This window comes from Paramisgurnus dabryanus, chromosome 3, assembly GCF_030506205.2.
Source record: "Paramisgurnus dabryanus chromosome 3, PD_genome_1.1, whole genome shotgun sequence".
Classification (NCBI taxonomy): domain Eukaryota; kingdom Metazoa; phylum Chordata; class Actinopteri; order Cypriniformes; family Cobitidae; genus Paramisgurnus; species Paramisgurnus dabryanus.
The window spans coordinates 5,131,965-5,204,053 of NC_133339.1; the positions used below are offsets into that span (position 1 = coordinate 5,131,965).

A 72,089-nucleotide genomic window follows, 5' to 3' on the forward strand; every position below is an offset into this window, starting at 1 on the left:
GAGGGCCACTGTCCTGCAAAGTTTAGCTCCAACACTATTCAAATACACATGTATGCCATTTCCAAGCAATTCTGCAGCCATTGATTGGGGTTTTCTGGTTTGTTTTATATATGCTAATCTTTGCAGGACAGTGGCCCTCCAGGACCAGGTGACCCTGCCCACCCCTGCTATATAGGCTTAACCTTACACTGTATTTAAACTTTTTAAATTATTTTTATTTAGTATTTTTTATTAAACCCTCTTTGGGGGGCTGAGCCCCCCTAAAATGAAAATCCTATAATTGCTCCTGCTCCCTCTCGTTTTTACAAACCTGTATACATTTATTTTTTTCTGATAAACACAAAAGAAGCTATTTTGATCAATGATGGTAAGCATACAGCTGATTGTAAACATTGACTTCCATCGTGTTTGTTTTCTATAGAAGTCAATGGTTACAATCAGGCAATGAGAAAATTATGACAGAATTTTCATTTTTGGGTGAACTATCCCTTTAAGCTATGCATATATGTCAAATTACTAAACATTAAATCAAAACAGATCAAAATGTGTTTTGTAGCCTAGAGTGAAATACCGTGGTCCTACATGGTTAACTTCTCATCTTTATTATTAAACACATGCTACAGGTGACACTTTTCAAAGTACCTGCTGTGATCGAAACACTGGGAAATGTCAAGGCCACATCTACTGCGGAGTTGAGCAGGACTATCACCATCATGACCCCATCATAGAAGGAGATGAAGCGGAGAGCGGACTCCTTCAATATCCTACACACGTCCACCATATTACACTGCTGCCAGAAAGAAAAATATAAGTCACATCAAGAAATAAACATTTCCCTGCATCTGTTATGGTAATAAACATAAATAAACATTTCAACTGTTCACAATGACTAACAAACTAAGCCAGACGTGCGTATTTTCCTTTCATAAGCACAATTTTAAATAATTAAGCTTCAGCAACGATCTGTACGTTAACGTTAACTTAGTTGACAACAAACTGAAACGAGAGAAAGTAGAAACAAGAAAAAAAAGTATATAAAACGAGGCACATTTTAAAATACATGGTAATATTGCAAATAAGTTACGTTAATTAACTTGTACCTCGTTAAAGTGGATTGAGTTTACGTTTACAGTCTATAAAAAACATAAAAGTAGATTTAATACATTTACAAAACTGAAAACATATAGGATGTTAGCTGTTTTAATGCTTAATATAGTGTAAATTAATATTCATATCATTTTCAGTCAGGGAGCTCCAGGCAACCGTTATTGTTTGTTTACAGCGATGCTTTAAATCGGTTACAAGGTTATTAAACATTGCCCACATTAATATCATTTTACGACATTTAAACATTAAAAATATAATTAACCCCACTTTTTGACATTTAAACATCGAATATTGTTAAGCACACATTTAAACAATATTAAATACTAAAATAAAATAAATACTATAGCACTTTTACAGCATTTACCGATCTTTAAAATTATACACTAGCCTATATTACAAATCATACAGTATTATTATTCGACATTTAAATATTATTATAAAGCCCACATTAATATAAGTTTGCATTTAAACACTATTATTAAGCCCATATTAATATTGCTTTTCAACATTTACACATTAAAAATATTTAACCAACATTATTTTTTTATAAAATCAAATGTCATTAAACCACATCTATACAGTATTATCGACATTTAAAAGTATTATCAAGTACGGTGTTATAAAGCATACATTATTATTATTTTTATTTAAAATTTAAGTAGTACTAAATATCATAATAAAGCACACTTTTTTTTTTTACAGGAATTGTTACAAAAACATGTATGCAGGTTACAAAGCATCACGATCGAAGATCTCTTGTCAAGTCTAGGAAATTGTATCATATATCGATCCGAAAGTCTGAATAAATGTTAGGACAAAACAACACAAATTAAGTTTACTTACCTGTATGTTGTGGCCAAAAAATGTTAAAAATCTTTCAAGCAGTTCTTCTGGTAATTCAGACCATAATTTATAGTTCTGTGTTAAAAAAAATCAGACCGACTGCTTTAAAACAATGTTTTTAAACATCAATTGGTTTAAATAAAGTTCAGGAATTGGGCTCTATTGGCTAAATTAAATGGTTTCCATTATAAATACTAGCTGTTTACCAAATCCATTACTACATTAACTAATATAGTATTTTTGGACTCACCCCAGTAGGATTTAATGGTATTTCACTGGTTCCTATCTGTCAGATAACATCCGACCAATAGAAAACATTACTAGTAGAGACCCGCATACCCCATTGTAGTTTCAATTAAAACCAATACAATCAAATTAAATAAAAATATTTTATCCAAGAGAACCTCAGTTAAATGAATAGATGTGGTCAAGAAAGACAAGTGAATAAAAGGAGGAAAAAACAGAGAATGCATTTCAATATAAAACTTTATTGAAGATTTGTTTATCCTGGATTAGGATGGAATGATATGAAAAAATGTGACTCCATCTCCATGGAAAAAGGAGAAGGAAATAAAATCAGACAATTAAGAGAGAAAAAAAATCAGTGCTCCGCATCGCACCTGTTCACTTTAAAACCATTCAAAACTCCAGAAATGCTTCAATACCAGTTCACATGAAAACCAACTCGAGATGATTCATTCATTCTACGCCACTGCATTCTTAACACCGTCTGCTTATTTCCAACTAAATAAGTGTGCTTTCAGTTTCACCACTTCTTTCACAACCACAAACAGTTTGGAAAACAGCACTCCGAATGGCAACAGTACATCCCGAATCGCAGTGCTTTCAAACACATCAGCTGACTTCGGACGACTCTGAGGAGCGCTTCAGTCTCGACGGCAGCCGTAGAACATCCACTTTGGCCTATTGATCATTGGCAACGTGTAAAATCTAGCCGAAAGAAACATAAAACAAGCTGACAAATAAACACGCCCGCACTGAGATCACAGGCTGGCCCCTGGCGAAAGGCAATCCCGTGCCCCTAGAAGGATGGGCCATGATTTGGCTATGTGGCAGGTGAGATTCACTGCTATAATTTCAATGTTCCTGGTGGAAGGCTTCCATTGCACAGTCTGTAAAAGCGCAGGTCATTCACCAGTCGATACACTCCCTGAGAAAATGATGGCAGGTCCTGCAAGGAGTGGAAAAGACAACAAGATGTTTACATTTATGCAGACACTTTAAATGGGATCAAAACCACGTGTGGTTTGAATTACGTACCCTCTCTGGTGTGAAGTTTCGGGCAAGCGTTGTGCGTTGATGTGGGTCGAGGCCTTGGCAGCCATTGAGGAATTCTGGCAAGAAGGAAGAGTAGAATGCTTGGAAATCCACGGCCGCCATGTTGTAGAGGGCCAGCGTGATGTCATCCTGCAGGAGATCGTGACTTTTGTGCAGAAGGACTTGCAGGAGAACGTTCGTGAAGTGAAAGAGCATGGCACTTCGAAACAGCTTCTGCAATGCAACGGAGAGGTCAGTGTTAACATAAATTAAGTCAACACCTTTAAAAAATCAGCTTTTTATATCATTCAATGTAGAAAGGTAAAGTGATTATTTATATAAAGTTGTGACATGACATTGGCACTTTATATGGCACATTATGTCATTTTCACCACTAGAGGTCACTAAGCAAGAACCAAAGCTACAGCTTGATGATTCTTTGAAAGTGTGCATGATGGGAGTCATAATTTTCACCTTCACTGTCGATAAAGATCCATCAGACAGGACGTTTAAAAAAAAGGCTACATTATAATGTGAGCCCACAGTTATGACATCACACTATCGTGAGATAAATTGCTCTAACGATACTTTAATGTCTGCGCAGTATCACATGACGTCAAACGCATCTATGGCTAAACAAAGCACTGTGATTTTAAAAACTGTATGTGTTGAAAAATAAATCCTGCTCCATTTCATCTAAACATTCAAGACAATCTCCAATGCTGTGTAAACATGCAAGCATATACCAGTGTATGTCTCACCCTGTGATACAGCTTGTGTTTGCTGTTCAAAACCTCCAGGTAGCTCAAGTTTTGTTTGAAGATGTGAATATCTGGCTGCAGGAATGACTGACCAAACGCCTGAAAGTCAAAGACAACGGTCAGAGATTTCAAACAAAAGAACAAAACAAACCCATGACTGTTAACCCACTATGAGCATCTTTAAAGGTCATTTTATATTACACAAAAATATATATAGTTTCTCATACAAGCACTTAATTACAACGTGAATTTAGTAATATTTTCTTTGTCCCCACTGAAAGTGAAATGAGGATAAAAACGACGATAAAAATAAGTTTAAAAGTCTCGTGTAATGCGCCCCTGATGGATCATGTTGGAATTGCAGGGTGATCATGAGTTGATGAAAAAATAATACGGTATCGCTTTACAATAAGGTTCATTAGTTAACTACATTAGTTAACATGAACTTACTAGAAATGCAATCCCCAAGGAATTACCAGTGCATGAAAATGCAAAAAAAAGGTTAAAAAAGTGATTGGCAAAAATTAAAAAAAGTTTAGTATAGCAGTCTACCTGGCTGTTAACGTGTATTAGTCTGAAGCTAGCATGATTTAACAAAGTTACCATGATGTAATATGAAGCTAGCATGATTTAGCATGAAGCTAGCATGATTTAACATGAAGCAGCATGAAGCTAGCATGATTTAGCATGAAGCTAACATGATTTAGCATGATGTTAGCATGAAGCTAACATGATTTAGCATGAAGCTAACATGATTTAACATGAAGCTAACATGATTTAGCATGATGTTAGCATGAAGCTAACATGATTTAGCATGAAGCTAACATGATTTAACATGAAGCTAACATGATGCTAGCATGAAGTTCACATGATTTAAAGCAACACTATGTAGTTTTTTTACCTTTAAATAATGTCTCTAAAATTATTTCAGTAATAGAACAACTTTTAACTGGACAAATTGTACTGTTGCTGCAACCTGGGCAGCCTCCTAGTTGCTACAAGCACACTCTGAAAGTGGCGGTGGAGGGTAGGAAACACAGCCCCGCCCCTACACCTGCCTGCAGAAGAGTGTCTGATACCAGGCACTGTTGCGATTTTCAACCACATGGGGGAGCTGTAAGTCATTTTTACATGGAAACTACAAAGTGTAGCTTTAACATGATGTTAGCATGAAGCTAATATGACTAAGCATGAAGCTTACATGATGCTTACATGATTTTGCATGAAGTTAACATGATTAAACATGAAGCTAGTATGATTTAGCATGAATCTAGCATGATGTTAACATGATTTAACTTGAAGCTAGCATGAATTAGCATGGAGCAATAAAGTAATAAAATCACATCCACAAATTGAATGAGGATATTTAAAAGTAAGTTTATTATATAGTAGGTGGAGCTACGTAGCGAGTGCTTAACCTTTTGTCCCTTGTCTTCCATTTATATGCATGCGAATGCGTCAGACCATTAACGCAAGCTTGTGCAAAGACATTAAGCATTTCGCTGCGTACCAAAGCATTTGCGTACCTGCGAATTTGTTATCAAGTGGAGACCAGTAGACAACAGATAAGAGTTTGAACTAAGCGCAAAGATGGACGTAGTGTTTCCCGCCCACATTCGAATCATGAATCGATTCAGAATCAATTCTTAGGGTCCGGATTCGATTCGGAAATTGATTCTTGACGTACTGACGCAGTTTAGAATTAGTCAAACAAGGCTGTTCTAGATTTTATTTATTTCTCTTCTGCTCTTGTAAACTCCGCTATGTGCAGTTCGTGCTCTCTTAAGTTGTCCGTGTGAAGCACTGCTCCCCTAGTTGAGTTCCGCCTTTTGGTTCTGATAACGTCACATTATTATTTTGTAAACTAACATTTAAGAATCAATTCTTGCATTTGTAAATCGATTCAGAATCGTAAATCGTGATTTCATCCAAGAATCGATTTTTTATCCTACCCTAATTTGGTCTATTGTGACCGCCTGTTAAGACACCGGTACTCGGCGTACAGGTACTGAACATCTTTATGATGGATTATAAGGGAGGTTTATACCTGCATGGCAGCGGTGAACTGCGATTGGTTCTCCATGTGTTCCTCGGCTCCGGTTCTTTGGACACTGCTCAGCACCGAAGTCTTGAAGAAGAACCTCCAGTTCTGATGAAGAATTTGGAAAAGAAGCTCAAACAGCTCAGCTTTTACATCTGGACAGGAACGCTAAAAAACAAACAGAGAGAAAAAAAATTATTATCAGACAGATCGAAATATTAAAATGGTTTCAAACATACTATTTTTAATCTTCAAATAATGAGGTTCTGTTTATTATAAAATGTGACCCTGGACTACAAAACCAGTCATTAGTCGCATGGGTACATTTATAGCAATAGCCAACAATATACTGCATGAGTTTTTGTGACAGTGCGACAATGTAATAAAACCAAGAAATTTAGGTAATTTTCCTCATGCCAGGCATTCATTCCTCTGAATTGCAGCTGATAAGAGGTCTCTGCATGAAACGGATATTGTTTACACTGAGGGGTAGTTAGAATGCAGAATTAACCAATTGCTAAATTATTTACCAAATTGTTATTTAAAAAAAAAAAAAATTGCAGGTGGAGGAGAAAAAGCTCCAATGAAGACATTCAAAAACTGTTCATTCTTAGTTAGGCCTACTTACATTTAGTTGGTTATTTACATTTATCGTTACTAGTAAACCTGTTGTTTACAATGTTTAAAATGGATGAAAAAATATGTATGGCATGTTTTAGAGAAAGAGAGAAGCCAGAATCAACAAATTTTTGCTGCAAATAAACAATGTTTTATACCTTAATAGGGAAATGAATCCTGAATATATCAAATATTTTAAAAATTCCAATGAATATCTTTTACACAAGTCCAGATAATACAAAAAATGTCATTAATTGATTTTTTGCTCATCGTTTTCCACTCTTGACTGTTTAAGGGTTAAACAGAAAGATTTAGGTTAAGTGTTCTTGGTTGTGGTTTTTAGAGGCACAGTTTCCCTTCTTCTGCTACTATGTCAGGAAATCAGCACAAGTCTTTCAAACACTCTTGAGGTTATTTTCATGTATTGTACCTCTGCAACTATTGGGTAAACCTGATCCAAGCAAAGGCTGAGAATGCTGGGTAATAAAGGTTTGAAGCTTTGCCCAGGCTCCTGAACAACAACCTGAGAAAAGAGAAAGAGATCAGCGCTGAACAACTAACAGATAAACCAAACACCAGCATAATTAACATTTAAACACAATTTACCTGCAAAATCTTGAGGAATTTCTGAACCACGTTGGAGCCCGAGCTTCCCTCCTGCAATATGCTGATGGCCAACTGCTCTCTGAATGAGAAGAAAATCAACACATTAACCATCACCAACCAAAAAAAAAATATTTAGATTTAGAGATGCTGTCGGTTTGGGTTAATTATTCTTTTAACTGACTGACGGTTTAATTGGGAACAGTTCACGTCCCAACAGCTGATAGATAAACAAATAAATCAAGACTATTATGTGAAAATATATCCTTGATATCTTTAATATGGACCTGGATTTTACAGGCAGTCAGAAATATTTAAGACTTAAGAGCCGTTCACATTATAACGAAAAAATATTAGCGTCCACTTCACCGAACGATATAGATGCATTTATGCTAATTCGCTCACGCGCACAGCACTCGCACAAATCACTTGCCTTTAATATTGCATATTTCTTGTAATAAAAATATTTGTAATTGTTTACATTTCACTGAATATGTAAATATGCTGATTGTGTTGCGTTTACACAGCGGGTAACCAGAATCTAATAGTTTGTGTAATGTCTTACCTTTTGGCGTAGTTAATGTAGCAGAATAAAAAGCATTACGTAGTCAATTTCACAGCAACTGCGGTAATTTTATGTTTTAGACCTCAGCAATGAGCTTCATTGTCATTTTAAGTGCACATGCACTTGAACTTTAAATAGATTTGACTGGTTGTTAATGGTTTATCGTTCATCAGGTGGAAAAAAAAGTTGCTCATAAAGTGATCCCAATGATATCGTTCATTGTATCTTTATCGTTAAAGCGGTCTGCTATTCTCTTTAATATAAAACAATTTTTAAAACTATATTTTTTATAGTTATCGTTATAATGTGAACGGCCCTTTATTCATGATCACAATGCGTCGCTGGTGGTTCATAAGTTGATGAAAAAATAATCAATTTGAATTAAATAACAAAAAGTAAATAACCCATTTTTAAATAAAAATCTAAATAAAACTAACAAAAAAATATAAATTTTATTTTTTTCATCAGCATGTCATGTTACAGATTAACACAACACTACAACATGTGAGAAAACTGAAAACTTGTGCAAAACATACAGATACGTTTTATGTACCAATAAAAGGAAAAACGAATAAAGGTCCAATGACAGGTAATAATATTAACTTTGTAAAATACTACTAATAAAAGCATGCAAACATGATGTTAAACATGCAAATGTGCTATTAAATTAAAAAAAAATATTTATTTGACATTTTAAGATTTTAAAACCCTTTTGTTAAAGGATGCTAAGCTCACCTGGTAAACATGCTGAGGAAGGTCTGGATAATCTGCTCGGTGAAAGCCACGCCCATCTGCACACGCAGCGCTTGAAACAGCGTGAGGAAGAAACTGAGCATTTCATCAGTCACATCTAAGATGAAAGCGAAACACAAAAAAACAGAAGGAGAGAGAGAGAGAGACAGAGAACTCAATAAGTCAAAAGCCATCTAAAGGGAACATCATTGGTTTGTTGTTAAAATTTCTTATGATCAAAGTGTTGTAAAGTAAAACATCAACGTTGTACAAAAACCTAGCAAAATGTCATGCCGACTAAAATGTTTTCTAGTTATAGGCAGCTCATGCTCAAGTCATCAAATGACCGAATTCATTGTTTTTCGATGACAACCAAGCGTGTAAAAGCCTGTTCATCTACATAAAGAAAGAACTAGAATGGTTATAAAGATTAACCTCATGCTTTTCTATAGAAAAACAAGCTTGACATGTCGTTACATGACAGTTTTTCAAGAATAGTAACAACATGTTGCTCTTTGCTGACTTAATATGTAAAGGAAGTGTACAGCTAGTTAATTAAGAAGATCATCTGTTTATATATGCATTAAAATATTTTTTTTATCTTGCGTTTAACTAAGACGCATTCTTTTGTTTTATTGCTCATTTTAAATATTTTTACTTATGCATTATTTTCACAGTGCATTTTATAAAGTAATTCCATTTATATGCATGCAAATGCGTCAGATCATTAATGCAAGCTTGTGCAAAAATATTAAGCCTTTTGCTGCGTACCAAACCTTTGATAGATAGGAGGGGTGGGCGGTATGACCAAAAATTCATTTCACGGAATGAGTCATTTTATTTCACGGTATACATGTTTATCATATTTTAAATCTTCTTTACATAATTCAATACCGCACATTCATTGTGAATAATGAAGTACGGTGATCGTCTTAATTAAAATGTGTATGTTTTCGGTATAGATAACGTAAACAGGGAGGGGAACATGGAGCAGCAGCTCATTTGCATTTAAAGAAACATACCCATACTTTTTTTTCCAAAATTGGCCTTATCTAAAAGTTTTTCGACCTGAAACTTCACAGACACATTTTGGGGTAACCCGATCTTTATTCGCTCCAGATGATGATTTACCTGGCTGCTGGATGAAGAGTGGAAACAGAGCCAGCGTCACCTGTACAGACTCCTGCAAGCTGTGGTAACAGATCTGACGTGACTTGGTGGCTTCCCCTGATATACTGTCCACCAGATCCCTCAAAACACACACAGTCTGCTCGATCACAGCTTTACCTGACAGAAGAACATCAAATATGATTATCTGCCACATACATCTCTTACACTTCATCACAGACTGAACATTACAAAGCTTGGATTTGATTTAGCAGCTGTATCAGTAACTGTTGCCCTCACTTGTGTGGTGATGGTTGGGTGGGCGGGGCAGGAGGCGGTACTGCTGAGTGAGACTGCTGATAAGTCGCGCGTGATTGGAGGAGCGGCTCGACCACTGTTGCTCCGCCTCTGGTAGACTGGGCCAAGGCAGCAGTAACATGTTTGACAGAGCCCGACACACGAGGATGTGAGCCTTGAAAAAGAAGCAAAGCAAATGTTACGTCACAAACAAATCCAGATGAAAGCACAAACTGTGCCAATACGAAGCCACAAACCTCCTGAGGTAATCTGTGGTTATGATTCTCTGTGATCAGATTGAAGATATTTTGCACGGCAGGTAATGACACCAGAAACACCGGCCGGACGGTGGTCGCCATTGAGACCAGGAGATGGCACGCAGATATCAATAACTTCTCTGGTACCTGGAAAATAAGTGCAGATGAGTTCAACTAATGTCAGTAAATTGTACCCTGGCCAAAACGTATGACGAAAAATTGGTTACGCAGAAAGTTTAATCTAAAACTCTAGTGACACATTATATCTCAAATGGGAGTATGACACATTTGTTTCAAGAAAAACAAGTCTCTGGGGTCTCTGCTTATTGGGACTGAATCTTAGTAAAAAATTATAATTAAACATATTTTTGGGCAAATTTTGCAAAAGCATTAGTCGCAAATGCAGCAACTGTTGCGAAACAGCTTTTAAGACATTTTAGCACAAACTTTAGAGAAAACAGGAAACTGGAAAATGAGGAAACAAACAGAATACATGATATAACTAAGCTTTTCATAAGATGTACACAAGCATAACTAAAGATCCTTGCACACTGAAATCCGAAAAAAAATTTTTTTCGTATTTGTCTTCCTAAAAATTAATCACACATAGAAAATGTGCACAGTGAGTCCAATTAATCTGTTGCAAAAAATGTGCGAATTCGAAATGTTAAGGCTATTCACTACGAATGAATGAATGACATTAGCAACAAGCTAACTTGCGAATCTGAGCACAAAACTTGTATAATCTTTTATTTACCCTTCGTTTTGAGATTAATTTGTTTTCTAAGCTGTTCTGCAATTATCTGCCAAAAGAGGGCAGTCATGGCCTAATGGTTAGACAGTCGAGTTTGGAACCCAAAGGTTCCAGCTCCGAGTCCTCGATATGTGTGCAAAGTATACATCCGCGACAAAAAATTTCAACGTGGCGCGTACTATTCAGATGACGAAACTTGCATCAAACGCACTGTACGTGGATCCTCACATACAAAAAAATTTGCTAAAAAATTCTAATCTTTATAACGTTGGCGTTATTCACTACGAGTGAATGAATGACATTAGCAACAAGCTAACTTGCTAACCTGAGCACAAAACTTGTATAATCTTTCATGCACCCTTTTTTAGAAATTTCTTTTTATTTTCTAAGCTGTTCTCCAATTATCTGCCAAAAGGGGGCAGTCATGGCCTAATGGTTAGAGAGTTGGGCTTGGAACGCAAAAGTTTCAGCTTCAAGTCTCCGCTACGTGTACAAAGTACATGTGGCTATAAAAAATTTAACGTGGCGCGTACTATTCTGATGAAGAAATATGCATCACACGCACTGTACAGGGATCCTCGCATACAAAGAAATTGCTAACAAATTTGAGTCTTTATAACATTGTCGCTGTTCACTAAAAGTGAATGAATGATATTAGCAACAAGCTAACTTGCTAACCTGAGCACAAAACTTGTATAATCTTTCATGCACCCTTTTTTAGAAATTACTTTTAATTTTCTAAGCTGTTCTCCAATTATCTGCCAAAAGGGGGCAGTCATGGGCTAATGGTTAGAGAGTCGGGGTTGGAACGCAAAAGTTTCAGCTCCAACTCTCTGCTACGTGTACAAAGTACATGTGGCTATAAAAATTCAACGTGGCGCGTACTATTCTGATGAAGAAATATGCATCACCTGCACTGTACGGGATCCTCGCATATTAAAAAATTTGCTAAAACATTTGAGGCTTTATAACATTTTCGTTATTCACTACAAGTGAATGAATGACATAAGCAACAAGCTAACTTGCTAACCTGAGCACAAAACTTGTATAATCTTTCATGCACCCTTCTTTTAGAAATTACTTTTAATTTTTTAAGCTGTTCTGCAATTATCTGCCAAAAGGGGGCAGTCATGGCCTAATGGTTAGAGAGTCGGGCTTGGAACCCAAAGTTTCCAGCTCCGAGTCCTCGATATGTGTTTGCGAAGTATACGTGCGCGACAAAAAAATTCAACGTGGCGCGTACTATTCCGATGACGAAACTTGCATCACACGCACTGTACGTGGATCCTCACATACAAAAACATTAGCTAAAAAGTTCTTATCTTATAGCGTTATTCACTACAAGTGAATGGATGACATTAGCAAAAAGCTAACTTGCTAACCTGAGCACAAAACTTGTATAATCTTTCATGCACCCTTCTTTTAGAAATTACTTTTAATTTTTTAAGCTGTTCTGCAATTATCTGCCAAAAGGGGGCAGTCATGGGCTAATGGTTAGAGAGTCGGGCTTGGAACGCAAAAGTTTCAGCTCCAAATCTCCGCTACGTGTACAAAGTACATGTGGCTATAAAAATTCAGCGTGGCGCATACTATTCTGGTGAAGAAATATGCATCACACGCACTATACGGGATCCTCGCATATAAAAAAATTTGCAAAAAAATTCGAGTCTTTATAACATTGGCGTTATTCACTACAAGTGAATGAATGACATTAGCAACAAGCTAACTTGCTAAAAAAAGGTTCCCGCTCCGAGTCCTCGCTATGTGTACAAAGTACGTGTGGCTATAAAAATCCAGCATGGCACGTACAATTCTGATGACAAAATTTGCGCCACACGCACTGTACGGGGATCCTCGCATACAAAGAAATTGCTTACAAATTTGAGTCTTTATAACATTGCGGCTATTCACTAGAAGTGAATGAATGACATTAGCAACAAGCTAACTTGCTAACCTGAGCACAAAACTTGTATAATCTTTCATTCACCCTTTGTTTTGAAATGTCTTTTTATTTTCTAAGCAATTTTCTGCCAAAAGAGGGCAGCTAAATATCTCAAAATGCTTGCTACAGATGTGAAAAACGCAGAAAATTTAACCGGATCCAAATTTTTATGAGGGACGAAAGTTACGGTATGTAAACATAAATGTATTTATTTTTTACATGCAAAAATTTTGAATGAGAAACACATTGTAAATTGTCTATAGGATTGTACTCAGACTGTTATATTCATGGCACTATTAATATTTTTTTTTTTTACAAAATGATTGACGCTAAATATATAAATAACTTATAGGGTTGTATTCGTACTGGTAAATCTCTAGCCTATTTAAGCAAATATGTCATATGTCAGATAGTGATGCTAATGTAAGAAATTTTTTATAATTAACTTTTTTCTACATGAAATCATAACAATATAATATAAAGAACATGTAAAAATATTATCTTGATATCTTGATACCTTGATATAACCTTGATAATCTCATCATTAGATTATGAGACTTCATACAGGCTTTCACACACATAATTTTAAAAAGTTAATATAAATCGAAATATTTTAAAAATGAATCAAAGACAGCCAGACCACGGTCCCGGCACTGTGTACATATACTGCAGCAAATATATAAACATTACCTTGGAATTGATAAGAGGTGTTGTGGCGGCCATACTTGACGTGATGAGATCAACAAATTGCGTTTGATCTTGACGCTGCACCTCGCTGCAAAACTGAGCCAGCCAATGAGAATACGCCTGCAGAGCAGCCAATGACTGTGCGTGGCTATGAAACACATTAAAAAAACACATTCAACACGTGTCCTGTGCATACGAAAATCTCGCAGTGACTGCGTCTGAATTACTCACACGTCTATCAGGTCGGGTTTGAGAACTGACGGCACGGCCATTTCGACATCGTACAGGCTGATCTGAGAACCGTAACACGACACTTCCACCAGTCTGTAAAGACAAAGACTTCCACCATTATTATGATCCATATTAAGCATTTGCGCAATACTCAAAACTATTTTTGCAAAAAAGGGAAATACTTTCAAATGTGGAGAAAGTGATTGCGTAAGGCCTTTATGCCTGGATAAAAACATGAAAAGCACATTTAGACATCGTAATGTAATAAATTGAAGTTAGGAGCTGACCTCTGCACAATAGCAAGAGCGTCATTAAAGCGACCGCTAAAAACATCACCGGTGAAGAACTCAGCCAGACGTCCCACAGCCTGCAGCAGGGAGCTGAGATCTCTCAAAGCACAATGCAGACGTCTGCAGTCGGCCTCGGCTGTGATGTTCAGCCTGCGACCTGCTTACACACAAACACGTGAAGAAGTGCAAAACCACTTAGCACACTAAACAGATGAACAACAGAACCACTACAAACCTCATTTAACTGAGCAAACATTACTGTTTCCAGATACTAAAACAAGATCAGATGAGCGGTAGTACACGCATACACTATAATTACTATATATACACATTGACTAAATACAATTAATTGACACTATGTGTTGCGGTTTGTGTAAAACTATCTTCATGTTTTAACCTGTCGGTATAACTGACTCGAGCTTGCAATGATATGTTGTGCTTTTATACACACACATACTAATAAAAATAAAAATGTCCCAGGGCTGTAAAGTATATTTAACATGCACTTGACTGAAGAATAGATGCAAAACAAACGAGGAAATGAAGCTGTCAAAATATCACATGACTAGTAAATTCCTCTTTGTGCGTTGATATGTTAAGAAATGAGATTTGGCTACGCAACGACATTTGACTCTTTCAAACTTTAGTAAACTAAAACCATTTTCTCTCCATACATTTTGGCACTATATGAAACATAAGTTTCATCTATGTGATGCTGCATATGATGTCTCTAAGATTCAGATCATAATGAATGGATGAAAACAAAGTGAAACTGACTTGTTCCAGATGTAACAATGAACTGCTGAAGTCCGAGATAAATGTCGAGATCATCCTGGAGAACTGGAAACTGAAACAAACACACACAGTCATGTCAATGGTGAATAAAACAAAGATGGTTAAGCACAAAAAAACCTTTAGCCATTCTGATCAATCTGCAATTCTATTAATTTTAAATAAATAACATTATTTTATTCAAAATGTACTGCATTTAAGTATGAATGAATATGAATATTTAGTATAAATATTCATTTTGTTTGTTCATTCAAATGCACCTTTTAAAAGTCAAAAATAATCAAGCAGTTATTTATTGGCATCCAAAAATAATGTTTACACACACATTTGCTTATTACAACAAACAATGATTTGCAATCATAAATCATTCAGAACTGCTTTGCATTTTCATAACAGAGAATCAATTTGACATCAAAGACCTGCATCCATATTACACCTGCAGTATTACACTTGCCAAAAAATTATGATTGTTTCAGTACAAATGAGAAACACACAGACGCACACACACAGACACAAACAAACATGCACAGACACACACAGAGACAAAAACATGCACAAACACAGACACAAACAAACACAAGCGTGCATGCACGCACGCACACACACACACACACACACACACACACACACAGACATGTCCACAAACACACACAAACAAGCACAAACGCACACACACAGATATAAAACATGTACACAAACACACACACAAGCAAGACACAGACACAAACATGCACAAACACAAGCACACAGACACTTACCAGGACAGAAAAGGTCTGAGATGGCAGCAGCTCCATCACCTTGGCAACCACTTCCAAGCTCTGACGCAAGTATCGCTGCCACTCCGTCTGTTTCTATAGAAACCAGAGGCAGAAGAGAGTTGCATCCAATGATTCCGCCAAACAGAAATTCTGCTCCACCTCATACAAAAGCATGTTTACAGCTGGGTCCAAATCAGCCCACATATTCCTATATAGTGCGCTATTTAACATGACAGCCATTATTTAGTCCACTCATTTAATTAAATCCCATGATGCACTGCAATAAGTGTATAAATGATGTACGGTCAACAGCTAGATGCTACTCATTCACACTTTGGACACAACCCAAGTTTGTTCGGCTCTTACGTCATCATCGAGCGTTTCGTCGTCCAGTTCCTCAAGTTCACTCTGGTTTAATCTGAACTGAATCCTGTTGAGAACTTCTCGCAACAGCAGAACAAGAGCATCTTTATACCTGAACAAACAAGCACACACACAAAAACATTAACACTTTGTTCAAATACAGTAAACGGTAACTCTTTCAACATTAGTTAACATGAACTTACAGTGAATAATACTTCAACAGCATTTATTAATCTTAAAAGCCCATGTGGTGAGAATCAAGTTTTTATTATTTAAATGACTAAGTGCTGTTTTAAATAAGCTTTAAGACAAACCATGTGCAAATGGTTTGAAATTTGAAGCGGTTTAAAATCACCTCGGTTTCCTACTGAAAACAAAATTAGTGTTGCAAATGTGCAGGTCACGTATGCATTGTGAAACCGAAATTAGCAATGATGCATCTGAAAAGAGACGAATGTATCATCTACGTACGTGTACATCTATGGCCCGAGCTGTGGCCGGTATATTGCTCATTGTTAGTTCTTGCTAGCTAATGCTAACAAATAAGACCGTATTGGAAAGTTTTACCTAGCAAACTAATTAAACAGTTAACTTACTGTATGCACAGATAAACACACCTGTTAATGACGCTGTCTCTGTCAGCCAATCGGCTTCTGATCTTTGTGGTAAGGTAGTCCAGGAATATACTCCAGATGTCAAGACAGGCCAGGTAACCCTCGTGACTCGGCTACCAGAAAATAAAGTTGACTATCAGGTATACACATCGCAGTTCAGATTCTCCCTCTATTTTATGTTAACTATAAGCCTATTCTGTACATTTACACACATTAGTTAAGTGAATTAAAAAATGCTGAAACTGAGACAAAAGAGATGATGACATAGTGTTGAAAATAAGAGGAACAGGAAAAGATTCAAATCAAGAATCATAAAAAATGTAAATGTGTAAGCGTGAAGATGAATATCATTATATGATTAGATTGGCAGTTCCTGGAACTAACAGTAAAGGTGTTTACCTGGTTAAAAGTGTATTTGAAGAGCAAAGCTAAAAACTCCACTAAGGGAAACTGGGCGTTAGATTCAATCCTCCGCAGGTGAACACTAACAAACAGTCGGAGGAAATCTGTGAACTTTTCCACATAGCTGAGAGAAAAAGAAAAGGTTAGAAAGCTTATTAAGTTGCAATAAATTTAATAATGAAGCAGCTAAGCTAAATCTCCCTGCTCACCTTTCATCTAGTTCCTGAAGCCGGTTTTTGATCGTGTGCGTGTTGCCGTGCGAATGTGTGTTTGTGAGTCTCTGTAGCAGGTAGAACGTCTGTTGAAACATACGGAGCAAAAACTCCTCAAAGTCCACGGGGACACAGTTTTTGCACATCAGCTCATTAATGCAGTTCATGGCCATGACGCCCAGTCGGGCGCGTTCGGCGTGGCCGACCATCTGACCGGTCCTGCAGTGTCCATCGTCACCGTTGGCTGGGAGACGTCCGTGGACGGAGCCCCCGTTCGAAGTTGGCAGATGTTTGGTTTTGATTGGCTGCTGGCATCCGAAGCGAGCGAAATGAAAGATGGACGCTAGGAGGGATGGAGTGATGGAAGAGGAAAGGGGAATCCAGCTGAAAAGATGTGCCAGACATTCCAGTGCTAGCAGACATAGAGAGCCGCTTTCAGAATCAAGGATCATCGCTGCTCTGTCGCCCGACAAAATACCTACAGAACACAGTTAAAAGTTATTTTTTGGTAATATTAGGCTATAAAAAAACTTATATTACACCATTTTTAAATTATAATCAGTTAAACACTATATTCACACCAACCTGCACAAAACAAAACAAAATGAATGACATGGCAACCATTCGAAGGGGCAAAAGAGAGACTCAATCAGAGGTTACCTTTGACTTTTTCATTTTCCGTAATTTTGATGGACAGGGTCATAAAATTTTTGTCGTAATCAACTATTAGGTGTCATTTTCATTTTAAAAATTTACAAGATGAGCCCATAAGTTAAAAAAAATTTTTTATTTGCGAAGAGATGAAGAAACAGCGGAGATGCAAATATGAACAAATCTAATGCCAAACTACGCAGCTCTGTCAGCCTATGACATCAAAGCATCACAAAGGAGTTTTGAATCCAGTGCTTACTATTTGCGCTCTTGCAGAACTTCACATTAAGTTTTATATGCAATTGCCACCAACTAGGCAGGGCTGGGAATTACATTTACAGGTTTTAAGTGTAATCTGTTTTTTCCGTCAATGCTAAAAATAATCCGTCAAAAGACGGAACATTTTTGGTTAACGTGACCTCTGGACTCACCTGACTCTCTAGAGTTGGGAGATGGAGGTGGGGTTGTGACCGTAACACTGTGCTTGCCCCATACTGACTCCAGTATACCTGTTAAAAAGAGAACAGTTAACATCCACTATTGTCAAGGATCTAGCGCTATTGGACCATTTCTGTGTGCACTTTGATTTAATGCTCTGCCCTGCAACTGATGCTAGATCTGTCAATGTCAAAAGAAGGTTCATAAATGAGAACACCAGCGAGCTATTTATGAATGCTGTATCTTTGTTGCCGAGCATATCTGCAGACTCAGTTCATGTTCTTCTTGAAACTTTTGTACAAAGAAGAATCGCTAATGTTCCTTTTATAGGCAATTTTATTAAAAAAGGTTGTTTTTAAACAAATTCTTAGACTCATTTGGCTATCTGGACAATTTTATTTGGTTCCTGTCAACATCACAGCACAGAAACAGTGCCTATATGAAGATAAAACATGATATTAGATTAAACTTAGATTTAGGCAACATATCAGTTCTGGGGTTACTAGATCTTAGACACTGTAGATCACACCATAATCTTTATGTTTTTTGGCCATTTTATATGACAGGAGAGGACAGGAAAGTATAGGGTAGAGAGAGGGGTACAGGATCGGCAAAGGAACTTGAGTCGCTTAAAGTACACACTCCCACTGCACCACATGTGGGAGCCCTGCCCACTACACCATCAGCTCGACTATAACATCATAATCTTACATAGACTGGAAAACTGGGTATCTGTCCTCAAATGGTTTAAGGCAGTGGTTCTCAAGGTTATTCCTGGAGGCCCATTGCTCTGCACATTTTGTATGTCTCCCTTATTTAACACCTGATTCAAATCATCAGATTATTAGTTATTCAGATGAGAGAGACATACTAAATGTGCAGAGCAGTGGGCCTCCAGGAACAGACTTGAGAACTACTGGTTTAAGTCATACCTTAAAGGGAGGGGTTACTATGTGAACATACTAGGTAACCATAAATCTAAGTGTATGTCTTTGACATGTGGAGTCCCGCATGGCTCTATTCTTGTACCGCTTCTGTTTAATAGGAAAAAAGCTCCCACTTGGCCAAATAATGAAAAAGAACCAAAGTGCTTACACCACAGCTATGCAGATCACACCCAGATAGACTTAGGCCTATCACCTAATGACTACAACCCCATTGACTCCCTTTGACAGTGCATTGATCAAGTTAACAGTTGGACACATCTAAACTTCCCAAGTTAAACAAAGACTTTTACTGAAGTAATTGTATTTGGAAAAAAATGAACTCTGAAAGATTTAAAGGGGTGTAAAGACACAAAATAAAGTCAGAAATTCTGGTTTAATCTTAAGAGTCTGGCCTTAATTTCAGTAGTCATGTGAAAGCGATAAGCAAATCAGCTTACTGAAATATTGCCAAAGTTAGATGTTTTGCTTCAAGACACGATTTAGAGAAAGTTTTTCAAGCTTTCGTCATAAGCAGGGTGGATTATTAAATGGTCTTACTAGGATTAAAAGCTAATACAGAACACTGCTGCCAGAATTCTGACCAGAACCAAAAATTTCAAGCATTTTACTCCAGTCCTCAGGTACTTACGCAGGTTTCCAGTTACATTTAGAATAGATTTAAAACTATTTTTTACTCATTTTTAAATCACTGAAGGGCTTAGGACCTAAATACATTGCAGACATGATTATTATGTAGAAACCTTACAGATCACTCAGAACATTAGGATCAAGTGAGTTAGAAATACCAAGGGTTCACTCAAAACAAGGTCCGTCAGCATTTAGCTATTGTGTGACCCGTAGCTTGAATCAGCTTTCAGAAGAGATCATATGTGCTTCAACAGTTTTAAATGTAGATTAAAAACACATCCGTTTAACATCTGTATGAATGAACACTGTGCGGCTTCACACTTAAACTAAAATGTATTTCCTTTAAATTATTATTATTTTAAATTATTCATCATTGTTTTTTATTTTAATACTTTACTCTTTTAATGATTTATTTCTTTGTAAAGCACTTTGAATACCTTTTTCTATGAAATGTGCTATATAAATAAACTTGCCTTGCTTTATCTTTGTGGAGCTAGAAATCCCCAGTCCCCATTTACTCATTTTGACTTACTCCTTTAATTTCAACACTTGTCAATTTTTATAACTTCATGCAAGCTAATTAAATTCTTATAGCAGGTTGTGGGATCTCTCACCAGTCAGGAGATTCAGTACGGTGGGTATTTGATCTGACAGAAGTTTCTTGAGCTCTTCTTTCCGAGCGACGCTCAAGTCTTCCCTCGGACAGACCAACTCTTCTGAGGTCATCTTTAGCAAAACCAAACCCAGCGGAGCTAGAGATGGTGACTGTATCAACTACAACAACAAAGATTAACATTTAAATTCATGCATTTGCCAGTGATTTAATCTATAGCAACCCAAAGTGCATTCAATCTATACATTTCATTAGCATGTTGGAATCGAACCACAACCTTTTATTCTGACCTTTTTTAACCTTTTTATTTATCATAAGCCAAATGCATGCACAACCACGTCTCGCATTGTGTCTTGTAAATGACCATCTCACAAGCATACATAACAATCCGGCCAAATATTGCCAGCAAAATTATTCAGGCATCCCTCATCCACCCCAAATCCTCTTCTGCTCCCAAAAGTTTTGCTCAAAGCTTCGAGTGTTAACTCACCGCAGGTATCATTAAAAGAACACCTATCACCAAACACTCAATCATTACCTTTAAACAGGGGTTTAAGGCCAAAGAAGCATGCTCAGAAGTGGTCCTTAAAAATGCATGTAAATATCAGGTGTAACTATTGATTCTGTGATCACATGAGCGATACCAGCTGTCAACATCAGACATAAATGGTATGTAACACTTATCTCTACCTGCAAGGTGTTGCTGAAGAAATCATGGTAGAACATCGGCCAATCCTGTCGTCCGATGTCGACGATGACTTTGCAGAGTTTGTTTCTGATGAAGAAAGGCAGCAGTGCATGCTGGGATAGCAAAAGCTTGGGCAGACAGCTACGCAGTTCTGCTTTGTCTTCACTGGCCACACCAACCCACATCTTATTAACCAGATTCTAGGAAAGACAAATTAACTTTAATCTTTCTGTCTAACATGGATCAATACATTCCTTACACCTGACTAAAAGATAAGGTAAATATTTAAAGCTGCAATGTGCAAATTTCGCCTTTGTATAAACATTAAGTCGCATGTACTTTACATACTTGTCTTTGTTGTGAAATAGATGAAATTTCCTGTGAAATGCATCTGACAGCTCAACTTGTAAGTCATTATTAGAAGCTTAACGGTGTGAATAGTGGTAGATTAAAGGCTGATTCATCTGTCAATTCTATGCGGACCTGTGATTGGTCTGCTAGAATATCTAAAATTGTATCACTTTCCAATGCCCATGGGATGTTAAAAGCAAAGATGGACCAAGTTGAGGAGCGATATTCAACAACACAAGCTGTAACAAATCGCTGCTGATGCTTCTCCGACAACGTATATATACCAAGCTCTTTCATCTTCGGCGTTGTCGCAGAAGTCTAAATAAAAACTGACTGATAGGCTACAGTGTAGAGGCTACGATGCAGAAGTATAAATAAGCCTTAAGGAGAATTCAACACTGATTGTTTATGTATTTGCTCAATAACCGGTTTTCTTTTGTTAGTTCTTCTACTATAGACGGTTTCAGCAGTAACAAAATAAACAAACGGCTTTCGTGGAACAAACGTAACTTCCGTAAACAACCAAACAAGTCCTTTTAGAGTAGTTTATTTCAGATAACAAGCAAAACAAACAACAAGTAGATTACCTTAGTTTAAATCATAGCTAAAGCGTAGCAAAAACTACATTAGGTAACGTTATACGGTGTACAATGTGTACTATATAATGTATACAATCTTAGATCGGCTGCCAAACTTCCCATCAAATAGCGCTAATCCATGATCGCCATCTCTATTTGATTTCAGGAAACCAAAACATTTGTTATTTTTAGGGCTGGGCATATATTAATCTAGATTAATCTCATACAAAATAAAAGTAATTTTTTGCATAACATATGAGTTTGTGCTGTGTGTAATTATTATGTATATATAAATACACATGCATTCATGTATGTATTTAAGAAACATTTACATGTGTATATACATTTATTTATATTTTTATAAATTCTATATTATATATAAATAAAAAACTAATATATATATATATATATATATATATATATATATATATATATATATATATATATATATATATATATATATATATATATATATATATATATATATATATATATCATTTCTTAAATGTATGTATATGTATATGTATATGTGTATATGTATATGTGTATGTATATGTGTATATATATATCTTAATCATTTCTTAAATGTATGTATATGTATATGTATATGTGTATATGTATATGTATATGTATATGTATATGTATATGTATATGTATATGTATATGTATATGTATATGTATATGTGTATTAGGGGTGGCACGGTTCACAAAACCCTCGGTTCGGTTCGTATCACGGTTCTATGGTCACGGTTCACGGTTCAGTACGGTTCTTGTTGTTATTTTTTCTTTAAATTTTTAACACTCCAGAAATGTATTATCTTATTAATGTATTAATTATCCATAATTTAGGATACAGTATTAAAAAAAGTTATATCATGTAATCATGCACAAACTGAATTTGACTTTAAGCACATTGGACCATCTCTGAGGAAAGCCAGATGAGATTTTGATAGAGCAAGAGGGAAGACATTGATGATTTCAACATGCTTTTCATTTAATTGGCAAAAAAGAGAATGTGTATTGCCATCTACATAAACTTTATGTGCATTTTTAGCACACAAAGATAACTTGCATTTATTAAAATGCCAACTTCAGTGTAGCTCTTAGATTTATCACTGAAAGGCTGCTTTAATACTGAGAGTTTATGTGGACGAGAGAGAAACATAACCTTTGCACCTGTAATATTAAAATCTCTTTAAGTCTCTTTTGTCCACTTTTGACCACTTCTGATTACTTTGAGGGGCAATTTCTGAAATAAGATCGCGCAACTTTCACACGCTAGCAAAATGAAACTACGCGGAAATCAGCCGCTTTAATTTTATCAATGAAAGTCTAAAAATAGCGCTGAATATGAAAAGACGTAAAACATTGTTGTTAGTACCTCAGATTAGATAAATGGTCGTAGAGAAGGCGATCTCCTGTGGCTGTTGGAGCATATTCAACCCATAGACTGCAGTTCTATCTATTGTTTTATTTCCGCTGTCATCATAAGTAACATGAAATAAAAATATGTTTCCACACACCAAACTTATACGACGCTGGCGCATCCTCCAACTGCGGGCAGACTTCCTTTTCTCTCCCACTTGCCATTTCTACACGTAACATAACCTGCAGTACTTATACTCCAAACCAGTCACCTCTTCTTTCGCGCGAAAGGGAAACACGCTATCTGAGGTCACATACAGGGCATGAGACTACATTGCGCATGCCATGAACCGTTGAACCGTGCGGTACACACGCGCTCCGAACCGAGACAAGCGAACCGAACGGTTCGGATTTTTTTCATGGACCGTGCCACCCCTAATGTGTATGTATGTATGTATGTATGTATGTATGTATGTATGTATGTGTGTGTTTAAATATACATAATATTTACATACAGCACAAATTCATATATTATGCAAAAAATTACTTTTACTTTGCATGAGATAAATCTAGATTAATCTATGCCCAGCCCTAGTTATTTTCGACGAGGTATTTGTTTCAGTTAAGCAACTAGTCAGACCATTAAACAAACAAAAAACACAAGTTCCACTCAGATGCGTTATCGCGCCACCGCACGTGCGTCCGATGAAATGGTCTATAGTTAAAGTGCCACAGAGATGACATATTTTTGTTGGCAAAACTCAGAAGCTAGTTAGCATTTTAGCACTTCCTGTTTCACATTCCTGAAGTCAAAGTTTTTTTTTGAGTTTAGGTTAAACCTTTTAAATATTTAGGATTAACTCAAGCCCAAGATATTTTCACATTTTATTTTTACGGCATAAAACCCACCACTAATACTCACACTTGTGACTTTTTAAAGCTTTTACGCGTCATGTTGTTGCTAACAATTTGCTACGAGATTACAGACGTCGGGAACTTTAAACGTCATCACGCATGAAGATTTCAAAAACAACAAAACATGGGCACAATTCCAAACAAAGATTCATCCACAGAAAATTTCATGATCAGGGAACATGTTTTCTAATGTTTTAACAAAATTTGAGTCTTAGGAAGCGTGGTGATGACGACGAAAAAATTTAACAATTTTGTCTACCGGTTAGCTTTTTATTCCTAGTAAATGTATTTATAGACTTTCATTTATAAAAGTTGTGTCACTCTGTTTAGACTAAACGTGTATAATTTTCAATAACAGCTTATTTTTTTGCAATAATCCAAAAGTCTATAGGGGAAACAAATGGGCTTTTTGGCCATGGGGCGCATTTCATTAAAGTGCACCTATTTCATTGCTAAAAAAACAATGTTATTTTGTGTATTTGTTATAATACAATGTGTTCATGTGGTTTATGAAATTCCACAAACCGTAAATTTTTGTAGCCCCAGATAAACTGCCTTCCTCAAACGCATTGATTTTGTACAAAACTCATTGATTTGAAAAGCTCTGTGTTCCTGATTGGCCAGCTAATCTGTACGTTGTGATTGGCCTGAATACCTCTGCCACCAACCGTTTCAAAGATTCGGTCAACAGGAGTTAATTTACAGGCTGTGAGTCAAAGCGGGAGGAATTATGATAATGTCGGTCTTGTCTACATCGCCAATACCAGGAAGTAAACTGCTGCCTACAATCCATGGGTTTGTTGTAGTCCAAGAAAAGAGATTTACATCGGAGACGATAACTCGCGTCATCGTTTACTTTGGGGATTTGTACCTTTTGCATATCATTAACATGTACTAAAAGGAAATGTAAAAACGTGAATCGGACCATAGCTGCACTTTAAAACACATAAATTAAAAAGTAAATTTTACCTCAAACACAGTAAGACTATACATCATGACGTATTCATTTCGGCTGTTGGAGAGAAAGTAGAGGCAGTGTCTCCAGGATCCAGACTGCCCCGCAAAACTGTTCAGCAGCTCTTCTGCGGGACAACAACAGTCAAACATTAAACATCGAGAACATGTAAACATCAACAAAATGAAAAGTGCAAGTTCTCAATGTTAAATTGTATAATAGCCCCTGCTTTCAACACACTGTCTATCAATGGCACAGTAAACACAAGCATTCACACGAATACAAAAAACAGGGCGTCTCGTTTATCTCGCCCAGACCTGTAGAGACCATCTTCTGTGTCGGTCTTAAATTGCAATACGTTTTTTCAACTTAAAATCATTTGTATACATGCAAAACACTTTTCACACCAGCATCCAAAGGTGTTGAATCAACAATGCAGAGCACCACAAGTCTAAGCCATCAAGACAAATCATCTAGTCTGGTGCATTTGCATTAAGATGGAAAAATTATTGCTTTTTTGAAGTCCAAGAAAGATCAGATGACAGTATGTCTCTAATAAAACTCTGACATTAGTGTGGTCAAAGGCCCTTAACAGTGCATTTGATGTTGACGTTAAAGCAGCGCGGGTATTGTATTGCTGGGAATCAAACCCCTGACCTTGGTGTTGCCAGTGCATCAGATACTGCAAGATATTTTGTTATGGCAACATTATAAAACTCTGAGCTTCTCTGAGCTAAAGTTTTTTTTTCTTACTGCGTGACCATAGTGTGATACAGTGTGATGACTGTCACAGATATTTGTACAAGGCCACAAACAGTACGCTTGACTTGTTCACACACAATAATGCATCTGCAAGCGTTCTTCGGAAACGACTGTATGTGTACACGGGATATTTTCCTAAATCTACTTTTGCATTGGCAAATACTGTACTAGAATACATTTTCTCTTTCCAATCCTGTTGTCTAGCCCATAATAAATTTGAATTATTTGTATTATTTAGTAATCTTTATGTTAAATTTACGTTACTCTTTTGACCAGATTCTTTATAATCTCATTTGTGCTCCTCCAATAAAAGATAATATCGGTTTCGTATAAAATTGGTGCAAGTAAACAATGACACGACAAAGTTTGAGTGTACTGTTGTTATAAACCAATCAATGGTCTCATAGTCGTACACACGGCATTTAAATTCGATTGTCACCTTTAAATGCTTAATCCTGTTCTGTACGCACACTTCTTTAATGGGACTGACAACCGCCGATGTGACCAAATTAACTCCCGTAAATGCAGGTAGTGACAACCGTATTTACAGAAACTCTGCATAGTGTTTACATAACTGAACAACTAGTTGTTGATGAAGTATTTAAACATGCATAATGGACATGACAGGTCTCTCTTCTGAAAAAAAATTGCCTAGAAGGGGAAAAAATCTTCTGTATGCGCAGTGCATAAATTGAGGCATGAGTGTTTGCTTTAGTGTTGCCAGATCTTGCATGGAAAAATTAATAATAAACCAAAATAAATCCAAATGCTTTACTTCAAAGATCAAAATATTGGGACCGGCAGCTTCTCACTTTAATAACACCAAAAACTTGATCACTTCATAAGCCAAAAGCCATAAATGGTTAAACGCCACAACGGTATCGAAGTACAAAAAAGACGAGGACCTGGAAACACTCAAAATACGTATCACACAATGCCAATATGGTGATTTATTGCAAAACTAATTATAATTTTGGTCAAAGCTGTGAATGATAACCACGTGAGACGGCAAAGCGTTGCTATGGTAACCTTACTGTGCATTCAGACCGCCACCGGCGAGAGCGTCAATAAAACCTCTGGCTGCCCAGACAACGACGCTAAAGAAAAGTTGTAGTGGACGCTCTGACGCTCGAATGCATTCTCTGAACTCCTCTCAGGCGGAGGTTTCCGCCTTCCGATTGGTTGCCGGTGAACATTTCCGCCTTCCGATTGGTTGCCGCCGAACCGCGTCATATCTCATTACCATAAAGTTGAGCTGATTTCAACTCTCCTCGACGCTCACGCTGTACATGACGCGCCGCGCCGCTGCTCGCCGCCGGCTCTCATTGAAAATGAATGACTTCCGACCACTTTGACGCTCTCGCCGGTGGCGGTCTGAATGCACAGTTAGTGTTAATCATCAATCAGTTTTAGGATTAATCTTGTTCTGTACACACATGGAACGATCATGGAGATTCACTCCCGAATTTAAATGCGGTTGTCACTCCTGAAAGTTTGCACTGTGTAGGCCATTGAAATTTTCCTGGTGAAGTATTTGCTCTGGGTCTGATGAATTGCTTACGTCACGATGACCAATATCACAAATGTTTACGTTTTGGACCATATTTATAAACAGCTGTATGTGCTAAGTTTCAGCGTGTGACGTATTGGCACGAGATTTGGATTACATTCAACAGCTACTAAACAAATATAAACAAAACATTTCATGAAAATCAGGAGACATCTGAATCTTTTGAATCTTCTACCTACACATACAAATCTTATGACGCACGTCCTCTCACCTTAAAAGGTAAAAAACAACAACCTTTTTTTACTTATGTTTGTCAAACTATTTTGTTTACTATACAAGTCATAATTTAGATTATAATGAACTTCTCTACACTATGAGAATCTTATTTAGTGCTGCCGTGCCTTTAAGAGTTGTATGGAAATGCCCTCTTCACACGCAAACTCAATAACCCAGCTTTGTTGTTCTCACGAACCAGTTGTCCAAAGCACCACGCTTCAACATCTCTCTGCAAACCCTGCATTACACCGATATTCATCAGGGCTGGTCAATATTTTGAGTTTTGATAATAAATTGGTATTTTTCCCACTGGAATACAGGACAATAATGTTAATATCGGTATGATCTGATATGACCGTCCATTGCAAAAGAAGCATTGTCACAAATCTACACTGAGGTCAGACGCAAGCTTTTAAACCAGCTCCCATGTTGTGAAGCGGTATATTTTTAAACAGCGAAAACCCTGTCTTTGAATTTTGTTTTGATCAGACTTTTTTAAATAATGGTGATCATGACATGAGGCTTTGAGTTGCATTCTAGCCTGTAAAAAGCCCAGAGATATTTACTGTATACCAACATTCATTCCAAACCAGCACGAATTTTGGCCAATATCGCCCAGTGCTAATAATTAGCTGTGACAGCTACAATATTTAAGTATAATTAACTTAATATAAAAGATAAAAGGCCAGATTAATTCATCATAATAACAGAAATGACCAGGTGGCCTACTTAAAGTGTCAATGGATAGGGCCATCGCATTGAAGGAATTTCCCTTGCGAAAAATTTTCGGTGGCTCACTAACGCAATATGAGTTTTTACCGGCCTTTTTCATTAAAATAATTAAAATAAAATTACTATTTAAATCCAGAACAGTGAGGTGCATTAAGGTAGAATGGTAGAATATAGGAAGAATAGGTAGAATGAATATATATATATATATATATATATATATATATATATATATATATATATATATATATATATATATATATATATATATATATATATATATATATATATATATTTATTTATTTTTTTAAATAAATAAATAGAATAACATTGTTAAAGGTATAGCGGAAGATTTTCTTTTTCCGGGTGGATTATCAAGACTATTGGTCATCGCAGTTGTCAAGCATTCTGATGATATGTTTACGTAAGGCCGTCGTACGTGCTCGTCCCTAGGTTTGCTTTCTGCGCATGCGCACTTTCAGGTGTATGTGTGTGGTGGGCTACGGTTTCAGCCATTCATTGAAGCTCGCGTTCTCACCGTATTTTTTTTAAATGCCTGAGAGTCACAAGAGGAAAAGTGTTTACGAATTGTATGACAAGAAGAGATGGCCCCTGAAGAAGGAAACAAGACCACAGTGTTTTTGGGAGAATATTCCACACAGGTTGGGCTTCCAACTGATGCCTCAGTTGCAAAGTTTCTATTCGACAGGTAAAGTTTTGGCATGCTATTTGGAAAAATCAATTTAAAATCACTGCTAGTAAAAAATTATGAATGCTATGATTAGCGATGCTAGCCCCGGTAGGCTCTCGTGCACACGTTAATAGCCGTTCCCTCTCGGGAGCAGGTAGTGTGTTGCGCATGCGCATTTTTTTTTTTAAAGTAGAGAGGCGGTTCTTTTCAAAAATTTATCCGCTATACCTTTAAGTGCAAATTTACAGAGCCTCTGTCAATAAAGAAAACAGCGGTGTCTTAATGAAATTAAAATTAGCCAGTATCTCTGCACCTGTCAATTTACAAAACTAGGGGTGTATAACTAGTATTACATCGCAGCAAGTTTTTGATTCCATCATATATGTGTGTGTACGCTGTAATAATTGTATATATAAATACACACACATGCATGTATAATTTAAACAAAAAATGTGTGTATAAATATTTATATATAATATAATTATATATAAATATAAAACACATGTAAATATCATATATATTTATATATAATCATTATACACAGTACACATTAGATTAGTTGTAATAAGTTGTAATGCAGCCCTATACAAAACGAATGCAATACAGAAGGCAATGCATATTATTATAGGGCATTTTTAATAATATATTAGCAGATAAATTAAGGTGTATCTATAAATTATGAAAACAAATTAATTATTATTTAGGCTAAATTAAGTTAGAGAGATCAGTTTTAGTCATTTAGATTGTGTCATCATTTCAGAACAAGCTTAAATGCCATCCAGAACAACTTACATTATTTTCTGTGTGTTCCTTGGTCGAAAATGTCGAAATATGCAAGTATAAAAGTACAGAACAAAAACGTTTAGCTCACGCAGAGCGAAAAAAAAAGTCGTTAATAAAGCAGAATCTACGTAATAACGTAGAGGACGTGCTGAAATAGTCCAGTCGGCAGATGATCATAAATAATGTTTTACGCATATATTGTTGATGAAAATCTTGCATATCTAAATGATCTGGTGAAAGACATTACAGTTAGCAATAAACCCACCGGTGCTACACTGGCTAAAACTCACACATGTGCATCCTGCTTTTAACACATTCACGAAATATGAACTCTTGACAATTAATCTGGCCTTTATTATACATATTTATATGATGTGTAACAAGAAGGGCATAGCTTCATGAATTCAATGTTAAAATCACGGTTATTGCGGTTGCTTGTCATTGAGGTGGTGAGTGAGGGCAAGATAAACTTGTGAAGGTCAATATCAGAAAAATGCTCACCGATCTCTCTCTTGCGATCATTGGTGGTGCAGTTATGAAAAAACTCGGTCATAAGACTTTCCAGGGCCCGCAAGGAGGACTCCTCTGACGCCTTTGAAAGAGAGAAAGAGATGGGGAAGAGATAAAAAGAAGATGAGATAATAAGTATATGACATTAGATGAAGGCATTCTGACCTGAACTTTTTATGCACCTGTACAATGACCCCAACACACCTTAAGGCTCAGTCTACAACAGGATTTTATCTTAAACGTTAAACATTTGTCTATTTTTGACGCAACTAAAATTGGCTACATTTCCACACAGGGCAGCACAGTATTTAAAGGTGCTTTGTGTAACTTTTAGAAGAACAAAACTATATCATCAGTGGTGTATAAAGACCTTAAATAATGAACTGTTTGGTTTTTATTACTTTAGAAGAGCCATTTGTGCTCTACATACACTTACATTAAAGTCACCATTTTGCGCCGCCATGTTTTTAAAGAAGCCTTAAACAACTGCTTTATTGAGTGCATTTTGTCACTAGGTTGTGTCAGATGACAACATGCCTGTCCTGTGGCGGCTACCGTAGCCTCTCTATGCGTTTTCGAAAGAGATGGGTGAGCAATGGACTGAGCCATTGGTTGCAATTCTCAGCGGTAGATGAGGCTAAAAATCTTCACAGAGGACCTTTAAAGGCACACAAGGCAAGTCGGAGTATTATTTCTCTACTAGCTCCCCCTAGTGTCTGGGAGTAAATGCTTTCTACATCTGAGACTTTACAAGACTGAAGGACACCGGGTCGGATACAGCGAACTTGCAAGTGGGGTATTCTTCCTACAGACGGTAGGGGCGAGCGAGAGTGTCTTCATTCGTCATGTAATGAGTCATTTAACCATATACCGACTTACGAAGATGATTTATTAACATAAAAATGCTGCCTTGTGTCCCTTTAAGAAAAATTATATTAATAAGTAGTGTGGTAGTGTACTCTGTAGTAGTGTGTGGCTTTTGCACTTTTAAAAGAACACTTCTACATGTGATTGCCCAAATTTAGTGCCTTATTTATAGCTATAATAAGTGAAAAATCGAATTGCGTCGAATACCGTGCAGCCCTAAATGCAAATATGCAGTACTTATTCCCACCCAGCTCAATTTGATGTTTGTGCATTTAATGTTTATAATCAGGAGAGTCACAATACTGCGCAATTACTTTAATTTGCAGCTGCTTCAAAAAAAGTGAAGTGAAACGGACAATTTCACATCTGAATACGAAATCTGTGCTCGTGCCTGTCCATCTTAAAGATAAAACAAATAGTTTTTTCCTTTGAGTGTTTCACATCAAATGCCCAAACACTTTCACACGCACATTCAATATAAGTGTGAAAGTATGCTTAAATATATGAAGAAAGAGGAAGATTAATGCAGGAAGTGGGCTGCTGCTGATGATGCTGCTGCTCAGGGTTTTGAATTCTTTGTATGAGTCATGACACGTCGGGTGTTGCTTCACTGCTCATAACTTCAATGCGTGCAGTATGACGTCGCAGCGTTTCTGATTTCCTCATTGCTGTTCAAATTGTCATGAATTCATTAGGACACCGTTACACAGACACAAACAGAGGCCAGTATGACCGTTTCATCAATGTAGAGCTTGATTTAGGTTTAAAAAAAATAGCTGATGTGATCAATTAGTGATTGAAAAGCTCAGTGATTTGATGTGCGTTCACAATTGAAATATCTTCAGCTACTGTCACATTGTGTCGCATCACAGTATGCACATTCATCTAAACATCGGTACTGTTTGACAAAAATCAATCCATCTCAGACCTATTACATAACAACATAATATTATTTCTTGATAAACACACAAGCATAGGCGCTTTAGAAGCAATGCAATTCAGGCCTTGACGTGAATACTAAAAGTGCATGCAGTTTCGATTTAATAATAGTCATTGTATAAGGCACATTTTAGATCAAAACACTGTCTTGTAAACACATATGTAAGAATGTGAACTCACCATGCCCAGGCTCTGATCTTTAATGCGGCTATAATATGAGTTTGATGCGGTTCTGCTCGCTCATGCTTCTCCGGGAACTGTGTTTCTCACCTCCTGGAAACACCGAAAGCCCGCATCGCTGTCCCGCACACGCCCGGGCCCGGCTCGGGCTCCCGGACACTTGTTATTATTGTTGATCCTGACGCGAGCTCAAAGGGGAACGACACTGTCCGGACAGCCGGAGATACACCGCATGAAACGACTGCGTAAAAGACAGAATATGAACACAACACAAGTCTTAAAAATATGTCGGGACTGTCTTCTCTAATTCTCGGGGGTTGGTACCGCTGTGCGGGACTCGGTGTTTAAATTTGAGCACTGTGAAGGCTAATAGAGCCACTCCTTGGGCTAGTGGAATCGTGCAGGCCTTTCTCAGCTTCCTCTCTCTTCTGCTCATTAAACTCCCGGAAATGACGTCGACCTCGTAGAAACAGAAATAAGTGATTGGGAAGGCGGATAGCGTGAGGTAGAGTTATTGAGTAGGCGGGGCTTATTGCGGATAGCTCTAATTTAATACAATTGAGGACCATATTGTACATAAAAAACATATTGTACATGCAAGAGCATTAATACAATATATACCAGGTGTATGTAAAAATAATATTTCACAGAAAGCTGCATACGCATTGCTTTCAAGGTTTTTAGTCTCAAAATATTTTTTCATATCTTTTTTATAAAAAAATAAAATCTGGCTTCATGAAGATAAAGAGGAATACTTAAATCAAATACAAATGTCATCACCATTAATTTTTTGCATGACATTTGTGTCCACAAATGTTTTTTTCAGCGATTGGCCGAAAAGACTGTTTCTCAAACGGAAGGCTGCATCCTCCAGAGGTCGCATTTGAAGGCTGGATACGTCATGAAGACTTCTTCATTTCAGAATATTAACAATTATAAAATTGACTTTTATTCTTAGTTAATCGTAAATTGTTGTAAATGCTTATGACTTGCGCATGTAGTGCTCAGTTAACTTAAATAAACCAGGCTTAATGACGTATGCAGCCTGCATAAGCGACCTCCGGAGGATGCAGCCTTCCGTTTGAGAATCGGCCACTATCTTACTTTTAAAGAACGTATTTTGTAAAGATTACTTTAGCGCATTCTTATTTCTATGGAAGTCAACAATACTGGCGAATAATACATTGAAATTATTGTATTAATGCACAAATTTTCCATTGACAAATCTCAGATTTGAATGAACCTTAATGGAGAATTCGGCTTTGTGAGCCGCTAAGCGCCCTCTTGAGGAACATACGTATCTGTTCTTATAGTAACACAGTTATGGGTAACTAGTTATGTATGGTTTATCACCGAATGTTCTCTCCCTATTAAACTACCGGAAGTGAAATCTTAATCTTCGGGCCGGATGAAACCGGCCACAACAAGACACATTTTGGGTGCAGTATGTACTCTTTGAGGATGCAGGTATTGCCTCATTATGACAGGATGTATACTGTATTCAACGTTCTCCATTCATTATAATAGTGTTTGGGACACTATTACGTTACACATTAAGAAAAGAGAGAATTAAACTAATATTAAATAATAATAATTATATTTTATTATTTATAATATAATACATATTATAAATTATATTATTATTTTTACTTAGCACAAGTGATACCATGGTACAGTGATGTTATTCTGATAGTAATTAAAGATGACCACATTACCATACTGTGGTATTTATATGATATTTCAAGGTACTATAGGAATATTGTGGTATAAAGAGGGAAGTTTCTGAAATATTTTATAGCTGAACAACAAAAATTTCTACATTTCTATAAACTTTTCGTGACTTCCTAAGATGTCATATCCTTGTTTGCATGCCTTGAATTCACAATCTTAAAATATTTTGATACTTTCAGGTTGAAAATAATAAACCTAATGACATATACAGTATGTGTGCATGTAGATCATTTCAGAACATGGTGGGAAATAGACAGCATTTCTCATTGAGTTGTTTTATGTGGTTTACTCAACGGTTTCACCTTATGCAACCCATGAAGTAAACGACATGTTTAGTAAGACTGCAAACCGAGCGGTAAAACATTCAGAAACGTAAAGAATAAAGACGACTGACAATAAATATTATTTATTTCCTTTGTTTACAAAAGATAAATACCTAAAACTTGAAGATTGCACTGAACATTATCTAGGTCACATTAAGAAACAGGAAGTTACCAATGGGTTAAAACACTTTAAGGAACTCACACAGACAGCAGCTATGTTTTTGTCAAGTTCAGTGTTGTGTAACTGAGACAAAGTAAATAAAACCTACATAGAAAATATTTACATATTAGTTATGCAAGTTAAATATTTTAAAAAACATCTTGTGCAAACAATTTATAAATAATGTAAAACGTAATAAAATCAAGCTAAAACATTAAAGAAGATTTTAAAATAATTAGCTGGTTTGGTCAGACAGTTTTTCGCTTTTTGGTTGGTAGTGTTGTCTTAGTTCTTGTATGTGATAGGCCCATGCTCTGTCCGCACCCTCACCCTCTATCCTACAAGCTGTCCAATCAGGGAACGGGAAACGTCCCGCTACAATCAATGCATCTTCAGGAAGTTCAGCCAGCAACTTCTTTTGTAAAAGACTTAGCTGGAAAACACACAATACATTTGATAAAAATTGTATATAAGGTCCTTTTTTGTAAAGCGTTAACACTACGGATTACCATGGTACTTACCACACTAGGAGCCAAAAATACTGTAATATTCTTAAAAGTTGAAAGATCAACCTAAGAAGACACACAGGATGTAAACACATATAAGATGTGTCTGGATAGTACAGTATAGTATAGACCCTATGGCATAAGAGACTCTATGCACTGCACTGTATAGTATAAAAATTAGTATAAGATCATATTTTTTGTGAATTATATAAATATTCACATTACCTTCCACAGGTCTTCTCGTCGATATGAAACACTTCTATGAAATCCAGCTCTCCATGCATGAAAACATGCAAGTCGAGCAAGCCAGGGGTTGAGTTCATAGCCGACTGCTGGAGAAAATCCCCGACGGCACGCTTCTAATACCTGTACACATTTAAAATAAACACACACAGAGATAAAAGATAAAAGTTATGGTGCAGTTGATGGCAGGTTTGATTGTTTGGTCAGAAATATGTTGTTTAATTGTGATTTTAAAGATATTTGTCTTTCCCCATTCGCTTTAGTCTTGCATGACTGGCCAAAGGCATTGCAAACATGTCCGCCCACTGACGCAACTTCCCTTAAGGGACTTTGACATTGCACAAGGGAAAAAGTGAAGGAGATCACTTACAATTCTGCCATCACCTGAACCCAGGTCAGCTATGGCTCCAGATCTGCCTTTCAGCAAAGTCATAACGTTACATACTTGAGATCTGCTAGCTGGCATATAGGGTACCTAGATCACAGTGACAGATATCAGTATGGTGCATTTTATATTATAGCATTAACACTTTTTTAAAGAAATCTTACTTGTAATTTTAATGGCACTCTGCGAAAGCCCGGCATTAAAATTCCTGCCCAGACGGCATAGGCGGCCAAACCTGTACCCGCTGCCATCTGTAAGATTTGCCAGCCGCCCAGTCGCTTTTCTTTGAACTGTGAAAGAACTTCCTCTTGTATGTCATCTTCCATTGCTTATAAAGATATAAACAATAAATTATATATTTTATTAAGTATCCTTATAACACATTGCTTTGTATTTGTATATAGACATATACCATCTCTGTGAAAAGTGGATTAGTTGTATAAGGTTCAGGCTGACAACCCAATGATTATTCAAACTTCAGCTAGGTTGATTTATAAGTTATAATTGTGCCAAACACGTATATATGAATTAATATTTATAAAGTTTACTGTAAATTGATTTAAATTTGAGAATGTCTGCATGTGGTAACATTTTAATTTGGTTGATTATTTAATATTAATTTTGAAAGACGAATGATGTTGGTTGCTCAGTTGTTTCGGGTATATTGTCTTATATTTAGTTTATTATTATAGAATAAAGAAAATATACAAGTAACCTGTAAAATTCACATGGTAATTATTAAAAAATTTAAAAAATGCAAAAGTATTTGGCCTTTCAAATGGTTAAAATAAAGAGTCGACACCTATCTTTGATGTGGTATCTACTGCTGGTTTCAATCAACCTGAAGACCAATACTGTCATCAGATCAGAGACAAAAGTTGCTATCAAGTAGTATTGGATTGCCCAATATGTTATTTGTGCAAGGTTTCATCTACTGATGTGCAATGGAGTTGAATTTAGCATTAAATTGGCAAGTCACAATGGCTCCCCAATGCTTGAGTTATTAGAAAAGAATACTGAACTGAATTTTCAGATTACAATATAGCCAGGTCACAAATTAGAACAATAAAGTCATTATGGAGTAATCCACTTAAAAAAAAAAACACCCTCATGTCCTAAATGTTATAAACGAAGGAATTATATAAATCATGAGTATACACATTCATGAGTAAAGAAAATTCATACTGTATGTGTAAATTACTGTATGTGCATGAAAAACAGGGTACGTTGATCGATCAAAACACTAGAAATCAAGAGTGTGTATACAACATTTTAGTGTATATTTATAAAACACACACATTAAAGTAATACATGCACGTGTTCAATATATTTATTTTAAAAGAAAACCAAAATAACATACAAAGGCATACAATGACATAGATTCAGAAGCAGTTGAACTAACCTTCACTGTAAGCGACGTGAACATTTACAGTAGAGCGATTACTGCAACGTCACATCCGGCTGAGACCTTTCAAAATAAAGGCCCGACATGTTAGCTTTATAAAAAGAGATAGAGAAAAAAAAACATTTAATTTTCATTATACATATAATTAGATATATGTAAAATATATTAGTTGTTATATATCTAATAGACAGACTTCGTACTGACTGCTAATGAAAAGGCAAAATAATATTCGATATAAATTAAACGTAACAATAAACGACTCTTATGTCATACCTTAGAAGATCACTCTTCACAAATGAATGTTTTAGATTATCCTTGTGGTCTCACCATAAAAAAAAACTGATTCATGCAACATTTTTAAAGTTTTACACAGTTTTACAGCAATATTGAAATAATTTGCCGTTACGCAACTAATCGTTTGAAATAGTTTGCAGGAAATCGCGGTTTAGTCACCCAAATAAACAACTTTAATTTTCTAAAATAAACATGAAAAAAAACTTCAGCTTATTCATAAGCATTTGTCTAGAATGTCAGACCTAGACAGCTGAAAATGGTTTTTGATGAATTAAAAACATGCTTTTGTACAAATCGCAGATTTATTTAAAGATTATAATTTACATTTATTATATAACACAAACAATGCCAAAATACCTTTTCTAAAATGCGATTATAAGAAACATTTGTTTGCCTGTCACATTTAGCTGGATTTTTTGTTAAGATAAATAAATAGCAGATGTCTTACAGTTATTGTCCAGTAGAGGACAGACATCAATCATCAGAAATCGTTTTGAGTAAGAAAAGCATATAAATGTGATACATACTTTTATTGTAACCAGCTGTTGATATTATAGTCACTAGTGGTTTTATCTACCATAGTAGCATATTGTGAAACACTTGAATGGTGTTTACCTATAGTTAATAATAGCTAACACCATCATATTACAGTATGTAATAAGATGCCAAATTGCACAATATGTTTATTTAGAGTTGCATTTGAATAAAGTACTTTGATATACAAACATATATACACATATATATCCATGTGTGTTTGCAATAAAATATTTACATTTACAATATAAAACAGCTTAAATCAGTTTACATTTTAAAATTTAATATACTGTACCTTCAATATTTGTTTATGTGTCCTCAACCACGTAATTATCAATATTACATCACCTTACATTAAACATGCTTTTACACATAAATAATAAACTGTTGCCTGCTCAATACATTTGTGATACAATCTTATATACATTAACAACTATGTTCCTAAATCATTTGTCAATGATGTGTCATTTAAAAATAAAATAATTTGTTTTTTATTTTATATGCCATTTAATTAATGAAAACTTAAATATCTTATATATCCACCATACTGTACAAATAACCCATTGATCCTTATATATATGAAATGTGCCCTACAGCCGGGTACATTTTTGTAATACAAAATAATAATTTGACAAGCAGTAACACCCATCTCAGGCCATCAAAAGCATTATTATGTCTATATTTATTAAACTCTGTGTTAAATCTGTTAAGTACCAGGACCTCGCCTGGCTCTCTGTCTTTGTGCCCATAATGTTCGGTCTGTGACTTTAGCTGGGTTTCTCAAGGGGGCGTGATGTGGCTTTTTGCCGACAGGCAGTCTCGGTGGCATCATGAGTTTCGGCCTGGGGAATCTTCCTGACTGAAGATCGTCCACAAAGCTTTCAACGCTGTCAAACTTATTGGTTAACTTCCCCAGGTTCTCCTTAAGGGTGTCAAACTGCTTATAAAGATCACCCACTGCATCAGATAGGCCCTGGATCCTGCATATGAATAAATAATAATCAATTCAGTATTGTACACAGCATAGTGAGGAGTAGAGCAGCAAAGGTTAGTTTAATCTTAAAGAAAAGGCTGATCAAAAAGTTATTTTAGCATCATCATAAGAAACATTTAGATTTCTACTCTGTTTTTACGTCTAGTTAAATAAATCTGCAAATTTGTGATGTTGACCGTGTGAACTCATCTGTATAAAAGTCAGATTTCCTTGTTTTGATTAAAGCAAACAAGATGCTTATTAAAACATCATTAAATGATGCTGAGATAAGCCTGAATCATCACGATTTGCTGTCTTCAGGGCAAAGAGAAAACATAAATAAATCTGAAATTCATTTATTGCTGATGAGCTCATTTGTGATGAGAACGTCTGCTTTCAATTATAAAAATGTCAAATGAGGGCAAAACTTTGATACGTAGGATTATGGGTTTAATCTGAGCTGGAGCAACAGCGATGCTTGCTGAAGCCAATCCCGCATCCTGTTTCCGAGGAATATTTAGTTACATCTGGATTAGATAAGCTAAACTAATGACACATTTTAAGTCAGGTAATAAAAATAAAGCAGTGCCATAGAAATTGAACCACAATGATGCACACTACATTTGTCACAACTAATAATCCATAAACCTGCCAGACAGATTTCAGGCGCACAATACATTTTCAGTTATGTTGAGACCTGCATATTGTGCAGATTAACTGATCCATTAAAATCAAAGCATTTTTGACGCAATAATCATTTCCTCTTTTGCCATACGATCCTAATTTCTCAATTTGGTCATGCAACAGTGAAAGACAGATGGACTCAGACTGCTAAAGTTGGTGTTGTGCGATGTGGCATAATCTGTAAGCGACACAACAAGAGACAAATAACTCACCTGACATATTCAGGTAAGACAGACACGTGATCGTTCACCAGCATATCCTTCACCTGATAGATGATGGCATATTTCCAGTTGTCTAGTACCTGGGTCAGGTTTGAACAACTCTTGCCATTGGATTTGTCTGTAACAAGGAAACATCTTATTGATCTACTTATAAGGTCAACCATACAATGTCACAAAAGTCAAAGTATGTACCTGTCACCCTTTCAAATAGTACACCTAAAGAGTTCATACTAATACCTCAGAGGCACAAATTGGTTCCAAAATTATACATATCTGTACCTTATGGTACAAATGGTGACCTTTTTAAAGGGTACTGCCCCAGTGACAGCTGGGGTACATGTTTTGAGTATTTTGTCTAACAGTGTACAACAAGTGCTTTGTATGTTTATAGCCTTAATTAATATTAATGGTCGCCACATGTTCATCATTTGTACAGTTAAAGCTCCTTTAAAAGACACAGATGGAGCAAAATAAAACATTTCTACTTATTTCTAAAATTTGTTGGACATGATTTCGGTCATTGGTTGGTTTGTTGACTCTCAAAGATACAACCAACACCACATTTAATAATTTAAGGTGAAATATTCAAAAAGAAAAGTGCTAAAGATTAATTATTACCTTTCTCTATTTGAACATATTTCTACCAATTTCAATGATGTCAAATTAAAGCACCCAGATGCAAAAGCGTCTAAACCAGGGGTGGGCATTCCTGGTCCTGGAGGGCCACTGTCCTGCAAAGTTTAGCTCCGACCCTAATCAAACACAGCTTAATGTCATACTGTAGTCTTTGATTGGGATTTTCAGGTGTGTTTGATTAGGGTCGGAGCTAAACTTTGCAGGACAGTGGCCCTCCAGGACCAGGAATGCCCACCCTTGCACTATAAAAGCATCCTCAAAAATGACATAATGATGTTAACCAAATGCTCTGCACGTATTATACATTAATCAAACGGCTAAAATCTGCTTAATCCTGGCTTTAGGTCATTCAAAAATACCCCTTTGTTGGCAGAATCCATTAGAAGTACATTTACTAAAAAAAAACATGTCAGACGCACTTTTTTAGCAGAATTACTTACACTGCAAAAAAGTTTTTCAAGAAAAAAATTCTTAGTATTTTTCCCTTTTTTTTAGTAAAAATATCCAAAAATTCTTACATTAAGATGCTTTTTCTTGATGAGCAAAACGACCCAAGAAAATAAGTCTAGTTTTTAGACCAAAAATTTCAAATGTAAGTGATTTTGTGCATAAAACAAGCAACAAATTTGCCAATGGAAATTTTTCAAATTTTTCTGGAATATTTTGAAAATGTTCAAGATTTTTTTGCTTACCCCATTGGAGTATTTTTTTATATTTTTTTCTTGAAAATAATTTTTTTGCAGTGTAGTCAGGATTTAGTTTATGCCATCAAAAAGTTCCAGTTACAACCAAAACTGATGTCATTGGTTTGAAGAAGCCAGAAATCAATACACAGATCAGACTTAAGTAATCAATTTCTAGCCAAAATAAACTTGAATTTGGTTTTGCAGAATTAACTTTTGAGATGTTTAATATTCCATCATGTAAATGAAATCAAGAGTGACTACAGGGTGATTGGTTTAATTTATTTATTTAATTTATTTTTGGCCTATAACGTCTATGAAAATTTCACTGACAGCCCAAAATTTGCCTTGTTTCAGCCTAGACATCTGTACTGTGTTTGGACGACTATTAAATGTCTTTTAAATGCTAAATTGCTTGCTTGGTAAATATATGCTGAAAATATATGCTTCAAAATATCAAAAATTAGCCCTTATTTATTTAAGACTTTTCCCTTTGTTTCTGATTTTAAAAGAAAATGTTAAGTTTAAGCATTTTTACCTCTTTGGCCCCACTCCGATGTGTCCTGGGTCGATTTCTGTTGAGCGGTGCACAGACAGATGAAGGACAGCAGGTTTAGAAAGTCCTTCATCATCATCATCTTCCTCAGTGAAACAACAATCAGCAAGTTGGGTGAAAGTCTACGTCTAGTCACAGTACTTCAGATCATCTGATATTTCTCCCTGGCTTTTATAAGAGATGACTTTCAGCATATGCTTCACACATTTACTGTATCCAATGACACTTCAGCGCCGGACAGAGTTAAAAATTTTTGATGTTGAAGGTTCTGGTAAACAAATTGTGTTGTGTTCTCCATAGAGATGTGCTTAACGGAGAGGTGTTGACAGGACTATTCAAAGAGCATGCAGGTCAAATACAAAAAAGTTACAAATCATAATGCTCTCACTAAGTTTATCATATGTTGGCAATATTTAAGTGGTAGTTCAATGTAAATACCTGATTTTCTGTAATAGTTGTGTTCCTGTGGTCAGCTGTGTGTGTTATATTCCCTTAATGTGGTTAAAGTGAAGGAACGTTACTGTGGTTACTGTCTTATATCAATATACCACGATCCAAAACCTTCCCTCATTCAGTTCCCTCCCCCTCATCACACAGTTAAACACAGAAAACAACACACATGATGTCATTCATAGCTGAAATAAGCATAATTTAAGATTTAAATGAGACATTTTCAAATAAAATATGTAAATATTTGATATTTATTTTATTCCATTAATCAGCAAACCTCTCATTTATTTTACAGTAAGTTGCTGTAAGGAGAAATTAATGGGGTTACCACTGTATTTTCCACTGTTTTAAATAGCAATACAATGGTTTAAAGGGGTACAAGATGCACATAACTCGTTTTGGAGATGTTTTAGTGTTTAGCTGCAGTTGTTAGGTGCCTAATAGGATAATTGCCGATTTAACAATTACAGTTTTTTTTTAGAAGATCAATTCACTTCTGTTTATAGCTACGCAGCTCACTTTTAACAGCAAGTTGTTCTTGCCAAACACTGACCAAAGACCTTCCTCTGTCCCTCGAGTCCAGTCACTGAAGGAACAAGCAGATATCGCTCCAGCCGCGTCATTTCCAGGCCTGGGATCAGCTCCAGCTGAGAAGCGTTTGATGTCGTAGCATTCCTGCTCCACCCTGTAATGTTCTGCTCAACATCTGCGTCTAACCGAGACAGAGACAGCGAGAAATAGAAAAAAGAAAACCTTTATCGAGCTATTAAACAAAAATAATTAAATATCACATTCAAGTCTGGAGAAAAGCATTCATGGGAGGAAATTGTATTTCATATGTGAATATTTTGTTGAATTAAAGAGCACCTATTGTTCGATTCACATTTTTACATTTCCTTTGTTGTGTAAGTGTGTATTAGTACATGTTAACAATATGCAAAAGGCACAAACCCCAAAGTAAATGGTGAGGTGAGTTTTCGTCTCCAATGTAAATTTCTTTTACAACAAACACACAGATTGTAGGCAACCATTTACTTCCTGGTATTGATGATGTAGAGACCAACATTATCATAATTCCTACCGCTTCTGACTCACAGCCTGTAAGTTAACTCCTGTTAGCATTGCATTGTGAGCGAATCTTTTAAACATGGTAAGGAGCGTCGCATTTCCTGCTGACGTCAGAGGTATTCAGGCCAATCACAACGTACAGATTAGCTGGCCAATCAGGGACACAGTACTTTTCAAATCTCTGCGTTTCAGGAAGCGAGTAAAATCTGGAACTACAAAAATGTACGGAATGTGGAAAATAATGTGTGTTTTTTTACCATAAACCATGCAAACACATTATATTATACCAAATACACAAAATAATGTTGTTTTTAGCAACGAAATAGGTGCTCTTTAAGCTGGATTTTGCATTTGGTTTGCTGTAATCCATTTAGTTCTGCAGCTGTTTGCCAGTAACTTACTGTAGAATTCAATTTACATTATTTACTGGTACTTTGTTTAAAGTTAAATGAACATTAAACATGAACAAGTCTTTGACTCTACAGAATAAAACTAAAATAACGGCATCATGGAAAGCATTTTTGGAACAAGGAATTTTATTAATTTTTTCCTTCAGATTTTATATTCAAGAATGCTTTGTAATCAGGTTTTACGAGAATTTGTACATATTTTACGAGTTGGCTAATTCGTATTTATTTGTACGAAGTGAACAAAAAACAAACTATAACGAAAACTCACCCTAACCCCTACATCACAGGGGGGGAAATTTTTTACAAATATGTACAAATGTGGTTGTACGAACTAATATGAATTAGCCACCTCATAAAATACGTATGAGTTGCCATGAGATGGCGTTGAGTAAAATACAACCAATTAACAACCATCAAGCACAAGCCGTCCTTTCACCATCTAGTTTAAAACCTGATATAGTCAGGTTATGAGTAACTCACTTCTAGCCAAACTAACCTTAAATTTGGTTACATGTCATTTTTGCCAAAATAATTTGCGAGATGAAGGCTTAAAATAAGCAAAGTCGATAGTGAATACAAGGTGTTTGGATTCATTTATTCATTTATCTTTTGGCTATAGTTAGAGGTCTATAATTTTCACTGAGACACAAATTTAGCCTAGAAATCTGGACTGTGTCTCAGGACGGCTATTAGATGTCTTTATATGCAAAATTGGATGCTGGGCAGTGATCAAACAAACTCCAACCAACATTTGAATTTAGTATGAATGAGTCTGAATTAGTTCGTTGCTGTTTGTTGTATCAACATAAATTGGCTTTTCCCTGCATTGCATCCTTGTAATCATATTATTGCGTTGTTGTATGTTACAAAGTGACAGGTCGAATCGCACTATTACAGGCCTATTACCATTTTTCATATTTACGGTAAGGGACCGTTATTATTACACTTAGGCACCGCTTACGTGGCATTAAAATGGTAAATTAAACAAACAAAAAATGCAGGTAAAACAACTTGGTTTTGCAAGTCAATCCAACCTTTTGTAAGTTTTGAACTGATGACATAACTTAAAAAATAAAAACAAGTTGAAATGGTGTAACTTATTTTTTTTAAGTTAAAGTAACATAAAATATATGTTGATTTGACAAAAACGCTGCATTTTTTACAATGTACAAAAGAGGAAACTGATGAACTTAAAAAATAAAGCTTTCAAAACACAAAAGATTCTTTGGAGTGGGAGAAAGTATTACAGATTATATAAAGGTAGAAAGAAAATGAGGAAATTTGACTTATAAGACCACCATAGTAACCACAAAAAACATGCTCTCTTCTAGAAATAAATCTTCAGGGTTATAGTAGACAAATCGCTTATAAATCCGCAGGGATGTATGAAACAAGCTGTGTATTTCCCTGCGGGTTTTATTTGATAGGACTGTGTGACTTTTTTATCCCAAAAACAAAGAAAGCTTGACTTCATCGTGCACAGAAATCATGTGATATTACTTACCGCTTTCCAATAAGAAACTAAAATAGATGGTGATTCTCTGGATTACATTTCATGTGGCCTTGTGAAAATGTGAATGCTTTTCATTAAAATTGCGAGCTTTCGTTACATAAACTGCATGTTCAGAAAGTGTGCAGAAATATCCCTGCCAAGACAATTCCCTAAAGTCATGAAACCATTGCGTAATTCAGTGTTTGAAACAAACAACAGCTTGGCTCTCTGACTATTTCAGTGAAAAGTACACGTCAGACAGACCAAGTACTATAGTATACAGTACAAAACACAAGAAGTGCTGTACGGTCCAAGAATCGATCAAATGTTGTGAGGTCAAGTTTAATTGCATCTCAGAGTTTTTGTTGGCACATTGAGGTGTTGTACATTTTTATCTAACAAAATTTCACCCAAATTTTTTTTAAATCTTCAGGCCCATATAATGAAACACTTCAGCAAAATTAAGAGCATGAATCCTAATAGGGTGAACAGGACAGATCTTGGATCACCCTGAAATGACTTATTTGCAATAACAACAAGCTAGCTGTACATCAGGGGTCTTTAAATACTCTTCTTCGAGGGCCAGATTAAAAAAATGATGCGGGCCAAACTTTTACTCCTATTTTTACCTTTGATATATTTTTGACATTAAGGTATTAGATATATTATAACTATTGTGAAATAAGTTATAACTTTTGTTGTTTTTGTAGGTGTGACGAACCCAAGTGCTCTACATCCTTGATGGTGACAGTTCCCGGAGTTTTGAGACACCCCCTTATCCTAATTATTAATTGAGGAACAGGAGTGTGTGTGTGTATAAAAGCTAAGCAGTAGTTCTGGTCTGCCTCACACACTCTCTGACAAGTTGAACTCAAGAGAGGCTCATTACCTCTCGTTGAGATTTTGTTTTGTTTATGCTTTCTTATATCATGTAGCCTTAATATCTGTTATAGTAAGTTTGTTTGTCATTTGATTTGTTGTTTTATTTTTTCCCTAGACTTATGTTTTGTAGTGGGTGGTTTTTGCAGAGATGTATAAAGTACTAGGGACCCAGACTTGAGTAAAAGTACAAGTGCTCTATCAAAAAAGTGACTTGAGTAGAAGTTGAAGTGCTCTTTAAGCACAGCACTTAAGTGGAAGTACTAAAGTATTAAACATGTTTTGTACTTAACTATTGCAAGTAGTTTATTTTAAAATATACTACTCAAGTACTGAAAGTAAAAGTACAAGTATTGTGTAATGTAGTTATTAAAGAAAACAGTCAAAAGTTTGAATATAATATTGTTTATATTATTTCAAATGTTTTAGCTAAAGGACACTCACAATTCCTTTGGCTGTAGCAGGAGTACAAAGACAGGACTGTTCAGATAATTTAGATTAATTTAACCAAATAATTAAATATTAGTCGATATAATGGTAATAGGTACAGTAAAGGTACAAGGTGTTTCAATGAACTTAAGTTTCCTTCTTTCACGCACACTCGCCCTTTCTCACGCATTCTCTCTCTCTCTGTCTTTCTCGCGCACTTTGGTTCTCTATTTGCTTCACTTTGTCCACAACCCCGGCTCATATTTGGGAGTGAGAGGGAGGGAGGGGTCCGCCCTTCACTATCTCCGATTGGTTTAGAACACGATCTGTGTGTGTTTCTAATGTGTATCACCGCTCTGGCAGTGATAATGTGGGTTTGGAATGATTCGTAACATTTGAGTGTAACGAGTAACTATGCAGCACATAAAAAATGTATCGGAGTAAAAGTATTAAACTCATCAAAAATATGTACTGAAGTAAAAGTGGAAGTAGGAGAAAAAATATATACTTCAGTAGAGTACAGATACTGTCTTTTAGTACTTAAGTACAGTAGTGAAGTAGTTCTACTTCGTTACTATACATCTCTGGGTTTTTGTTATGTTTAAATAAATTCTTATGATTATTGAACTGGTGTCTGACCCCCTCGTTTATGTTGCGGTTCAAAACGAGCTGGCCGTAACATAAAATGGGGACACTCGTCCGGGATTGCTACATGTATAGGTAAAGTATAATGTTTTAGTGTTCACTTGTATAAATGAGTAGACTTCAGTTATTTAGAGTGTTCTCAGCTGGATTTATAATCCTTCCATCGAGACACTGTTTGTTATTTTAGTTTGTTGTTTTGCCTTTCTTATTTTTGAAGGTTATTCTGGGCGGAGGTTTTAAATCTCTGTCGGGGGTACGCTTCAGGCTTTTGTTTTAAATGTACCAACTGACCTTGAGTTCAGCGTTTAATGTCGCCTCAAGTCCGGTACGCCTTTGAAGAGATAGGTAGGTTTAGTTAGTTTGTTTATAGGGAGGAACTGAAGTCTCTCATTTTTCATCTAAAGTGACATTTTGCTTACTGTTTGTGTTTGTTATGCCTAAGATGATGTGGGGAACGATTTGTGGTAAGTCTTCATCTATCTTGTAACTCAGTGGGGTTTGCAAGGAGTGTGTATGCTGTGACGGTCCCTGGCGAAGTGGCTTATGGGATTTGTAGTCTCAACGTTATAGTTTAGTGGCATTTTCACGTGTGTGTTTACTGTTTGTTTTGGGAGTTAACTACTGTTTTAGGCAGAATGTCTACGATCGTCGAAGATTTCTTCGCATTTCCTTCGGAGATATTGTAAGAGAGAGATGCACAAAGGAAGAGTTGTTGCAGATTGCCGAGCGTTTTGCTGTGGAGTTAACCAGTAACGACAAGAAGCTTAAAGAAACTCTGACGAACACTCTAAAAAGCGCACTTTCCGAGCGAGGAGTTTTAGAGGTAAGGGCTGAAGTTGTAGACTCTGAGGAGACTTTAACAACGTCTTTGTATGATACTGATAAAAATGTAGAGTTTGGTGAGATGTCTGTACAAGAGAAGCGGTTGTATGTTGATGCAGAAAGGCTTCGTGCTGAGCGTGATGCTCTTATTTTAAAGGAGAAGGAGTTAGAGCGAGATGTTGAGTTTAAGAAACTGCAACAGAAATTTGAGATACGAAAAATGGAGTTGGAGTTTGAAAGAGAGAAGGATGAAAGACGTTTTCAGTTGAGGAAATATGAGTTGGAGATGAATGCGAAATCTGCTCTATCTTCAGGGTCGGATAATGAATTTGGTCCAGCTGCACCTACTTTTGATGTTTTTAAAAACATTCGGATGGTCCCGCCATTTTCTGAGAGGGAGGTAGAAAAATATTTCTCTCATTTCGAACGTGTTGCAGAGTCATTAAAATGGCCCAAGGAATTTTGGACATTATTGTTGCAATGTGTTTTGACAGGGCGAGCACAGGAAGTGTATTCAGCGTTGACCGTTGAACAAAGTCGTGATTATGAAACGGTTAAATCTACACTGCTGCAAGCATATGAATTGGTACCTGAGGCATATCGCCAAAGGTTTAGAAATTTTGTCAAGTCTGAGAAGTGCACTTTTCTTGAATTTGCCAGAGAAAAAGAAACCATGTTTGATCGTTGGTGTAACGCAATGAAAGTTAATACTAAGGAACAGCTTAGAGAGCTGATACTTATGGAGGAGTTTAAACGTTGTGTACCGACAGCTGTCACTGTATATTTAAATGAGCATAAAGTGAGTAAGTTGTCAGAAGCTGCTCTCATGGCTGACGAATTTGTTCTTACCCACCGAGGTTCGACTAGTCATTTAAATGATTTGCATAGACCTAAGACTAGCATTTTGGGAAAGGGCAAAACAACTTTTGAACGTCAACATGTTGCTCAAAATTCTTCCACTGATTATGTTGTTCCTACCCCTCCATCTGAGAGAGCACTCCGACCTCTGCCTCAACGTCAGGGATCACACCAGCCCTCATCTGCAAACAGCACTGGTAACTGATGTGTGTTGGGTTCCCGCTACGTCAGCAGTAACAATCATTAATATTTTAAGAACAAGCGGGCGCCCGATGTCCCTTAAGCTTTCCCTATCTCTGTCCTGACATGTGATAGAAAGATGAAGGCCGTCTCCAGCCGCACAGCAATTCTATCTAATCTACTGCCTATTATACGTCATTCTGAGATTGATACAGTTCTAAAACCAGTTACTGTTAAGTTAGCACTTCTGAACATCCGTTCACTAAAGAACAAATCCTTTTTAGTTAATGATCTTATCACCACTAACAACCTGGACTTTATGTTTCTAAATGAAACTTGGTTAGATGACAGCTGCAGTGCTACAGTCCTCAATGAATCAGCCCCACCCAACTTTACCTTTATAAATGTCTGTAGAGCTGTTAGAAGGGTGGAGGAATAGCTGCTTTATTCAAATTCACCAGTCTTTTGAATATTTGTGTATTGCTCTAAAAGGTACACCACGCATTCTGTTTACAATTATTTATAGACCTCCCAAATACACCATAGCATTTGTTGATGAATTCACAGAACTTTTATCAACAATTTCCTCTGAATTTGATTATTTTGTTATTGCTGGAGATTTCAATATTCATATAGACAATTCAGAAAACAATACTGCGATTGAACTGTTAAATGTTTTAAACACTTTTGATCTGACCCAGCACGTGCAAGGTCCTACACACAATCGGGGACACACTCTTGATCTGCTCATTAGCAAGGGTCTAAACATTTCATCCACTGTAATCAAGGATGAAGCGCTATCTGACCATTTCTGTGTTTACTTTGATTTATTGATCTGTCCCGCCACTGATGCTAGATCTGTCTATATCAAAAAAAGGTTCATAAATGAGAACACCAGTGAGGTGTTTATGAATGCTATGTCAATGTTGCCAAACATATCGGCAGACTCTGTTGATGTTCTCCTTGAAAACTTTAACATAAAAGTTAAAGATGCTATTGATGATATAGCTCCAGTAAAGGTCAGGGTGATCACTGGCAGACGTAAAGCACCCTGGAGAAACACAACAGCAGTACAGCACATGAAAAGAACATGCAGAAAAGCTGAACGTATGTGGCGGAAAACAAAACTTGAAGTACATTATAGCATCTATAAGGACAGTCTTCGTGCTTTCAATGTAGAACTAGGCACAGCTAGACAGACCTTCTTCTCCAATATTATAAATAACAACATAAACCACACTCGCACTCTTTTTGCTACTGTAGAGAGACTAACAAACCCCCCAAATCAAGTTCCTAGTGAAATGCTCTCTGACAACAAATGCAATGAGTTTGCAACCTTTTTCTCTAAGAAGATCAGTAATATCAGAATGGCAATCAACACGACCTCAAATTGTACTGTGGTCAGTCAGATATCATTGCAACAACCTCAGAAATTAGCCATTCTCTCAGAATTTGACATAATTGATATAAAAACCTTGGAAGAAACAGTACAACATCTTAAAGCATCAACTTGCAGCCTTGACACTCTCCCCACATCTTTTCTCAAAAAGGTGCTTAACTGCTTAGAAACTGACCTCTTAAAAATAGTAAACACCTCTCTGATCACAGGCACTTTTCCAGAGTCATTAAAAACAGCAGTTGTTAAGCCTCTCCTAAAAAACAGTAACCTAGACAAAACCATACTTAGCAACTACAGACCTATCTCAAATCTTCCGTTTATAAGCAAGATCGTTGAAAAGGTTGTTTTCAATCAGCTGAACAAATTCTTAAACTCAAATGGCTATCTGGACAACTTTCAATCTGGTTTCCGTCAGCATCACAGCACAGAGACAGTGCTCATAAAGATAATAAATGATATTCGCTTAAACTCTGATTCAGGTAAAATATCAGTGCTGGTGCTACTAGATCTTAGTGCTGCTTTTGACACAGTAGATCACGCCATACTCATACATAGACTGGAAAACTGGGTAGGGCTCTCTGGGATGGTTCTCAAATGGTTTAAAACATACCTACAAGGAAGAGGTTACTATGTGAACATAGGTAACCATAAATCTGAGTGGACATCCATGACATGTGGAGTCCCACAGGGTTCAATTCTTGCACCGCTTCTGTTTAATTTGTATATGCTCCCACTTGGTCAAATAATGAAAGAACCAAATTGCTTACCACAGCTATGCAGATGACACCCAGATATACTTAGCCCTGTCACCCAATGACTACAGCCCCATTGACTCTCTATGTAAATGCATTGATGAAATTAACTGTTGGATGCGTCAAAACTTCCTCCAGTTAAACAAAGACAAAACTGAAGTCATTGTATTTGGAAATAAAGATGAAACTCTCAAAGTTAACACATACCTTGACTCTAGGGGTCTAAAGACACAAAATAAAGTCAGAAATCTTGGTGTAATTTTAGAGTCTGACCTTAATTTCAGTAGTCACGTGAAAGCGATTAGCAAATCAGCTTACTACCATCTCAGAAATATTGCCAGAATTAGATGTTTTGTCTCAAGACAGGACTTAGAGAAACTTGTTCATGCTTTCATCACCAGCAGGGTGGATTACTGCAATGGACTCCTTACTGGGATCCCCAAAAAGACCATTAGACAGCTGCAGCTCATACAGAACGCTGCTGCCAGAATTCTGACCAGAACCAAAAAATCTGAGCACATTACTCCAGTCCTCAGGTCCTTACACTGGCTTCCTGTCACATTTAGAATAGATTTTAAAGTATTGTTACTCATTTATAAATCACTTCATGGCTTAGGACCCAAATACATGACAGATATGCTAACTGAATATAAACCTAAAAGATTACTCAGATCATTAGGATCAGGTCAGTTAGAAATACCAAGGGTTCACTCAAAACAAGGTGCGTCAGCATTTAGCTTTTATGCCACCTCTAGCTGGAATCAACTTCCAGAAGAGATCAGATGTGCTTCAACAGTAAACACTTTTAAATCTAGATTAAAAACACATCTGTTTAACTCTGCATTTACTGAATGAGCACTGTGCTGCTTCACACTGACTGCACCTTTAACTCAAGTCACTTTTACTCCTGTTTTATTCTTTTTAACTTTTTAAACTGTTTTATTAAAATCACATTTATTTTCTTTAATTGTTATTTTAAATTCTCATGTATCTTTGTCTTTATTGTGATCTTATCGTGTAAATCTTATTTTTACATTTTCTTTTTCTTTTTTATATATTGTTTTCTCATTTCTGTGTAAAGCACTTTGAATGACCTCTGTGTATGAAATGTGCTATACAAATAAACTTGCCTTGCCTTGCCTTGCCTTGCCTTGCCTTGCCTTGCCTTACACGTGTAAAAGGAGAGCTTATTTGCTTTTATTGTAAAAAAGTAGGACATAAAATTTCTGATTGCATGATTCTTAAGAAAAAAGAGAGGTCTGCTAAAACTGTTGGATTAATTTCTACATCATGTGAGAACCATAGTCCTCCTACTCATCCGTGAAAATGCATAAGGTTGTCTCTGAAGTTGAAAATGTTAAAAGTCATAATGATTATGCACCTTTTCTTACAGAAGGGACTGTTTCTTTACCTGGCTCTGAGAAGACTGTTCCTGTCTGTGTCCTTCGAGATACTGGCGCTTCTCAGTCCTTTTTATTGGAAGGACTTCTGCCTTTGTCTGACACTACTGCTACTGGAGCTCATGTACTCGTTCGAGGGTTTGAGATGGGGTTTATGGAAGTTCCTCTCCACCACATTCATCTGAACTCCAAGCTTGTGTCAGGTGATGTGGTGGTGGGTGTTCGTCCAGTACTTCCTGTTTCTGGTGTCACATTCATACTGGGAAATGATTTAGCAGGGGGAAATGTGTGGGAAAAGTCAGATGGTGGGGTTTCGCCTATAGTTTCTGTTAGATGCAAAGCATTTAACTCCCCTGACTGTTCAAACCTGTTCCCTGCTTGTGCGATAACTCGAGCTAAGGCTAAGGAAATTTCAGATGAAAGGGAAACTATTCTTAGTGATACTTTAATTTTTTCTGAGAATTCCTCTTCACCAGAATGTAATCCTGTGTGCAATAGTACTGGAAATGAGATTCCTGTGTCTGAGTTACAGCCTGTTATTGACAATATGGTCAAGTCTGATTCCATGCCTAAAAGTCCATTTCATTGTGGTGACCATCTTTTTAATGCTTGTTCTTTATCTCCACTTTATAGTGTGACCCGAGATGAATTAATCAAAGAACAAAAGTTGGATTGCACCCTTCAGGATCTGTTTTCTTTGGTGGACGAAGGAGGTGATCAGAAATTATTTCCTGTTTACTTCCTTAGAGATGGAGTACTTTGTAGGAAACAACCTATAGCTTCTGAACCTGTTTTGGATCCTAAAATCCAAATTGTGGTTCCTGTTACCTTTCGTCAAGCCGTCCTACAGTTGTCTCATGAGGGGGTTGCGGGTCATATGGGTGTCCGAAAGACCTATGACAGAATTTTAAGGGAATTCTATTGGCCTAGAGTCAAACGCGATGTGATTAACTACATTCGGTCCTGTCATACATGCCAAATGACTGGGAAGCCAAATCAGAAAATTCCATTGGCTCCTCTACAGCCTATAGCTGCGGTTACTAACCCATTCGAACATTTGATAATCGATTGCGTAGGTCCTTTACCGCGATCTAAGGCTGGACATGCTTACTTGCTTACTATAATGTGTCAGTCTACACGTTACCCTGCAGCTTACCCCTTGAGATCTATCACTACCAAGGCAATTTTAAAGGCTTTGACTAGTTTTATGTCAATTTTCGGCATTCCGAAAAATATTCAGTCTGATCAAGGCTCAAACTTCATGTCTCGACATTTTTCTAAAGTCATGCGACAACTTAAGGTCACACATAACATCTCAAGTGCTTATCATCCTCAGAGTCAGGGGGCGCTAGAAAGATTCCATCAGACTCTGAAGTCACTACTGAGATCTTATTGTGTTGAACTGGACTGTGACTGGGAAGAGGGACTTCCTTGGATGTTATTAGCTATTCGCGAAGTCGTGCAAGAGAGCATAGGGTTCAGTCCTAATGAATTAGTGTTTGGACACACTGTCAGGGGCCCTATTGCCGTTTTGGCAGATGAGTGGAAGACGTCTGATCCACCAGAGAATGTTTTGGATTACGTGAGTAGTTTTCGTTACAGACTTTATGAAGCTAGAGCTATTGCTCAACGATAACTAGGTAAGTCCCAGGAGAAGATGCAGAGATTGTTTGACCGCAAGGTTAAATTTAGACAATTTCAAGTAGGTGACCAAGTGTTGGCATTGTTACCAGTGTTGACTAGTCCTTTTCAGGCTAGGTTTATGGGACCATATACGATCGCAAAATGTTTTCCTAATAACAACTACCAAATAAACACTCCTGATCGCCGAAAAAAACTACAGGTCTGTCATATTAATTTATTAAAACCTTATGTGACTCCTGTGATTTCTCTATCAGTTAATATTGTATCAACTACTGCCACTGTTGATCAGAACATGTCAGAAATGTCTGAGAAGATGGTGGGAAATTTGGGTTTATCAGTTATGGATGAAGTGAACAGTCCTTCTCGAGGAGTAGTAGAAGGGCGACTCCACAATTCTGAAGTTCTTGCTGATTTGACTACTTATTTGTCTCATTTGACTGATTCAGAAAAGACTGAGATCATTGAGTTGATAAATTCATTCCCCTCTCTCTTTTCTGATATTCCTACCCGAACTCATGTCATTGAACATGACATTGACATTGGTACGGCCCAATCTGTAAAACAACATGCGTATCGAGTAAACCCTGTAAAAAGGGAGTTGCTTAAGAAAGAGGTGGATTACTTACTTGCTCATAATTTAGCAGAGCCCAGTTTTAGCTCTTGGAGCTCACCTTGTATTTTAGTAAGTAAACCTGATCATACCTATCGTTTTTGCACCGATTACCGGAGACTCAATGCCCTGACCAAACCTGATTGTTATCCTTTACCTAGAATTGACGATTGCGTGGATAGAGTTGGCTCTGCCCAGTTTGTCAGCAAATTTGACCTTTTGAAAGGCTATTGGCAAGTGCCTTTAACAACTCGTGCTAAGGAATTGTCTGCTTTTGTTACTCCTGACAGCTTTATGCAATACACTGTTATGCCTTTTGGGGTTAGAAATGCTCCCGCTACGTTTCAGCGGTTGGTAAACAGAGTACTGTCCGGTTTGTCTGGATGTGAGGCCTACCTGGATGATGTCGTTTTGTTTAGTTCTTCCTGGTCTGAACATCTTGACCAAATTAGAGAACTTTTTGTTCGGCTGGCCAAAGCCAATTTAACCATTAACCTTGCAAAATGTGAGTTTGGGAAAGCCACCGTGACATATTTAGGTAAAGTGGTTGGTCGTGGTTGCGTAAAACCAATTCAAGCTAAAGTTGATGCTATTGTTAGTTTTCCTACACCTAGTACCCGTCGTGAACTCCGTCGATTTCTCGGAATGGTTGGCTATTATCGGGGATTCTGCCAGAATTTCGCCAGCGTAGTTACTCCCTTGACTGATTTATTGAGTCCGAAAAATCCATTCAAGTGGTCAGAAAAATGTCAGTGTGCTTTTGATAATGCTAAAAGTCTGTTAGCCAATGCTCCTGTACTTGTTGCACCTCAGTTTAAGAAACCATTTCTACTTGCAGTAGATGCCAGTGCTTCTGGTGCTGGTGCAGTCCTTCTACAGAAGGATGCTGATGGAATTGAACATCCGGTTGGTTATTTTTCGAAAAAATTTAATCGCCATCAGCAGGTTTATTCCACTATTGAAAAAGAGGCTTTAGCCCTTGTATTGGCTGTCCAACACTTTGAGGTCTATTTGAGCTCAATTTGTGGTCCTATCATCATTTACACTGACCATAACCCTTTAACCTTTTTGGACAGAATGCGTGGTAAAAACCAAAGAATTTTGAGATGGAGTCTTATCCTACAACCTTTTCATCTATTGATCAAACACATCCGCGGCAAGGATAATTTGATTGCCGATGCTTTGTCACGTGTGTGAACTTGTTTGTGTCATTTGTGTATTTTTCCCTCCTTGTCTCTATCCCTCTCTGATGTCCTAGGGCCCAGGAGATCCGAGAGCGAAATGGAGTGGGATTGCAAAGATGAGTATAAGTGACCTAAATGTTTTGTGTGTAATATTTTGTACAGTTTATAGTTTTTTTTTGTGTCGGTTCTTTAGGGAACCTCTTTTTGGATTGGGAGGTGTGACGAACCCAAGTGCTCTACATCCTTGATGGTGACAGTTCCCGGAGTTTTGAGACACCCCCTTATCCTAATTATTAATTGAGGAACAGGAGTGTGTGTGTGTATAAAAGCTAAGCAGTAGTTCTGGTCTGCCTCACACACTCTCTGACAAGTTGAACTCAAGAGAGGCTCATTACCTCTCGTTGAGATTTTGTTTTGTTTATGCTTTCTTATATCATGTAGCCTTAATATCTGTTATAGTAAGTTTGTTTGTCATTTGATTTGTTGTTTTATTTTTTCCCTAGACTTATGTTTTGTAGTGGGTGGTTTTTGTTATGTTTAAATAAATTCTTATGATTATTGAACTGGTGTCTGACCCCCTCGTTTATGTTGCGGTTCAAAACGAGCTGGCCGTAACATAGGTCATATAAAATACATGCATTTTCAAAAAAGACTCCAATATTTTGCCTTTTAATAATTGAAAACGCATATTTTCTTTTTCTAATATTTTAAAAACAATTGCAGGTTAACATTGCAAGAGCCAAATGTTAATAGTTCAACTATGAACATTTCACAAAAAAGTGCAAGTGTAAATAACCAATGCATGTGTATTTGTATTGAACTAACTGTAATGCTTAAACTTCTTTTGTTTATAACTGTTTAACTTTCATAAATTGTTACATTTCAAGTATTCACAACAAATAGCCTTCTCCTAATGACTAAAGTTGCACTTCATGTTTTCTTTTTTAATATTTTAAAGATATATAGGCTAAACAGCCTATATATTGTACAATACATTCGGAAGCGACTGTTGGAGTTTGCCCCTTAGTGGATTTTTAACTGCATTAAAAGATGCATCAAGATGATTTGCAGTACTCGGATGATGTTGTGTTATCAGTTTTAGACTGTTGTTATATCCGAATAAAATACTTTGGAAAGTCGCGGCCAATCAGAATCAAGAATTTCAGAGGGCCATGTAATGATAATCTTTAATGAAACACCATAACACACGTGAAATGTGTTGCATGTGATAGAAGCAATGTTACAGCAGCATCCATCATGGAGCTACATGTTACATTTTAGGGCTTTTTCATCCTCCAGGTTTCAAATCACTATGAGTCAACGTTGTCTTGTGATATTTTGGCACACCAAGACACTGAATGTCAGCAGTGTCTTAAAACTACAAGAGAATATTATAAATACCATTACTGTCTCCTGCATATAAAACCACAACAAATAAAAATCAATACAACCACTTCAGTACAATAAAATAGGCAAGTACAGTACATTTATCTTTGGAAACTAATAAAAAATAAAGTCTATTGCATGCAGTGAGACTTATACTCAAACCAAGAAACTAAAACTGAACTATTCAAGGTGAAACTGAAAGCACATAAACTTTGACTGCTTATAAACGCTCCAGGGTCACATTTTAGAAATGGAGAATATTGGACATGATAAGCAGTCAAATAACCTCACATGTTGAAAAGAGATCTTTTATAAACAAATCCAAAAACTGTTAATCCAATAAAAATCAGTCAGTATAAAGAGAGATGATGGGTCTTTTAGGGAGAGGTTTGGAAAACAACTGACACCAGGAACACAAAATGTAAACAAATCAACTTCTAGACAAACAAAAAGCAATAAACTTGAAAAAAAAATCTTTTTAGAGTTTATGAAATGTAAAGGACTGTTATGGATAAGCGGCATCAAAAGTTCAAACTTCATAAGCACTTACATTGTAAAAAGTAAAAAAAATGTGGATCAACTTAAAAAGTTACATGTACTTTAGGTGGTAACACCTCAAAAAGTTGTGTTTATTCAACTTAAATCTTCACTTTAGTTTCACTTTAGGTGAAAAATTTAAGCCGGCCAGACTGATAAAACCTGTCAATTTTTGCGTTCAAATTTAAAAGAAATAAAGAAAATCTACACTGTAAAAGTGAAAGTTATTAACTTAAAAAAAATTTATTGGTAACACCTAAAAACCCTATGCTCTCTTGCACGACTTCGCGAATAGCTAATAACATCCAAGGAAGTCCCTCTTCCCAGTCACAGTCCAGTTCAACACAATAAGATCTCAGTAGTGACTTCAGAGTCTGATGGAATCTTTCTAGCGCCCCCTGACTCTGAGGATGATAAGCACTTGAGATGTTATGTGTGACCTTAAGTTGTCGCATGACTTTAGAAAAATGTCGAGACATGAAGTTTGAGCCTTGATCAGACTGAATATTTTTCGGAATGCCGAAAATTGACATAAAACTAGTCAAAGCCTTTAAAATTGCCTTGGTAGTGATAGATCTCAAGGGGTAAGCTGCAGGGTAACGTGTAGACTGACACATTATAGTAAGCAAGTAAGCATGTCCAGCCTTAGATCGCGGTAAAGGACCTACGCAATCGATTATCAAATGTTCGAATGGGTTAGTAACCGCAGCTATAGGCTGTAGAGGAGCCAATGGAATTTTCTGATTTGGCTTCCCAGTCATTTGGCATGTATGACAGGACCGAATGTAGTTAATCACATCGCGTTTGACTCTAGGCCAATAGAATTCCCTTAAAATTCTGTCATAGGTCTTTCGGACACCCATATGACCCGCAACCCCCTCATGAGACAACTGTAGGACGGCTTGACGAAAGGTAACAGGAACCACAATTTGGATTTTAGGATCCAAAACAGGTTCAGAAGCTATAGGTTGTTTCCTACAAAGTACTCCATCTATAAGGAAGTAAACAGGAAATAATTTCTGATCACCTCCTTCGTCCACCAAAGAAAACAGATCCTGAAGGGTGCAATCCAACTTTTGTTCTTTGATTAATTCATCTCGGGTCACACTATAAAGTGGAGATAAAGAACAAGCATTAAAAAGATGGTCACCACAATGAAATGGACTTTTAGGCATGGAATCAGACTTGACCATATTGTCAATAACAGGCTGTAACTCAGACACAGGAATCTCATTTCCAGTACTATTGCACACAGGATTACATTCTGGTGAAGAGGAATTCTCAGAAAAAATTAAAGTATCACTAAGAATAGTTTCCCTTTCATCTGAAATTTCCTTAGCCTTAGCTCGAGTTATCGCACAAGCAGGGAACAGGTTTGAACAGTCAGGGGAGTTAAATGCTTTGCATCTAACAGAAACTATAGGCGAAACCCCACCATCTGACTTTTCCCACACATTTCCCCCTGCTAAATCATTTCCCAGTATGAATGTGACACCAGAAACAGGAAGTACTGGACGAACACCCACCACCACATCACCTGACACAAGCTTGGAGTTCAGATGAATGTGGTGGAGAGGAACTTCCATAAACCCCATCTCAAACCCTCGAACGAGTACATGAGCTCCAGTAGCAGTAGTGTCAGACAAAGGCAGAAGTCCTTCCAATAAAAAGGACTGAGAAGCGCCAGTATCTCGAAGGACACAGACAGGAACAGTCTTCTCAGAGCCAGGTAAAGAAACAGTCCCTTCTGTAAGAAAAGGTGCATAATCATTATGACTTTTAACATTTTCAACTTCAGAGACAACCTTATGCATTTTCACGGATGAGTAGGAGGACTATGGTTCTCACATGATGTAGAAATTAATCCAACAGTTTTAGCAGACCTCTCTTTTTTCTTAAGAATCATGCAATCAGAAATTTTATGTCCTACTTTTTTACAATAAAAGCAAATAAGCTCTCCTTTTACACGTGTAAGGCAAGGCAAGGCAAGGCAAGGCAAGGCAAGGCAAGGCAAGGCAAGGCAAGGCAAGTTTATTTGTATAGCACATTTCATACACAGAGGTCATTCAAAGTGCTTTACACAGAAATGAGAAAACAATATATAAAAAAGAAAAAGAAAATGTAAAAATAAGATTTACACGATAAGATCACAATAAAGACAAAGATACATGAGAATTTAAAATAACAATTAAAGAAAATAAATGTGATTTTAATAAAACAGTTTAAAAAGTTAAAAAGAATAAAACAGGAGTAAAAGTGACTTGAGTTAAAGGTGCAGTCAGTGTGAAGCAGCACAGTGCTCATTCAGTAAATGCAGAGTTAAACAGATGTGTTTTTAATCTAGATTTAAAAGTGTTTACTGTTGAAGCACATCTGATCTCTTCTGGAAGTTGATTCCAGCTAGAGGTGGCATAAAAGCTAAATGCTGATGCACCTTGTTTTGAGTGAACCCTTGGTATTTCTAACTGACCTGATCCTAATGATCTGAGTAATCTTTTAGGTTTATATTCAGTTAGCATATCTGTCATGTATTTGGGTCCTAAGCCATGAAGTGATTTATAAATGAGTAACAATACTTTAAAATCTATTCTAAATGTGACAGGAAGCCAGTGTAAGGACCTGAGGACTGGAGTAATGTGCTCAGATTTTTTGGTTCTGGTCAGAATTCTGGCAGCAGCGTTCTGTATGAGCTGCAGCTGTCTAATGGTCTTTTTGGGGATCCCAGTAAGGAGTCCATTGCAGTAATCCACCCTGCTGGTGATGAAAGCATGAACAAGTTTCTCTAAGTCCTGTCTTGAGACAAAACATCTAATTCTGGCAATATTTCTGAGATGGTAGTAAGCTGATTTGCTAATCGCTTTCACGTGACTACTGAAATTAAGAGATTTATAAATTTATATTTATCTATATTTTTAGATTTATAAATGAAAAATATTGAAACACCATATTTGAATTAACTGTGCTGTTTTGTATGTTTTTATAGAAACATGACAGCATTTTAATTTAAAATTATTTCTTTGTGATTGACTAAAGAAAGAAAGTCATGATACTGTAAATATCTGCGAGGAAATGAGGGTGAATAAATTATAAGAGAATTTGCATATTTCCATACATTTTTTACCTATTCATTTTTACTTATTCATTTAGCTGACGCTTTTATTTTCCCTTTAAAATCATGCCACAAATAAAAAAAGACATTTTCTAGTATTTTTTATTTTGGTGCAGACATGAACATGTTTTTGTGATATTTACACATAAATGTTACACACTCATGAATCCTTGTAGACATTTGGGTTATACATTTCTCCCATAGGTTTTAAACTGGGCAAGAACAAGTGTACTGTTCAGATTTACACAGCAAAGCCGTAGAGGAAGTACAGATGGGATTCAACAGTTATGTTTATTTCATTTGAAGAAGACAAGCACTTTATCTAAGCCTGTCTGCAGAACTGAAAACATCCGAATATTTTTTCTTCTCTTAAACAGAGAACCTGCTATTACATAAACGTAAATGTGTTGTACAGCAAGTCCAAGACGGTGTCGATTAAATAAAATACAAAAGGTTAATATTTCACCTCTGACCCAGTTGAACCTTTGGATCCTGAATCCACGCAACGGGTCTCTGATTATTCGAGTAACTTCAGGCATAAGCTCTGATCCAAAGCACAGGCCCGGCCAACGTGAACCGGTGGAAAGAATGACATCACGCTGAGCCATGGGTGCCAAAATAAAGATCTGGCCCACGCACTTTGTTTTCCGACTTTGTCTCATTTTCACTTTGTCACTTGTGCCCTTCAGCTTGTTATGTTTAGCTCCAGCTGCGATATTGAATGATGGTAACCTAAATCGAGAAGACATCTGACATGATCACTCCAAATATTCAGACCATAGACACGTCAGAGAGTTATTATTTCTAACTAAGTTAAACAAATGAAAATTTGTATAGTAATAGGAATAATGCTGATATATTGCACAAATACTATATGCACTTATTTGATACTTTTTATCATTTATTTTGTGATGCAAAATATCATGGGTTCAGTCCACAGATCACTTATATTGATGTGTGTAGATTCAATGCAAGTCACCTTGGATAAAAGCATCTGCCGAATTCAGAAATTAAAAAAGTAAATGCAAAGGTTTAAGGAGGACAAACTCTGATTTTCAAACTCATATTAGCTGTGTTTCCATCACCATGATTTTATGCACATTAGTATCGCATAAGAAATAAGTGATGGACTACAAATTTCTAATAAAAATCCCTTAATTTGCAAACAAAGGTTTTTACACTCGCTTGAGGTGGTTTTTGACTTATGCGTTACAGAGTAAATGTGAATCATGTGAGATGGAAACGTTGTCTTTCCCATATATGGGACTCGTTAATGTCGCAATGCCCTTGCTGCTATGCCTGCAACAAAAACTCTGCATTTTTGACAAGAAAAATAAAAAATATGCACTCTTAAAGCAGAACTTCTCGTCTAGATCTGGTCGTGATGCGCCAGCATGACCCCACGCAATACGTCATGACGTCAAGAGGTCACAGAGGACAAATGCTAAACTCCGCCCCAGTGTTTACAAGTGTGTTGAAAGAGGACAGTTCCTACGTTGTTGTATGTTGAATGATAATAATTAATGTCTTTGTGGCAGTTTATTGTTTACAATGGTCAGCAAATGTGCGTTTTATATAAGTAACACGTGACCTCCCTACGTCACTACGCATTTACGTTAGGTCACGCTGGACCGGACTTAGACGAGAAGTTGTGCTTTAAAAGAGCATATTTGTTATTTTTATTGTCAAAAATGACAATCGTTTTGCTAGATTAGACCATTATGCCTCGTTTGGGATCGTTTATAGTCCTTTGAAACTCCGCTGAAAAAAACTGTTAAGTGTTGAGTTAAGTATTAAATGTTGGGCTCTATTAAAGTCCATTAAAATGAGAAAAATCCTGCAATGTTTTCCTCAAAAAACATAAATTCTTCTCGACTGAACAAAGAAAGACATCAACATTTTGGATGACATGGTGGTGAGTAAATTATCTGGATTTTTCTTTTAAGAAAATTGAATATTCCTTTAAAAAAGTACAATCGTTTAACAAACTTGCTTTTAATAAGTTATGTCAACTTATCGCATGTCAAAACTTAAAATAGTAGGTTAAATTGACTTACCAAGTTGTTGGCAAAACCAACACTGTTAAACCTAAAAGGATACTTAAGTCAACTTAAACCATTTAAGGAAACCAATAGCCTTAAACCATTTAATTTTAAAGTTAAATTTTGAGTTGAGTTGAATGTTGCTGCAGAATAATTATTAAAAATAATTATCATAATTTCTCCCGATTCAGACTCACAGCCTGTAAGTTAACTCCTGTTAACATTGCATTGTGAGCGAATCTTTCAAACATGGTAAGGAGCCTCACATTTCCGGCTGACATCAGAGGAATTAGGAATTACAGATTAGCTGGCCAATCAGGGACACAGAACTTTCCCTATCCTTGAGTGAAATCTGAAGCTACTTAAAGGTATGGTATGTGGAAAATAATGTTTTTTTTAACCATAAACCACATTGCATTTTACCAAATACCCAAAATAACAGTGTTTTTTAGCAACGAAATCAGTGCACTTTAATGAAGATGTTAAAATGCAGCAGGGTTTGTGTGAGGCACAGATATTAGCTCAGTATAAAAACAGCAGAAGTCAAATGAAAATTCTCCACTGTGAAGAAAACAAGCAGGTCTGTCTGTCTGCACAGATATATTGAATTTCACTCATACATTTTTTATATTTTAGCTATTTAAAAAAAACATCTTGTTTAATTATGTACAAATCTACTTTTCTCCACATTACTAAATAAACATGAAAGCAACAGTATAGCTGCAGTGATTTACAGTCTGCAACATTGAAAAAGTTCATGTGTACAGATCTGGCACACAATTTACACCCCATCGCCAGATTTAACAGGTGGATCTCATTTATCAACATAAAAATGAAATAAAAACACAGATTTCCACTAAAATACCAGACTTACCGCTATTCTGCCAGAGCGATTATCATTTTGTATGAAATGAACCGAAACATACTGTAAAAATACATAAAAGCAGGCTGAAGCTGAAGGCTAATTCATTAGCATAAGGCTGATATAAAAATGGGAAAAGAATTTATGATGGAATAATGTTAATATTTACTCTTATCCAATCAATTTTAAGGAAATTGTCAGAGGTGCAAAAGTAGCCACCATGATGCTCCAGATCTGTATGTGGGTGGTTGCAAGGGACACCCTACTAATGTGGTTGATAAGGGGCAAAAAAATTGTTTTTATACTGCCTTCAATGCTGGTGTCTTCATGAGTTTAATACTTTCGCGGAGGGGTTTGTTCAACCTCATTTAGACAAGTATTTGGAAAATTTTTGCACTGGTGAGAGATGATTTGGCTATCGATGGAATAATGAGAGGAAAAATCTGCTCCTATCATTTCAAGAATACCATCTGTGCTAAATTTTCCACTCTATAAAACCAGTTTTTAAACAATATATTGAAAACTTATGAATGCTTAAACTTTACACCTGTGACATTTGTGACACCAAGCTTAAAAGGTCATTTTAGTGATGCTAGATTAAACTTAAAGGTGCATTGTGTAACCTTTAGGAGGATCTCTTGAAAGAAATGCAATATAATCTAAATCTGTCAAGCTGGCATTTGCAACCTGGTGGACCAACTGGTCTTCCAGCTTGATCAGCTAAAAAAGTGGCCCAAACCCCTCTAACAAGCCTATTTCAACAGCTAAAACCAGTCAACATGCTTAGGCTAGTTTTTTCAATAGGGTTGTGTGAAAGCATTCTTTAGTAAGCAAACTTTCAGTAGTCATTTGACAGTAATGGGTCATAATCATAAACATTTCATGATTTTATATTTAATTGTTCAATAGTGGAGCAGTGTGGAGCAGCTTACCACTGTTTTATGTGTGAGCTGTATGCTGTCTCATTCAGCCCTCGGGCCAGCAGACACCCGGCGGTGGAAACCCTGACCCTTTAATCCTCAGTACTGTGACTCTCACATGATGCTGGAATGCTGTGGCCCACTCTCACTCCGCATCATTCACTTCACTTCTGCTTTTCATATCTCCCATCCGACCCACATCTCTTCTTGAAGAGTCTGGATGATATGAAAAGTCCTGTCCCGGTATATCGGAGGCATGGGGCAATTTAAATCTATTAGGAGATTTCTCCTATTCTGGGAGCGAAGAAACAACAAAGATGAAAACAAACCACTTATTCCAAAGGTAAGGTGATTTTTAACAGATTTTTCAATTCATGAAAGGCTGCTTGACTACAATGTGCATTATCGGGAAAAAATAATGCTGCCATTATCATATAAAAAACCTACACAGTCATTTTAAAAGAAATGTTCAATCTAAAAGAACTTAAACACATTTATTTTTACAATTTCCTAAACATCTGGATAATAAATATTTTTGTATAGTATGTCTATTTTAATAACACTTTAAAATTACATTTATTACAGTTCATGAAAATGTTTCATGTTTACCTACACGTCATCAAGCTAATATGAAGCCTGGCAAACTTCTGAATTACATTTTAGCAGGAGATTCAGATAACTACTCTGATTCAGTGAGTTTATTTCAGCCCATTCTCACAAGATGCGTACAAAAGACACGCAGTGTGATTATCGTGCAATAGGTACACCAAATTCCGCTTTTGCATGCATATGATACGCCAGCCCTTCCCATTCACTTATATGGCGAATCGTTTCGTGTCGTTTTATTTATTGTTTTCACATTTGTTTTCTGTTTTTTAAAACCATTTTCGCTTGGGTTTAGGGTTAGATTTCAGATTTGTTTAAGCAGGTTATTCAATATACAGGTTTCTATATGTTTTTGTCTATATTTAAGCCATGGTCGCTTGGGGTAAGAGATGGGGTTTGGGTTAAGGCTGGTTTATTTAGATCAAGGACTCATCAATCTGATTCAAACCTATTAGTCTGTGAGGTTTTGATTCATCTGATTAATTAAAAGATCCAGCTCATAAGAGTCGTTTGCTTGTGAATCGGACTTTAGTCACACTGTACATTGTTTAACGGCATGAACAAAATCAACACAACAGAACAAACGGTTGTCTTTGACATTATTTCGTGTTTTAAAGGGATAGTTCGTCCAAAAGTGATATTAAACCCATGATTTACTCACCCCCAAGCTGTCCGAGTTGCATATGTCCATCGTTTTTCAGACAAACACATTTTCGGATATTTTAGAAAATGTTTTAGATCTTTCAGTTGATTAAATGTAATGTTATGTGGTCCACCCGTAGTGCACGACCTTCAAGTCCAAACAAAGTGCGTCCATCCTTCACAAATTAAATCCAAACGGCTCCAGGATGATAAACAAAGGTCTTCTGAGGGGAATCCGTGCGGTGTTGTTGTAGAAATATCCATATTTAAAACTTTATTAACGAAAATAAATACCTTCCGGTAGCGCCGCCATCTTAGTCGCGTCCACATTCAGGATGAGAGCTTATGGAGCCTGCGGAGGCTATTCTGCTGCTGCTCTATGCCCCCGCCCTCCGAATTTGTCATACGTCACTAAGAAAAGTGCGTACACTACGCTAATACTCTCTCCTGAATACAGAGGAGTCTAAGATGGCGGCGCTACCGGAAGGTATTTATTTTCGTTAATAAAGTTTTAAATATGGATATTTCTACAACAACACCGCACGGATTACCCTCAGAAGACCTTTGTTTATCATCCTGGAGCCGTTTGGATTTAATTTGTGAAGGATGGATGCACTTTTTTTGGACTTGAAGGTCGTGGACCCCGTAACATTACATTTAATCAACTAAAAGATCTAAAACATTTTCTAAAATATCCGAAAATGTGTTTGTCTGAAAAACGATGGACATATGCAACTCGGACAGCTTGGGGGTGAGTAAATCATGGGTTTAATATCATTTTTGGCCGAACTATCCCTTTAAGTAGTTCTTTTAAACACATTTAATTCAGACTGTTACCTAAAACTCAAACACATTAGATGAAGATGTGCTCTTGTGATGTTATACGTGGATCAGTCTGCGCAGCAGCCACTTTATCCAGCATACTGGTTGTTGGCAATTATATAATCTTAAAGGGGACATATCATGAAAATTTGAACTTTTCCAAGTTTAAGTGCTATAATTGGGTCCCCAGTGCTTCTATCAACCTTGAAAATGTGAAAAAGATCAACCCAGTAACTTAGTTTTGGTAAGCCATTCTCTGCAAGCAAAAAATAGGTCATTTCACTCCCTGTGTGACGTAAAAAGGGGATTTTATTATAATAATACCGCCCCTTAATCTGCACTATCCAACCATTTCCATTTAGTGCAAAGAGAGAGAGAAAAAGAAAAAAAGAGAGACAGTGTGAGAAAATAATTGACAGCACTTTTAAATAATCACCATTATGGAGATCAGTGTTTGCATTTCATCAGCTAATTTGCATTTAATTTAATTCATTTTTATCTTTCATATCATAAGGGAGACATAAAACCAGATGGTTCTTACATCTCACATATGACAACAGATGACAATCCAGGAAATCAAATCAGCTCAGGTTTGTCTAACAATGAAGGTCCAACCAGAGCTACATCATGGACTGGCCTCAGATCAGCAGCACCCAGTACATCCAGTTGGACAGAATACCTTTTAAAGTATCTTCTCATCACCAGCAACCTTCTCTTCACCGTCCTGGGTATGGTAACCCTAGTGGTGGGACTCTGGGGTCTGATCAATAAAGAGTCTTTTGCTCAAGAGAAGATCGGAGGTATTGGGACAGACCCCATGCTCCTCTTCTCATTCCTCGGTTTTGTCCTAACCCTTCTGAGTCTAACGGCATGCGTAGGGGCTTTACGGGAAAACCGATGTCTTCTTCGAATCTTCTCGTGGGCTCTGCTGTTCCTGGTGGTGGTTCAGGTGTTGGCGGTGATCATAGCATACAGCATCCAGGGCCAGATCGTGGATTACCTGCGTTTTGGGATGCTGACCGCTATGGCACGATACCAGGATGATCTGGACTTGAGATTCATTACTGATGAGATCCAGACGGGCCTGCAGTGCTGCGGGGCAGATACCTATAGAGACTGGGAAATCAATGTGTAAGTGCAGAAGCAAAATGAGTGGAAATAAAGAGAGTGGCTGACATCATTAGTAATTTTATGAGTTTCCAAGACTTCAGTAGTCTAAAGTTTGCGTTAAGTACACAGATTATATAACGTAATCTGTAATAGAAAACCTTTCAACCATTTGACGCTTTCCAGTTCTTAGCTCATAGTTTGGTCTCCAACATGTTTTTCTTGATCTAGTATTGTTTCTTTTATCATTATGTTTTACAGTATACATCATTTTTATGCCATATTCGTTTTGCAATCCCAATTTGATTTTCAGAAATGTTATGAGGTTGAAAATAAAGAGGAAGTGTATAATCTCTCTTATGAATGAACATTTTGATACCCACTTTACATGGCAAATCTGTTTTGAGCCTGATCAATAACTCTCGTTTTCTGTCATAGGTATTTTAACTGTTCAGCTCCGGGTGTCCAGGCCTGCGGCGTTCCCCCTTCCTGTTGTGTGGATCCACTGGAGAACGGTACGGTGTGGAACACTCAGTGTGGAGTCGGTGCCCAGCGGTTGGATGAGTTTTCAGCTCAGAGCGTCATCTTCCTGGGCGGCTGTTTGAGCGGCATCTCCCGCTGGATAGAGCAACATAGTGAAGCGATTGGCACGGTAGTCGTAACCCTGCTGGGAGTTCAGATCTTAACTTTGTTTATAACATCACATCTACTGCAGAGGATACAGAGGAGCAGAGCACAGCATGATGTGTATTAAGAAAGACTGCAATGAAAGGGCTCAAATGTTTTCAATAACAGACCAGGGATTATTCTGAACCAGCCTGGACTTTATGTAAATGTTACGTCTGACATCTGGAGATGTTCAACTTTTTTATTTCTGAGACAAACTGGGCAGGCAATTTTATGAAAGGTTTTTCAACTTGAAGGTATTACAAGGTTTCTGCTTGTTATTGTTTAATATTGGTTCACAGTTAGACAATTCATGGTTCTGTATTCATACAGGGCGCCCAAATAAGCATTTAACATTGACGCTTAAAAATCTATTTAAATAAATAAAGGTACAAAAGTTGTCATTAGGATGGTACTTTATAATAAGGTCCTAATATGTACTTTTGAGGTACTAATATGTAAATGTGAGGTATCAATATTTATCTGAGAGGTATCAATATGTACCTAGCATATTAAGGTACTAATATGTACTATCGAGGTATCAATATGTACCGGCGAGCAATCGATATTTACATGTGAGGTAAAAATATGTACTTGTGATGCACCAATATTTATCTGCAAGATACCGCTATGTACTTGCGAGGTATCAATATGTACATGCAAGGTATCGAGATGTACTTGTGTGGTATCAATATTTACCTGGGAGATATCAATGTACTTGTGAGGCACCAATATTTACCCGTGAGATATCGATATGTACTTGTGAGGCACCAATATTTACATGCAAGATATCGACATGTACTTGCGAGGTACCAATATTTACTTGCAAGATATAAATATGTACATGCGATGTATCAATATGTACTTGCGAGGCACCAATATTTACCTGCAAAATATCGATATGTACTTGCGAGGTATCAATATGTACATGCAAGGTATCAATATGTACTTGCGAGGCACCAATATTTACCTGCGATATACCAATACGTACATGCAAGGTACTAATATTTACTTGCAAGGTATCAATATTTACCTGTGAGACATCGGCATGCACATACGAGGTATCAGTATTCACATGTGAGTTATTGATATGTACTTGAAAGGTATCAATATTCACCGGTGAGACATCAATATGTACTTGCGAGGTATCAATATTTACCTGCAAGATATCCATATGTACATGCGAGGTATCAATATGTACTCGCGAGGCACCAATATTTACCTGTGAGATACCGATATGTACTTGAAAGGTACCAATATGTACTTGTGAGATATCAATATGTACATGCGAGGTATCAATATGTACTTGGAGGCACCAATATTCACTTGCAAGATACCGATATGTACTTGCAAGGTCACAATATTTACCTGTGAGGTATCAATATTCACCTGTGAGACATCTGCATGCGCATATGAGGTATCGCTATTCACCGGCGAGATATCAATATGTACATATGAGGTATCAATATTTACCTGCGAGATAGCAAAATGTAGTATAATTGCGAGGTATCAATACATACATGCGATGTATCAATATGTACCTGCAAGGTATCAATATGCACCTGTGAGGTATTAATAATTACATGTGAGGTACCAATATGTCTCTGTGAATATTAATATGTACCTCTTGAGGTTTCAATATGTGGTTGTAATGTGAGTATCGATATGTGGATGTGTATGTACCTGTGAGGTATCAATATGTATCTGTAAGGCACTAATATGTACCTTGGATATTAATATGAACTCTTTAGGTACTAAGGTGTCCTTTTTAATCGGTAAGGCCCCATGGACATCTTTTGTACCTTTTTCTGAGAGTGTACTTAAAACATTAAAACAAGTGGCATTTATTTTAAAAATAGCACAAAAATATTTAATATAAAAGTAAACAGAAGTTTGCAAGGTCTATTGCATATACTGTTCATAGGCTCTTATGAGCTATTATAGATGTCCATGCTTCATACACCCAATAAAAACATCCATATCATTTTTTATTTACCAGACATTCATATTTTTTTTTATATGGGTTAAGCATCCAAATGCTATTTTTCAGCCTTTTATAACTGTTTAAAGCCCAGAGGCTGCTTTACGGGCTGAGCCATGCATACACTGTTAGACAACATGTATGAAAATGACCAAGCTTTATTTTTCTGCTGGGGATCCAGTCTTGTGTACAAACTGATTATAAGATGATTTTTCAGCATTAGAAGGCCAATAAACTGGGCCAAACTCTCACAGAGAGCAGCTTTACACACACAGACACACGCACGCGCACACACGCACACACACACGCACGATGACAACACATTTGAACAAGACACAACTTGGCAGCTAAACAAAATTATGATTTGCATTTTATCCATCTTAAATAGTATTTGCAAATAAAATGTGTACGTCTCAGATAATATACTGTTAAAAATGAAAAGATGAATCAACTTAATTTTTTGGGGTATTTTTAAGTTGATCCATTTTTTTTACGTTTTACAGTTTACTATGTTACAAATACCCAGATGCTGTACTATTTTCAGTAAAAATTCGTAGTGCAGATTCATGAGGTCTAACACCTGATATTACCCATAATTCATTGTGAAAGGGAGGAATTCAGTGATGATTCACTAAATTGTTCAAATGAATAAGTGATACCTCACTAAATGTATAAATTAAATTATACAGTAAACTTGTAAAATTACAGTAAAATTCCACACCAAAGTCTATTGCTCTTTGGGTATACAGTATGACTCGTAGTATACAGTAGTATACTCTTTTGCATTCAAATGTGTATATTTTTCTATACGTTTCCTATACTATATATACTTTTAGTGATTATTCATTGTTTAAGAATGCAATTAGAACACAGAAACATAAACATCCAGAGTAAAAAATAAGCTTTTAAAAGCGACACCTGGCACCTAAAATGCCTGTTACATGATGCCAATATGACAATGATATTAAGTTATTGAGTAAAAAAACCCTAAGAATAAAACATTGTGACATAAAATAAGATACATAGTGAAACGGTCCATGTGTGTTGTACATAACATTAAGTTCATTATATGCACATGTATCAGAGCTGTTCTAATAGTGATAAAAGTGTTGCTGTACATGAATATCAAAATGATTTGTGCTGGGGGAGGGGCACTGGAACAGGAAGTGACCTCATATAATACCATACTGAGCCAGCTCATGTAACTCCAGGTGACTGTAAGCC

At 36.6% G+C, this 72,089-nt stretch overlaps 5 protein-coding genes across 8 annotated transcripts in view; 1 reads left to right on the forward strand and 4 right to left on the reverse strand.

Moving 5' to 3' along the window:
• Positions 1-2,418: 2,418 nt before the first annotated feature.
• On the reverse strand, positions 2,419-33,069 carry xpo6 (exportin 6). Its single transcript, XM_065278093.2, has 25 exons — positions 32,630-33,069; positions 30,635-30,725; positions 25,397-25,509; positions 21,221-21,418; positions 20,532-20,691; positions 18,337-18,414; positions 17,252-17,732; positions 17,040-17,166; positions 16,644-16,753; positions 16,030-16,138; positions 15,664-15,756; positions 14,891-14,960; positions 14,111-14,270; positions 13,824-13,916; positions 13,596-13,740; positions 10,210-10,356; positions 9,956-10,127; positions 9,680-9,835; positions 8,552-8,666; positions 7,255-7,333; positions 7,079-7,171; positions 6,037-6,198; positions 3,990-4,088; positions 3,232-3,462; positions 2,419-3,142 (listed from the first exon to the last, which is right to left on the reverse strand). The coding sequence occupies exons 1-25, from the start codon at positions 32,630-32,632 to the stop codon at positions 3,041-3,043; spliced, it is 3,387 nt and encodes a 1,128-aa protein (XP_065134165.2). The 5' UTR covers positions 32,633-33,069; the 3' UTR covers positions 2,419-3,040.
• Positions 33,070-34,750: 1,681 nt separating this feature from the next.
• On the reverse strand, positions 34,751-37,601 carry antkmt (adenine nucleotide translocase lysine methyltransferase). Its single transcript, XM_065278097.2, has 6 exons — positions 37,380-37,601; positions 36,142-36,305; positions 35,963-36,067; positions 35,575-35,715; positions 35,365-35,415; positions 34,751-35,276 (listed from the first exon to the last, which is right to left on the reverse strand). The coding sequence occupies exons 2-6, from the start codon at positions 36,301-36,303 to the stop codon at positions 35,079-35,081; spliced, it is 657 nt and encodes a 218-aa protein (XP_065134169.2). The 5' UTR covers positions 36,304-36,305; positions 37,380-37,601; the 3' UTR covers positions 34,751-35,078.
• A 360-nt stretch (positions 37,602-37,961) lies between these two features.
• LOC141281899 (uncharacterized) lies at positions 37,962-42,519 on the reverse strand. 4 transcript variants are annotated; one of them, XM_073813776.1, is made up of 4 exons: positions 42,402-42,519; positions 41,946-42,045; positions 40,080-40,206; positions 37,962-39,190 (listed from the first exon to the last, which is right to left on the reverse strand). In XM_073813776.1, exons 2-4 carry the CDS (start codon positions 42,043-42,045, stop codon positions 38,917-38,919), a joined length of 501 nt encoding a protein of 166 aa, XP_073669877.1. In that variant the 5' UTR covers positions 42,402-42,519; the 3' UTR covers positions 37,962-38,916. The 4 variants fall into 4 exon arrangements, with proteins under 4 accessions (XP_073669877.1, XP_073669879.1, XP_073669878.1 ...); XM_073813778.1 differs by having other exon boundaries at positions 41,946-42,049; positions 42,402-42,507; XM_073813777.1 differs by having other exon boundaries at positions 41,946-42,131; positions 42,402-42,489.
• A 22,658-nt stretch (positions 42,520-65,177) lies between these two features.
• tspan10 (tetraspanin 10) lies at positions 65,178-69,119 on the forward strand. The gene is made up of 3 exons (XM_065252616.1): positions 65,178-65,384; positions 67,626-68,242; positions 68,657-69,119. The coding sequence occupies exons 1-3, from the start codon at positions 65,298-65,300 to the stop codon at positions 68,970-68,972; spliced, it is 1,020 nt and encodes a 339-aa protein (XP_065108688.1). The 5' UTR covers positions 65,178-65,297; the 3' UTR covers positions 68,973-69,119.
• Positions 69,120-71,798: 2,679 nt separating this feature from the next.
• The window catches only part of LOC135768386 (retinal rod rhodopsin-sensitive cGMP 3',5'-cyclic phosphodiesterase subunit gamma-like), a 1,023-nt gene continuing 732 nt past the window's right edge, over positions 71,799-72,089 (reverse strand). Inside the window, exon 3 of the mRNA XM_065277623.2 lies at positions 71,799-72,089. This exon is cut by the window's right edge and continues 25 nt beyond it. Coding sequence (XP_065133695.2) covers positions 72,038-72,089 — 52 coding nt within the window. The 3' untranslated portion in view covers positions 71,799-72,037.

Coding starts and splice junctions, on each gene's coding strand:
- xpo6 (XM_065278093.2), bottom strand. Junction 17,733..18,336: donor TCCCAACTCTAGAGAGTCAG/GTGAGTCCAGAG, acceptor TGTGTTCTGTAG/GTATTTTGTCGGGCGACAGA. Junction 4,089..6,036: donor AGTTCACCGCTGCCATGCAG/GTATAAACCTCC, acceptor TTTGACTTTCAG/GCGTTTGGTCAGTCATTCCT.
- antkmt (XM_065278097.2), bottom strand. CDS start 36,303: ATGGAAGATGACATACAAGAGGAAGTTCTTTCACAGTTCAAAGAAAAG. Junction 36,068..36,141: donor GAGTGCCATTAAAATTACAA/GTAAGATTTCTT, acceptor ACTGTGATCTAG/GTACCCTATATGCCAGCTAG. Junction 35,416..35,574: donor GACGAGAAGACCTGTGGAAG/GTAATGTGAATA, acceptor GTGTCTTCTTAG/GTTGATCTTTCAACTTTTAA.
- LOC141281899 (XM_073813776.1), bottom strand. CDS start 42,045: ATGATGATGATGAAGGACTTTCTAAACCTGCTGTCCTTCATCTGTCTG. Junction 40,207..41,945: donor ATCGGAGTGGGGCCAAAGAG/GTAAAAATGCTT, acceptor TCCTTGTTACAG/ACAAATCCAATGGCAAGAGT. Junction 39,191..40,079: donor GTCTTACCTGAATATGTCAG/GTGAGTTATTTG, acceptor ATTCATATGCAG/GATCCAGGGCCTATCTGATG.
- tspan10 (XM_065252616.1), top strand. CDS start 65,298: ATGGGGCAATTTAAATCTATTAGGAGATTTCTCCTATTCTGGGAGCGA. Junction 65,385..67,625: donor ACAAACCACTTATTCCAAAG/GTAAGGTGATTT, acceptor TCATATCATAAG/GGAGACATAAAACCAGATGG. Junction 68,243..68,656: donor AGAGACTGGGAAATCAATGT/GTAAGTGCAGAA, acceptor TTTCTGTCATAG/GTATTTTAACTGTTCAGCTC.